The sequence below is a fragment of the Protomyctophum bolini genome (assembly GCF_963924005.1).
Source record: "Protomyctophum bolini genome assembly, chromosome: 20".
Lineage (NCBI taxonomy): Eukaryota > Metazoa > Chordata > Actinopteri > Myctophiformes > Myctophidae > Protomyctophum > Protomyctophum bolini.
Window position 1 is genome coordinate 39,251,375 of NC_137881.1, and position 55,308 is coordinate 39,306,682.

The window sequence follows — 55,308 nt, forward strand, 5'->3', positions numbered from 1 at the left end:
AAGTCTGCAATTCAACATGTACTTATGAGTAAAAGTAGACATTGTGCAGAATGTCCCATTTAAAGATTTCAAATTAATTTTGTTTTGAAAATGGCAAAACAAGCTGCAAATGCACCGCGATTGAGCTTGTAGATGGGCTATTTCCAAACGGCAGAGATCTATCTGAAGTAGTTAAATGTATGTTTTTGTAATAACAACTCAAATCTACAAACGTAAAAAGCTAAAGTATTTGGATCCAAGATGCAGTGCGAAGTAAAAGTATTGGAAATACTCAAGTAAAGTATAAATACATCAAAATTGTACTTAAAGTAGTTAAGTAAATGTACTTAGTTACTTTACACCACTGCACACAACATTAAACACCCGCTTCTGACTGCAGGAGGTAGGATGCAGTTACCCTACCAGCTAGCCTGGGATCAATACTGTTTTCGGTGTTACCGTTCTCAATCTCATCCAGTCTGGAGCGGAAATAACTTCACGTCATCAGGTGGCCGGAACCAGCACCTCCACCAAAATGATTCCGCTAGTTTGAAATGTGTTTAGTTGGCATAATCATTTTAGTTCCTCTTGGTATTATAATTGTTTGTCATGTCCGGCTTTTATTCTAATCCAACTGACCCAAGAGCATTTATAGCTTGGGGAGTTCAGCACTATAGTAAACACTGACTGGGCCTCGACCAATGAGAATAGAAGCACCGTGGTTACCGTTTGGCTTGGCGGTTTCTCTCAGTGAGCCAACCAGTCCCAACGTTTTACTGTATGTGAAATGAACAAAACACACCAGAGCCGACACTGGCCACGAACATGGGAAACCTTGTCTTGTCTTGAGTTGGCTAAATCGCTTTTGTTAATGCATGCGTGTGCTTGTGCGTGTGTGTATGCGCTTACCTTTGTGAAGGTGAAGGTGAAGCTCTTTTCCACCCGGTTGGTTGGAGGCGGAGCATGGACCGTCACAGTGACAGCGTCCTCCACAGTCATACCCTGTTGCAGAGGAAACCCAACATCAGCCTGTGTGTGTGTGTGTGTGTGTGTCTTTGTGCGCGCGTGTAGCACTTTGCCCACCCCTGACCTAGAATGTCTTTGATAGGGCTTGAAGATCGATTGAGAATGAATGCTGAAGCTTCATAGTGCGGTGCGTAAGGTTAAAGTACGCAGCATGTTAAAAGTGCAATTTGTCATTATTAGCTCCAAATGGGATTCGAACCCACCCAGGTCTACAATAAACTACAATCAAAATGCTGCTATAATATGCCTGTTTGTCACACTGCCTCACTAGCGTGTGCTGTTTTGTTGAGTGAATCTGTTAGCCTGAGAGTAACGGATGAGAGCTGAGCGCTAGATTTTGAAATATCTTTGCATGTTTATTTTATGAGGTGTGACTGTGTGTGTGTGTGTGTGTGTGTGTGTGTGTGTGTGTGTTGGAATGACCCTTATTCGGTGTACAAATGGATATGTGCGTGTGCGTGTGTGTGTGTGTTCAACTGTTTTACCTGGACTCCTTTGACTGTCTCCGAGGAGTACTCGAAGGTACACCTGGAGGGGAAGCACCCTATGATCCGACGGACCATTGCTCCGAAGGAGCATTGGTCCGAGGTGCGCTGGGGGTCGGGAGAGGGTGGGTGGTTAGGTTTAGGTGTCTGCCCCGGGGTAGGTTAGGTTTAGGGTGAGGGTTTGAGGTAGGTTGTCATTCGGACCAATGGACCGTCGGCATATTGATGCGGACCCCACCTGGAGGTTATCCTTCTCCACCTCCCCGGAACTCTGCTGAGAAAAACATTGATACCATCCATTGTAACAGAGAGGAGGAGACAACATCAGACTTTTCATCGCCATTCTGACTCAGAGGTGATGAAATCAAAGCAAATGAAATGATTGCAAGTGTCAATGAACACAGCACACCTCTATCTCCTGAAATTCCCTCCATAAATGTCTCTTCACCAGGCCGAGGTCTGTCGGTCTCTGTATGAAAAAACAAATAATAATGAACCACGAACCACAATAAACTTGAGGGTCTCCACATAAAAAGCATTCACTGTGAAGAATATATTTAACCAAAATATCCTCATATGCCATGCCATGATTTCTTTCATATTTACTTGCCACAAACATAGCCTAAAATCCTCTAAAAACGTTTGGACACAAAAAACCACAACCACCAATATTTACAAGCAATGTTACAGAACAACAAGGCCAACTTGTAATAGAGCGCCGCAGTCCCTCCCCCTTTCAGAAAAACGAGTGGCCCAGGAAATGGAAACCCAATGCATTCTCCCATCGGCACTTCTTATTTAATTTATTTAAAGACGGTTACGCCGCGGACAAAGCCAACTCGGATCGTGACAAATCATGACAATGAACACAATGTTTTGGGCCGATCAAATCATTAGAAAGAAGAAAAGAAAGTCAGGAGACACTATTTGTTTTGTTTTTCGTCTTATAAATTATCTTTTATTATAGATAGTGCAGGCAATCTATGGAATTGTCGGTCCTCCGTTCTATGGTCTGCTTGAATGACTGCATATAAAGCCATGATACTGCAGAGGGTCACCATCAAACAGCTGGATGTCTCTTTTGGGCAGTGAAGCAATGCATTGCTGATGCACCAACATTGAAGTTATCTCATTTTGTTTGTTCATAATAGACATCATGTTGTTCTGTTCACTGCTGGTGTTTTTAGAGAGAGCCCATGGGAGAGGTTGTATATCTCTATGCAAAGACAATGGAGGCTCTGTAGCCTCTGGTGCCATGCTCTGTCTCTGTGTGAGCACTGAGGGCCTCTGGGAAGGTATGGCTCCATCAGGTTGTTTTTCCTTTGGCCGTGCACCTCCAACCACAGTGGGTTGTCCTCTTCCATCCTTGTGTGGTATGAATGGCTTTGCATTAATGTTGAGGCTCTTTTCAAAATAGGAGTTCATTCCATCCGATCTCCTAGAAGCTACACTCAGCACCGATTTTCTAGAAGTGGCACTTCGCACCCCTGACCCAGAGGTTCAATTTAGCCACTGATGCGGCCATGTCTGAATCAAACTGTAGTTGTTCCTTTTGTTTTCTGATGTTTTGTTCCCCTGAGCCAGAGGTTCAATTTAGCCACTGATGCGGCCATGTCTGAATCAAACTGTAGTTGTTCCTTTTGTTTTCTGATGTAGGCTTCTTGATCTTCAAGAGCATGCTTTTGTTGAAGCAACTTTTGCCGAGCCATAAAAGCAGCCAAGTCGGCCTCGGTTCTGACACGTTCAGAAGCAGTTGAGGACACTCTTGACCTTATGGATTTTGAACCATGAGTTTTGCTGCTTATATTGGATATGCTGTCACATGGTCTGATACCCTCCTGAGCATCATCAACTTGATGTGACTGAGTCACATTTCCCACACCTCCATTTTCCTCCTCAGCAGCTTCATGCTGCAGGGGGCTTTCATGAGCCTCTAGCTGAGGTCCTCCCATTTGTGAGGATTCTAACCAGGCATTAACATCCTCAATAAGACCATCTGTATGTTTTTTAATCTTTGAGAACCATTAATTTTGCTTTCTTTGTTCATCGGATGGGACAAGAGGCATTAAAGAGACATGAAGTTAATTTGAAGTGTGAGACAGTTGCATCAATCAATCTCTCATGAGCTCTTTGATAGAGGTTGCCAGAGACTTTATTTTGTCTACTTCCCTTTTGCGTTCCCTTTTAATTAATTCAATTTGATTTGCAAGAGCCTTTTCCGTGAGATTTATTTTCCTTTTTTTCTTATCCTGTTTCCCAACATTTGAATCAACTTTCATTCCACTCATTTTGAATGCACAATTAAATGACACGGTCACAATGAGGATCCAATGCAAGCCAACCAGCCACATAGAACAGCCACAGCGATCGGCGATCGCAAACAGCAGCGCACGTTAATTGTTTGACAGTTGACACACAATAGCGTTAGTCCGGCGGGCAGCACACACATCCACAGCGTATTCAACACAATGACAGTTTCCACTCGGCGGTGGATCCAGCTCAAACTGTTCCAAACAATCCAATATGAGTCAACAGAAGAACGAAACGGGTCGGGTTGTGTTACGTTACCGCCTGTCAGTTGTGAATGCGCTCGGGTCCTTGTTGTGTGATCATTCCATTGTTTTGCGTGTTGTGCATTTTGCTCGTTTGCTCCGCGTCCAAAGTGTGACTTGTCAGGTCCTTCTGTGGCTCCAATCCTTGTGTTTTGTGTCACTCTTTGTTGACAATGTAAGGCGTCTGTGACGCCGAGAGGCTAAAGCGGGGAAATGTTTTGGTTGTTGGACTCCCTGCTTCGGTCGTTGTCATATGAACATCACTGCTCCAGGCCAGGGTACTGCTTTAGTTGTGTTTATTAAAGTTATAAAGTTTACCACAGTGAATGACAGCATTGTAAAAAGCGATTTGCGGTCAACAAAGTTGGACCTTCCCCGTTCACCCCTCTCTCCTTCCATTCATGAAAATGCCGCTTTGCGAACAGCTGACTTTCTATGAGTGACATAGGCTAGTAGCACACAACACCACGTGACCCATATAGCTGTCACCAACATCTAGTAGCCTATGCAATATGCATAGAATGATAGGCCTACTACATAGTATGCATACTAGATACAGCGCAATGTACGTGTTGTGAGCTTTTATATTATGCTATTTTCAGAGTGCAACACCCGAGTGCAATCAAACATAAAATGACTTGTCTTTTAGTTCTGCTGGATCTCTTTATTTCCACTAGTCCCTCCCTAAGATTTTAGTCTAGTTTTTATTTGTTGATGAAATTGTCAATATATTTACCCCTTGTACTGTATATTATTGTCGCCATGGAGTGGAAATGTAAAAGAGGTTCCTGTTTTATAGTTATTAAAAAGTATACGAGGAACACATTTTCAGCGTAATTTCAATCGTAATAAATAAAATAGTATGTCTTTACAGTGACAAAATACATTTACTCAAGTACTGTAGGCCTACTTAAAATAGACTATTTACAAGCTCACAATGTGTTTCAATGTCACACATTGTGAGATGGTGGATCTCCTATTTTCGAAAGATTTTTGTACACTTGAAAACATGTGAAATTCTAAATGATGAGAGAGTACTTTCTACTTTTGGTAGCCTACTTTAACTACATTTTTATACCAATACATTTGTACTTTTACTCAAGTACATTTTGAATTACTGACCTTTACTTGTAACAGTTTTCTACATTGCAATTGATACTTTTACTTACGTCAATGAACAGTCTACAATTAAGTTATCTGAGATTACCTTATTTTTGGGTGAGAGAGACTTGACCTGTTATTTGTGTGTACATGACCTACATGCTTTTTCACACCACAGGCCTGAGATATTTACATAGCATGCACCACACAACCTCAAATGTTCACTAAATTAACATCTGTATTTTCCACAAATGAACAGGGATGCTTGGGTTCAAATGACTGGTCCACAGACTCCACAGCAATACAATTGCATTTTTGTTTGTACCATATATGCCAGCAGATGGCGCTGACAGCATGTGGTTCAGCAGTTCACAGCCTTTTCCAATCTAGCCATATGCAATTTTGTCTGCGACTGAGTAGAAATGTAACATGACTTTGATTGATTGATTGAAATATTTATTAACAGTTTGCAGAATTACAGTACATTTCAAGCACAAACTCACAAACTGGGCGGAGCTCATACATTTGGTGGAATATGCCTGCAGGCATGCTACCGTGCTAGACCACATTGTGGCCAAGAAGAATCTCATCTTCTCCACTGACTCCTAGTGCAAGATACAGCAACGACCAATGTAGGTAGCCAATCCCAGAGCCGTATACTCTGACTACAGTCACGCCCCTGCTTCTAATTAGCTGTAACGTTTCCACCTGTGACATTACCCACAATGAAAAGCAATAACGCATCGACAATAAAATAAAACAGAAAAACATGAACAACAACTTTCCAAGTTCAGGACCAACGTTCCTTTCTATGTAGAAACTGGTGCTTGCTCGTTGTCGAAACTCTGCAAAAAAATATTTTTATTATAAGGGTTGCACCGTGACAACCAGGGTGAGCACTACAGACACCTATAAATACCCGGGTGGGCCTACTCACTAATGGATGGGTAAATGATGATTGGTTTCTTGACCAGTCACCTTGCCAGCTCAATGCATTGGTGTGTTCCTGTTGACCTTGCATGACACTGATAACCCTGTGTCTAACAGGTGTAAGGTGCTCTGCTAGGACCCTGATGGAGCACACGGGCTGGTTGTGAAAGTGACTGAGAAAAACTAAGCTGATCCCCATCCACAACATTTTATTTGAACCCGCAATTCAGCCACAATTTTCAAATCGGCCCCATGGTGGCGCTATAAGCCATTTCTCTACTGTAACTGTGTCACTGCAGCATAAAGGAATATTATTGCACTGTTTTATTGATATTATAGTTTTATTTTAAGTGATTGTTACTTTTGTTGGTTTATTTGTCATATATATACATGTATTCAGAAAGAACTGTCACATATATATTTTTTCTTAATTATTCAGCAAAGTGCCTTTCAGATGGTGATGGGTTTGATTATATTTTTTATTATATTTGTTATCAATGTTTCAAAACTGTTGTTTTCAGGCTGCGGACTCCTCAAAATAATCATATTTGAAATGGTAACCGACCCCCCAACTCTATTTATTTATTAAAAAATAAATAAATCATATTTGAACTGGGGACCTCCCAAAATTGTTATATTTTAACTGTGACCGGTTTAGTAGAGATTGTAGATTCCCTATTTCTTCTACTTTTGTGTCACAACACCATGTACCATGATACCGTATATGACAAAAGTTAAAATATAAAATGTCAAAAAAGTTTAAATATGGATGGTTGCCCCACAGCAACGATCACCATCACTTTATCTACAGGCTAAAAATACATTGGTGTGTTTTCTTGGTATGAAAATAGCCTTGTTAAATATTAAATGGTTCTCACAATTCATATCTGGTTTATCTGTGTTTATGATATATGTATACCAGTATGCCAAACCCTCTGCTGCCCCACAGCAGAATATCCCAACATGTTTACAGCATTTCTGTGATCTGTACATCCTCAAGTTCAGTTAATGTTTCCAATAAACAGAAAATCACCCTATATGCAGGGCTGGACTGGGACAGAAATTCGGCTCGGTCATTTTCGCACGAATTTGGCCCAGACGGCCCACCACAACCCGTGCGCAGATAGCAGAAACTCCGCTCCGTCGAGGCACACAACCAAACAAGCCCTATAATACCACCACTTTTACAGAACAACATAAATGATACAAACCAACAGACTACTACACAACCCTTTGTTGCTCTCACAAGAATGCTGGCAAAACGATTCAAGATAGACGAGGGTTTATTTGTCACTTTTTTTTTATCATATAACTTGAGCAGCCCTCTATGGTCGCGGCCCACCGGTATGACCGGTACGTCCTGTGGCCAGTCCACCCCTGCCTATATGGCTGATACATAGTATTCATATATACTAGTCTAGGTGCATACATCTAGTATGCAATATGTATAGGCCTACTACATAGTATGCATACTAGATACACCGCAATGTGTTGTGAGCTTTTAGATATGCTATTTTCAGAGTGCAGCACCCGAGTGCAATCAAACATAAAATGACTTGTCTTTTAGTTCTGCTGGATCTCTTTATTTTCTCTAGTCCCTCCCTAACATTTTAGTTTTTATTTGTTGATGGAATTGTCAATATATTTACCCCTTGTATATTGTCGCCTTGGAGTGGAAATGTAAAAGAGGTCCCTGTTTTATAGTTATTAAAATGTATACGAGGAACAAATGTCAGTGTAAGCTGACAATAAAGTTGTATCGTATATAATAAATAAAATGGTATACACGCTCAAAACAAGACTTTGTTAGCTTGTTATATATCTGCCATTTTCATAAATTTCTTTACAGTGACAAAATACATTTACTCAAGTACTGTACTTCAAATAGACTATTTACAAGCTCACAATGTGTTGCAATGTCACACATTGTGAGATGGTGGATCTCCTATTTTCGAAAGATTTTTGTACACTTGAAAACATGTGAAAATCTAGATGATGAGAGAGTACTTTCTACTTTTGGTACTTTAACTAAATTTTTATACCAATACATTTGTACTTTTACTCAAGTACATTTCCCCGTTCACCCCTCTCTCCTTCCATTCATGAAAATGCCGCTTTGCGAACAGCTGACTTTCTATGAGTGACATAGGCTAGTAGCACACAACACCACGTGACCCATATAGCTGTCACCAACATCTAGTAGCCTATGCAATATGCATAGAATGATAGGCCTACTACATAGTATGCATACTAGATACAGCGCAATGTACGTGTTGTGAGCTTTTATATTATGCTATTTTCAGAGTGCAACACCCGAGTGCAATCAAACATAAAATGACTTGTCTTTTAGTTCTGCTGGATCTCTTTATTTCCACTAGTCCCTCCCTAAGATTTTAGTCTAGTTTTTATTTGTTGATGAAATTGTCAATATATTTACCCCTTGTACTGTATATTATTGTCGCCATGGAGTGGAAATGTAAAAGAGGTTCCTGTTTTATAGTTATTAAAAAGTATACGAGGAACACATTTTCAGCGTAATTTCAATCGTAATAAATAAAATAGTATGTCTTTACAGTGACAAAATACATTTACTCAAGTACTGTAGGCCTACTTAAAATAGACTATTTACAAGCTCACAATGTGTTTCAATGTCACACATTGTGAGATGGTGGATCTCCTATTTTCGAAAGATTTTTGTACACTTGAAAACATGTGAAATTCTAAATGATGAGAGAGTACTTTCTACTTTTGGTAGCCTACTTTAACTACATTTTTATACCAATACATTTGTACTTTTACTCAAGTACATTTTGAATTACTGACCTTTACTTGTAACAGTTTTCTACATTGCAATTGATACTTTTACTTACGTCAATGAACAGTCTACAATTAAGTTATCTGAGATTACCTTATTTTTGGGTGAGAGAGACTTGACCTGTTATTTGTGTGTACATGACCTACATGCTTTTTCACACCACAGGCCTGAGATATTTACATAGCATGCACCACACAACCTCAAATGTTCACTAAATTAACATCTGTATTTTCCACAAATGAACAGGGATGCTTGGGTTCAAATGACTGGTCCACAGACTCCACAGCAATACAATTGCATTTTTGTTTGTACCATATATGCCAGCAGATGGCGCTGACAGCATGTGGTTCAGCAGTTCACAGCCTTTTCCAATCTAGCCATATGCAATTTTGTCTGCGACTGAGTAGAAATGTAACATGACTTTGATTGATTGATTGAAATATTTATTAACAGTTTGCAGAATTACAGTACATTTCAAGCACAAACTCACAAACTGGGCGGAGCTCATACATTTGGTGGAATATGCCTGCAGGCATGCTACCGTGCTAGACCACATTGTGGCCAAGAAGAATCTCATCTTCTCCACTGACTCCTAGTGCAAGATACAGCAACGACCAATGTAGGTAGCCAATCCCAGAGCCGTATACTCTGACTACAGTCACGCCCCTGCTTCTAATTAGCTGTAACGTTTCCACCTGTGACATTACCCACAATGAAAAGCAATAACGCATCGACAATAAAATAAAACAGAAAAACATGAACAACAACTTTCCAAGTTCAGGACCAACGTTCCTTTCTATGTAGAAACTGGTGTTTGCTCGTTGTCGAAACTCTGCAAAAAAATATTTTTATTATAAGGGTTGCACCGTGACAACCAGGGTGAGCACTACAGACACCTATAAATACCCGGGTGGGCCTACTCACTAATGGATGGGTAAATGATGATTGGTTTCTTGACCAGTCACCTTGCCAGCTCAATGCATTGGTGTGTTCCTGTTGACCTTGCATGACACTGATAACCCTGTGTCTAACAGGTGTAAGGTGCTCTGCTAGGACCCTGATGGAGCACACGGGCTGGTTGTGAAAGTGACTGAGAAAAACTAAGCTGATCCCCATCCACAACATTTTATTTGAACCCGCAATTCAGCCACAATTTTCAAATCGGCCCCATGGTGGCGCTATAAGCCATTTCTCTACTGTAACTGTGTCACTGCAGCATAAAGGAATATTATTGCACTGTTTTATTGATATTATAGTTTTATTTTAAGTGATTGTTACTTTTGTTGGTTTATTTGTCATATATATACATGTATTCAGAAAGAACTGTCACATATATATTTTTTCTTAATTATTCAGCAAAGTGCCTTTCAGATGGTGATGGGTTTGATTATATTTTTTATTATATTTGTTATCAATGTTTCAAAACTGTTGTTTTCAGGCTGCGGACTCCTCAAAATAATCATATTTGAAATGGTAACCGACCCCCCAACTCTATTTATTTATTAAAAAATAAATAAATCATATTTGAACTGGGGACCTCCCAAAATTGTTATATTTTAACTGTGACCGGTTTAGTAGAGATTGTAGATTCCCTATTTCTTCTACTTTTGTGTCACAACACCATGTACCATGATACCGTATATGACAAAAGTTAAAATATAAAATGTCAAAAAAGTTTAAATATGGATGGTTGCCCCACAGCAACGATCACCATCACTTTATCTACAGGCTAAAAATACATTGGTGTGTTTTCTTGGTATGAAAATAGCCTTGTTAAATATTAAATGGTTCTCACAATTCATATCTGGTTTATCTGTGTTTATGATATATGTATACCAGTATGCCAAACCCTCTGCTGCCCCACAGCAGAATATCCCAACATGTTTACAGCATTTCTGTGATCTGTACATCCTCAAGTTCAGTTAATGTTTCCAATAAACAGAAAATCACCCTATATGCAGGGCTGGACTGGGACAGAAATTCGGCTCGGTCATTTTCGCACGAATTTGGCCCAGACGGCCCACCACAACCCGTGCGCAGATAGCAGAAACTCCGCTCCGTCGAGGCACACAACCAAACAAGCCCTATAATACCACCACTTTTACAGAACAACATAAATGATACAAACCAACAGACTACTACACAACCCTTTGTTGCTCTCACAAGAATGCTGGCAAAACGATTCAAGATAGACGAGGGTTTATTTGTCACTTTTTTTTTATCATATAACTTGAGCAGCCCTCTATGGTCGCGGCCCACCGGTATGACCGGTACGTCCTGTGGCCAGTCCACCCCTGCCTATATGGCTGATACATAGTATTCATATATACTAGTCTAGGTGCATACATCTAGTATGCAATATGTATAGGCCTACTACATAGTATGCATACTAGATACACCGCAATGTGTTGTGAGCTTTTAGATATGCTATTTTCAGAGTGCAGCACCCGAGTGCAATCAAACATAAAATGACTTGTCTTTTAGTTCTGCTGGATCTCTTTATTTTCTCTAGTCCCTCCCTAACATTTTAGTTTTTATTTGTTGATGGAATTGTCAATATATTTACCCCTTGTATATTGTCGCCTTGGAGTGGAAATGTAAAAGAGGTCCCTGTTTTATAGTTATTAAAATGTATACGAGGAACAAATGTCAGTGTAAGCTGACAATAAAGTTGTATCGTATATAATAAATAAAATGGTATACACGCTCAAAACAAGACTTTGTTAGCTTGTTATATATCTGCCATTTTCATAAATTTCTTTACAGTGACAAAATACATTTACTCAAGTACTGTACTTCAAATAGACTATTTACAAGCTCACAATGTGTTGCAATGTCACACATTGTGAGATGGTGGATCTCCTATTTTCGAAAGATTTTTGTACACTTGAAAACATGTGAAAATCTAGATGATGAGAGAGTACTTTCTACTTTTGGTACTTTAACTAAATTTTTATACCAATACATTTGTACTTTTACTCAAGTACATTTTGAATTTCTGATACTTGTAACAGTTTTCTACATTGCAATTGATACTTTTACTTACGTCAATGAACAGTCTACATTGAAGTTATCTGAGATTACCTTATTTTTGGGTGAGAGAGACGTGACCTGTTCATTGTATTTTTGAGGGCCCTCCAATGCATGGCTTTTGTTACTTGTGTGTACATGACCTACATGCTTTTTCACACCACACCACAGGCCTAGAGATATTTACATATCAAATCAGTAATTCACCACACAACCTCAAATGTTCACTAAATTAACATCTGTATTTTCCACAAATGAACAGGGATGCTTGGGTTCAAATGACTGGTCCACAGACTCCACACTCCGCGCTGACAGCATGTGGTTCAGCAGTTCACAGCCTTTTCTATTCTAGCCATATGCAGTTTTGTCTGAGACTGAGTAGAAATGTAACATGACTTTGATTGATTGATTGAAATATGTATTAACAGTTTGCACAATTACAGTACATTTCAAGCACAAACTCACAAACTGGGCGGAGCTCATACATTTGGTGGAATATGCCTGCAGATGCTAGACGACATTGTGGCCAAGAAGAATCTCATCTTCTCCACTGACTCCTACCACTACTACTACAATTACTACCTTCCATCAAGGCGCAGGAGAGGCTGAGGCGTGGATGTTCTGATACATTCATAGTGCAAGGTACAGCAACCAAGAACCCCCAGGACTTGTAAGTTATTTCTGGGCAATGAGGATAACAAGCGACAGCTCTGCCAGATGATGCTCAAGGTCTGGGGGAGTAAGGAGGCAGTATCCCGGCTGGCAAAATGTGAAACAGCTGCTCTCATCGTGGAGGGAAAAAGCTTATCAACTTGTGTCATTAGATGGAGAAGTAAGTTGATTGATCTAGATAGGTCTATGTAGATAACTTTTGTTCTTGTGTTAGCATATCTGCCAAGAATATACAGTACGTTTTAATTGGGGTGTTTTGTGCCATTTAGGTTGACTGAAACACAATGCCCTCCGGTCAGATCTGGAGGAGACGGGTTGTGATCTACCTGCATCATGCTTTCAAGCTGGGCTTCAAGTCAGCAGTGGTGAGGACCCCACCCAGATAGACATATTCTGTATTCTCCTGCATCAAGCTGACAACATCAACCTTGCCATCTACCATGACACTGGCACAGGCAGGCACTGCCAGCTGGTAAATGTCTCAGAGCTGGCAACCTCTCTTGGGCAGTCAACTGGGCGATGAGTGGAAGTTGAAGCCAGAAATGCAGGAGCAGCTATGTGTGATGTACAATCAAGCACGTGAGACATCGGTAAACCTGGTGTAATCCCACTATCATCATTAACAGGTCAAAAAGAACAATATCAATCTTTATTGGTACAAATAAGGAATTTCATAAAACTCAGTTTTATTACAAATTAATTTAAATCTGTGGATGAGCAGTAATGACATAAAACATTAACAACAATAATAGATGAACTCACACATTTTAACACAGCACCCTCCAAATGGCATCCAAGCCAACACTGCAACTCAACCTGAAAAAAAATTAAGACCCTGGCCTGCATGTATTATTAACGTTTTAATGAACTCAGTCAGAAGGAAACACAGGAGTTAGTCTAGTGTAGAGACAGCCATTGATCATTAATTTGAACTAAAGTCAAATATTATCAAAACATTCTGCGGTTACCTCGCATCACCAGGCTTGCAATTCTACGGCACCCACCCCTGGACTTGCGTCATGGCACCTGCACTCCACAGTCCACAATCCTGTGTGGATTTAATTCATTTTCAAAAATGCTATATGAGTAGGCCTAATGCCACGGCACCATGTACAAGGTCTCCTGACCAGCATGGTTTCTATGATATTCTTGAGGGGTGCTTAGCTGAGAATGGAGGCGTAGAGAAAATCCTTATTGGTGAATCATTACCCAACCCACAAGGGTACGTGTGATTCTACTCAAACTATCATTGATCTCATTCTGACCTCGGATGAATCAAAAATCTATGTATGCCGATTGTATGATGATTTATTTATGATATTCTGTACCCGCAAAAAAACAAAAACGACAGGCCAGCTGTCACGAAACTGTCACATCTAGGGACCTCAAAACCTACTCGTGAGCCCTTTAACCATGAACTGGAGAATCTTGGTCCGATGAGCTCAGGAGCTCAGTAATCGAAGAAACATGGCAAGAAATTCCTTGCAGGTGATTCTTTTCTGTTGGAGTTTGGAATTGCTCACTTTAAAGCAACGTTAAAGCAACGTTCTGCTGCCTCTGCATTCAACACAGGTGGTACACAGGGCCGTTGAGTAATATCCAACGAGCACATCCAAACTCCAACACTCCACACAAATAATCACCTGCAAGGAATCTGTTTGTTTGACAGAACTAACAGATAACCAGTGGTGGAAAATGTACTCAAATGTTTGACGTAAGTAAAAGAATCAATGCTGCAATAGAGAACTATAGAACTGAAGTAAAAAAGTACTGGCTTCAAAATGTATTTAAACTACCACAAGTAAAAGTAATCATTATGCAGAATTTCTCATTTCACAAGTTTTCAAAAAATCTTTTGAATATAGCAGGTCACAATGCGTTGTGATGCGACTAAACATGTATAGCGCTGAAGTGGTTACTCAGTATGCTTTGTAATAATAATATAAGTAACTACTAACTTGTACATAAAATACATTTGTACTTCAGTATAAATGTACTATAAGTTGCTTTCCACCACTGCTCATAACATGGTGGATTTTTATGAAACAAACACTTTGCAGATAGAAAGAGGATAATTCAAGCTTTTCGTACCGCTGCAATGTTGGTGTGTTTGACGTTGTTTAACTTCATTGCCATTAACTTAATGCATAAGGTCAATTTACCGCAATGAAGAGAGTGTCTGTACATTGATCCATTTAACTGCGAAAAGAAAGACATTAGTTTTATATTATTTATTTTATATTATCCTAGGGCCCTATAGGCCAATGATATGCCACCCACATTTTAACATGGATTAGCCTATACATTGATGGTCTTCATTGTTTCTCATCTGGCTTTTTTTTATTATTTGCACTGGAATTAGATAAATAGTAAAATTGGATAGTTTGTCCATAACGTAATACAAATTAACAGAGTGCACAGAATTGTGTGTGTGTGTGTGTGTGTGTGTGTGACTGTGTGTGTGTGTGTGTGTGTGTGTGTGTGTGTGTGTGTGTGTGTGTGTGTGTGTGTGTGTGTGTGCATGCGTAATATATAGGCCTATGTGGATATATAGGTTTTTCAGCAATATTATTATTAATAGACGTCAACTGCCAAATGTTCAATCTTGCTCTAATCATGTATACTACCGGTAATTACTTAAACTAGACCGGTGCCCAGCTGTAGAGCACCGAGTCGGTAACGATGGAAGTTGGAGATCCATATGCCTCACCTGGCTATATGCAATACCCGTTGTACCCGTGTCCAGTGTCCCTTTTATGCCCATATATGGAGATTTCTGTACCTGTCTTTCAGTTATTTAATTTTTATCTTAATTATTCAGCAAAGTGCCTTTCAGATGGTGATGGGTTTCATTATATTTTTTATTATATTTGTTATCATCAATGTTTCAAAACTGTTGTTTTCAGGCTGCGAACTCCTCAAAATAATCATATTTGAAATGGTAACCGACCCCCCAACTCTATTTATTTATTAAAAAATAAATAAATCATATTTGGTGGAATATGCCTGCAGGTGCTAGACCACATTGTGGCCAAGAAGAATCTCATCTTCTCCACTGACTCCTAGTGCAAGGTACAGGCACAGCAACGACCAATGTAGGTAGCCAATCCCAGAGCCGTATACTCTGACTACAGTCACGCCCCTGCTTCTAATTAGCTGTAACGTTTCCACCTGTGACATTACCCACAATGAAAAGCAATAACGCATCGACAATAAAATAAAACAAAAAAACATGAACAACAACTTTCCAAGTTCAGGACCAACGTTCCTTTCTATGTAGAAACCGGTGTTTGCTCGTTGTCGAAACTATGCAAAAAAATATTTTTATTATAAGGGTTGCACCGTGACAACCAGGGTGAGCACTACAGACACCTATAAATACCCGAGTGGGCCTACTCACTAATGGATGGGTAAATGATGATTGGTTTCTTGACCAGTCACCTTGCCAGCTCAATGCATTGGTGTGTTCCTGTTGACCTTGCATGACACTGATAACCCTGTGTCTAGCAGGTGTAAGGTGCTCTGCTAGGACCCTGATGGAGCACACGGGCTGGTTGTGAAAGTGACTGAGAAAAACTAAGCTGATCCCCATCCACAACATTTTATTTGAACCCGCAATTCAGCCACAATTTTCAAATCGGCCCCATGGTGGCGCTATAAGCCATTTCTCTACTGTAACTGTGTCACTGCAGCATAAAGGAATATTATTGCACTGTTTTATTGATATTATAGTTTTATTTTAAGTGATTGTTACTTTTGTTGGTTTATTTGTCATATATATATACATGTATTCAGAAAGAACTGTCACATATATTTTTTTTCTTAATTATTCAGCAAAGTGCCTTTCAGATGGTGATGGGTTTGATTATATTTTTTATTATATTTGTTATCAATGTTTCAAAACTGTTGTTTTCAGGCTGCGGACTCCTCAAAATAATCATATTTGAAATGGTAACCGACCCCCCAACTCTATTTATTTATTAAAAAATAAATAAATCATATTTGAACTGGGGACCTCCCAAAATTGTTATATTTTAACTGTGACCGGTTTAGTAGAGATTGTAGATTCCCTATTTCTTCTACTTTTGTGTCACAACACCATGATACCGTATATGACAAAAGTTAAAATATAAAATGTCAAAAAAGTTTAAATATGGATGGTTGCCCCACAGCAACGATCACCATCACTTTATCTACAGGCTAAAAATACATCGGTGTGTTTTCTTGGTATGAAAATAGCCTTGTTAAATATTAAATGGTTCTCACAATTCATATCTGGTTTATCTGTGTTTATGATATATGTATACCAGTATGCCAAACCCTCTGCTGCCCCACAGCAGAATATCCCAACATGTTTACAGCATTTCTGTGATCTGTACATCCTCAAGTTCAGTTAATGTTTCCAATAAACAGAAAATCACCCTATATGCAGGGCTGGACTGGGACAGAAATTCGGCTCGGTCATTTTCGCACGAATTTGGCCCAGACGGCCCACCACAACCCGTGCGCAGATAGCAGAAACTCCGCTCCGTCGAGGCACACAACCAAACAAGCCCTATAATACCACCACTTTTACAGAACAACATAAATGATACAAACCAACAGACTACTACACAACCCTTTGTTGCTCTCACAAGAATGCTGGCAAAACGATTCAAGATAGACGAGGGTTTATTTGTCACTTTTTTTTTATCATATAACTTGAGCAGCCCCCTATGGTCGCGGCCCACCGGTATGACCGGTACGTCCTGTGGCCAGTCCACCCCAGCCTATATGGTTGATAGTATTCATAGATACTAGTCTAGGTGCATACATCTAGTATGCAATATGTATACTCCTACTACATAGTATGCATACTAGATATACCGCAATGTGTTGTGAGCTTTTAGATATGCTATTTTCAGAGTGCAACACCCGAGTGCAATCAAACATAAAATGACTTGTCTTTTAGTTCTGCTGGATCTCTTTATTTTCTCTAGTCCCTCCCTAACATTTTAGTTTTTATTTGTTGATGAAATTGTCAATATATTTACCCCTTGTATATTGTCGCCGTGGAGTGGAAATGTAAAAGAGGTTCCTGTTTTATAGTTATTAAAATGTATACGAGGAACAAATGTCAGTGTAAGCTGACAATAAAGTTGTATCGTATATAATAAATGAAATGGTATACACGCTCAAAACAAGACTTTGTTAGCTTGTTAGATCTGCCATTTTCATAACTTTCTTTACAGTGACAAAATACATTTACTCAAGTACCGTACTTCAAATAGACTATTTACAAGCTCACAATGTGTTGCAATGTCACACATTGTGAGATGGTGGATCTCCTATTTTCGAAAGATTTTTGTACACTTGAAAACATGTGAAATTCTAAATGATGAGAGAGTACTTTCTACTTTTGGTACTTTAACTACATTTTTATACCAATACATTTGTACTTTTACTCAAGTACATTTTGAATTACTGACCTTTACTTGTAACAGTTTTCTACATTGCAATTGATACTTTTTCTTACGTCAATGAACAGTCTACATTGAAGTTATCTGAGATTACCTTATTTTTGGGTGAGAGAGACGTGACCTGTTCATTGTATTTTTGAGGGCCCTCCAATGCATGGCTTTTGTTACTTGTGTGTACATGACCTACATGCTTTTTCACACCACACCACAGGCCTAGAGATATTTACATATCAAATCAGTAATGCACCAGTGGCACCACACAACCTCAAATGTTCACTAAATTAACATCTGTATCTAATTTAACAATTGTGGAGTTGGTCACGTGCCAAAAGCGGTGGACAGAAACTGTAGACAAACTGCTGTTGCCACAACAGGGGCAGAAACAAGGACTTTAACCACGCTACTTACACACACTGCAACTCGCTTACAATTCGCAAACCTGGCAACACTTCTCCGTGTTCTCATAGGCCCTCCAGGCCCGCCCCCACAGCTACTTTTCAGTCTCACAATCGGCCATCTTGCTTTTTACTTCGATGCGCGAGTGGACATTTAATGCAAATACATTAATTATAGCTCCAGCAAGCAAACACAAACACCTCAACTCCATCTCATTGTGAATAAGAATTCCGAGGGGAAAAATATTTTTTGGAACGCCACTTTCACCCAGTATGAAGCTAAATGTGGAAGCCGTGTGTGTCACACCAACACTGGTGACCCAGAGAATCCTGTGCCGATTCTCAGGCATCTGGCCTGAGGCACTGCCTGCGAGTTGGCTCTGCGTGCGCTTTTTCCAACTCTCACTGATTTATCCAGCTCACACGTCAATCACAGTCAGCAGCTCTCAGCCTGCACACACACGCACGTCTGTCTTGCGCACACGCGCACACACACACACACATACACACACACACACACACACACACACACACACACAGAGACACACAGGAATAGGCATGCAGGCTAAGGCGAGTGGCAATTTAATGCAAATAAATTATTTATAGGTCCAGCAAGCAAATCATGATGGTCTGTAGGTCACAATCACATTCCGATTTGAGGGGTTGTGTTTTGTATGACATTTTGGCCAGTAGTTTTATATCTATCTCAGCTTTTGCCTGATAGCACACATGCTAACAGTGCTGACCACAACGTTAGCAGCATTTGATGACAGCTTGCCATAGCAACGTACAGTGTGCGCAGACCTAACGTGAGCTTCTGGGACAGAAACTTGCGTTTTCATGACAGCAGCAGCTGCTGCACCCTGTGATAGATACTGTGCTAAAGATGCTAAAGCAACACAAAACAACATCCACACGCAAACCAAACCAAAACAAACCAGGGACCAGGGTTGCCACATATCGTGGATGTGAGAGTGAAACAAGCAACCAGGTCTATAAAAATGTTAATAGGCCAGTTCAAAGTAGGTAAATCAGAAATGGTCCGGAAATTAGTCTTAAAATAATCAATTATAGTGTTGACTGTCACACTTTGTTGTCTAATGTTGTTTCAGAGCAGTGGAACTCAAACATTTCCATGTCAAGGACTACCAATAGATAAACAAGTCCAAAGTAGCTTATAATGATCAGACTTGGCAACACTGTCTCTAGGTTGAACGTTCGACTTTACAAGCTCACACATATGAAATATGTTTTTTTGAATCTTCAAACTGAGACATATTTGATGATAATACTGTTAGCACAGTCATCATACTCCAAGAGCATACAAATGGAACCAAATGGACCCTGATTTTCCCAGAGAGCAAATGGTATCAAATGGGGGTCTGTGGCCTAATGCATTTCAAACTGGGGCTTCTTGGTATTATATTCTCTGCATATCTTATCAACTTGGGGTGAATATTTCACCACAATACTTTACTGAATATTTCACAAGAATATAACACAAGAGTCAAATGTACGGTCAAATGTAATCACAATATAGGCTACAGATGTAAATATTTATGACACAGTAAAATGTCGAAAATTAGTGCTATCCCCCCCCCCCCACACACAAACACACACACGACAGGCAAGGCTGTTGTTTGCATCGTTAGCAGGCAGCAGCTACCTTGCCACTGCTCTCTGTGACTGTAGTTGTTTCACCATGTTTGCGTATTTATGAGAAATAAAAAACACTTTCTGTTATTATAATAATTTATAACCCATCCGTTACTACATGTGCAGGGCACACTACTGAGTTTAAAAACACAGCTGAAACATGAAGTGGAGTCTGTCAACTCGCAATTTCCTTCTTCCCATATTGTGCTGCAATGTAACTAGGATTCGCCGGCCGAAGGCCGGCGAAATTCTAGTTTTCCACAAATGAATAGGGATGCTTGGGTTCAAATGACTGCGCTGACAGCATGTGGTTCAGCAGTTCACAGCCTTTTCCATTCTAGCCATATGCAGTTTTGTCTGAGACTGAGTAGAAATGTAACATGACTTTGATTGATTGAAATATGTATTAACAGTTTGCAGAATTACAGTACATTTCAAGCACAAACTCACAAACTGGGCGGAGCTCATACATTTGGTGGAATATGCCTGCAGATGCTAGACCACATTGTGGCCAAGAAGAATCTCATCTGCTCCACTGACTCCTACCACTACTACTACAATTACTATCTTCCATCAAGGCGCAGGAGAGGCTGAGGCGTGGATGTTCTGATACATTCATAGTGCAAGGTACAGCAACCAGGAACCCCCAGGACTTGTAAGTTATTTCTGGGCAATGAGGATAACAAGCGACAGCTCTGCCAGATGATGCTCAAGGTCTGGGGGAGTAAGGAGGCAGTATCCCGGCTGGCAAAATGTGAAACAGCTGCTCTCATCGTGGAGGGAAAAAGCTTATCAACTTGTGTCATTAGATGGAGAAGTAAGTTGATTGATCTAGATAGGTCTATGTAGATAACTTTTGTTCTTGTGTTAGCATATCTGCCAAGAATATACGTTTTAATTGGGGTGTTTTGTGCCATTTAGGTTGACTGAAACACAATGCCCTCCGGTCAGATCAGGAGACGGGTTGTGATCTACCTGAATCATGCTTTCAAGCTGGGCTTCAAGTCAGCAGTGGTGAGGACCCCACCCAGATAGACATAGTCTGTATTCTCCTGCATCAAGCTGACAACATCAACCTTGCCATCTACCATGACACTGGCAGCTGGCAACCTCTCCTGGGCAGTCAACTGGGCGATGAGTGGAAGTTGAAGCCAGAAATGCAGGAGCAGCTATGTGTGATGTACAATCAAGCACGTGAGACATCAGTACAGTAAACCTGGTGTAATCCCACTATCATCATTAACAGGTCAAATATAACAATATAAATCTTTATTTGTACAAATAAGGAATTTCATAAAACTTTTATTACAAATTCATTGTATGCAGTAATGACATAAAACATTAACAACAATAATAGATGAACTCAAACATTTTAACACAGCACCCTCCAAATGGCATCCAAGCCAACACTGCAACTCAACCTGAAAAAAATTGAAGACCCTGGCCTGCATGTATTATTAACGTTTTAAATACATAGCAGATGTACAAGCTCACAACGCGTCTCATCCACGCCCAGCTGTGAGCTTGTGGATCTGCAATTTTAGGCGTGCGACACCGTTTTGCTGCAGAATGTAAATAAGGCTTCTATCCCAGAGAGCAGCAGGGGAAAGCTGGACAGTGGAAAGTTGTGGAACGGTTGTAAACGACTTTAAACGCAAGCAGTACACCCAGCTATGGCGTTGTTGTTGTTGTACACGTGTGTGCAGACTGCAGAAGCTTTCTTTAATTACAAATTGATTGATTGGAGAATCAGCGAGAACAGCTGTGGAGTGTGGATCATTACGCAGCGCTACAGTGAAAAGTCAACTGATCGACGGACAAATTCGGACAGCTATTTTATAAAGCGGTGGTGCTTCTCGTTTAATGCGTGGGGCTCACTTCTGTTAGTCGCGGGTGCTCTTATAGTCTGTTGTCTCACAATCTCAACGTGTCTACTCTTCACCGTCGTACGGTACCTTCTGTTCACTGACTTGTGTGTGCGCTGCGAGGGACCTTTTTTTTCCCTTCCTTTTCTGATGGTACGTTCAATGCGCCTATATTATTATTTTAATCGGTGTCATGCAATAAAATAAAAGTAACGAGCCTATTTTGAAAATTACTCAGTAGAAAGTACTATTACTTGTGTTAAAATGTAACGGATAAAAGTAAAAAGTAGTCAGAAAAATAAGTAGTCAGTAAAGTACAGATACTCGAAAAAAGTACTTACAGTAACGAAGTACTTGTACTTCGTTACTTCCCATTTCTGATAATAATAATAATAAGAAATGTAATAATAATAATAATAATAATACTAGTACTACTATACTACTACTAATAATAATAATAATAATAATAATGATAATACATTTTATTTATAACACACTTTACATTTGAAACAAATCTCAGAGTGCTACAAAGCATATATATTCAAAAGGAGAATAAAAATGAAAACATGCATGTTCTCCACGTGTCCCCTAGGGTATACCCTCACAAAAAACATGCAGTAATCCTGGTATCTAAACTACCTCCCCCTGGCCAGCCGGGGCGCCTGATGGAGGGGAAAGGAACTGGCCGGGTAAGCTCCCCCCTGCCAGATGAAAAGAAGCAGCTTGGACTCCTCATGCATAGAAGGAAGCAGGAGGTCACTCCGCTGCCCCCCCCAGGTTGGCAGAGGAAGTGTAGCGCCCAGGATTACATTCGATAATTGACACTGGGTGAAAAAATGGGTTGCAAAATCGTGGGATAAAAATTATATTAAAAAAATAAATGAAACGTGGAACCATATGACGTGTAGTTGTTCACATTGTCCAACTATTAGGCCTACTAAGGGCCGATTCATACTCCTATTTTACCGCTGTTTCGGCGCTGTAGTGCCGAAATGATTTCGGCTCGTCAGAAATTTTCAGTAGCACCGAAGAGCCGACTTTAGGACGGTACCCGCCCCCCCGAACCTCAAATGACGTCAAATTGTAGGCTCTACAGCGCCGAACCGACTTTTATTCGGCTCTAAAATAGGAGTATGAATCGGCCCTTACTCTAGCCCACATATACTTATACTGTACTTAAGTACAGTTTTGAGGTATTTGTACTTTACTTGAGTACAAAATGTGAGTTTTCTAAAAAGTGCTGAGTCATGTTCCTACAGGGAGGCTCTAGGGCAGAAGCCTGAAATCGCACATAGACCCGTCCCACTCTTCTGTTTACCAATAGAATGACTATATAAGTGGGTTGCAATCCACCCCCCTCTCTCTCTCTCTCTCTGCTGTTCAGGCGCCTTTAAATCCCAGCTTTTACACACAGACTCGCAGAGGTGTCCATGAGAGGCTGGTAGATTATACTGGTAGTTCTACAGCAGCAAATCAAACCGACATCATGATACCGTCTGTCACACTCAACACCGGAGCAAAGATGCCTGTGGTGGGCCTAGGAACGTGGAGGGTAAGGCAAGACATTCAGTCATTTTACGTGTATTCATTCAGACTTTGTCTGTTCAAGCTTGGAGCCTCAGGTTTCAATGGTGCCTGTTGGTTTATTGTACATACTATACTGTATGTCAATAGGTTACTGCAGACATACGCTGCTTCATATTTAAAGTATGGTCTTTAACACTAAGCCGTGGTCATGCACTTGTAGAAATTCATAAAAGCCAAAGGAGACTTTTGTTTTCTAGCTGTAATATGGGCATTTAGTTTTAATTGACCAGAAAAAACAAAAAAACATTAGAATGCAGATTGCACACAGTAGTCAAAAGGATGACCCCAAAAAGTCAGTGAACTTATTTCCATTGTGTAAATACCGAAGATGTAAATCTGTGACCTAGAAGAGAGGATCCGGGTGCCCCCCCTCCCAAATTTCCACGGCAGTTGAATGTGGTTACTCTGGCTAGAAATACTGTTTAGATTGACCTTTTGAGAAAAAATCTGAGAGCCATAGCATACTCTCTCCAACTTATTGTCTGATATGCAATCTAAAGTGAGTGACGTCTCCCTTGACTGCAACACCATCTACCACTCTGAAACAAGGGGACCTATTTAATTTTCCTTTCCCCCCCCCCCAAGATGTAGCGATTGTCAGTATAGTATAACTGTTGTAGCGACTACTTCTTCCCATCAATTCAAATTAGAAGTATAGTGCTATGAGGCTGAGCTGTCGGCAGGAACTGGGTGGATCTGGGTGGATCTTTGTTGGTTGTAAAGTGTCTTGAGACAACTTGTTGTGATTTGACACTATAATAAAATTGAATTGAATTGAATTGAAACTGTATGACGCGTTTCTTTCAATCAAATCCAGAAAGGTTCTTATTGTAGTTAAGGTGATTTATTGACAAATAAACAAAATGTTGATAAATGAAAACGTACTCTGTTGGTATAAACGATCAAAGGATAAACGATTAAACGGTCAACAGAAAATATTGAGCCTAGAGCTCACGCCCATTCTCTCACTGAATGCCACTGCCCAGACACACAGCTGACATAAGTAAAATGATTAGCAGACACACAGCAGGAGCTCATCAATCAGGTGAGGGCTGTGGCACATCGAAAACCCAAGCGTGGGAAATAAACAAATAGAATAAACAACAAACAAAATGTATATTTTGGCTCCTACAATAACATTTGCACACATTCAGAACAAAAAATATAATTTCAAACTGATAACTGCCAAACACTGGATATGATGATTGATAGTGGCCACCACTGCCTCACAAAATAAAACAAGATTACACAAATCAAAGAACCGCAGACTTAGAGACGACAAATACGCTACTGCTACTCAGTCAAATCCTCACAGTTAAACAGTGTTTTACCCTGTACGATCTAGTGCCTTTTGAATAAAATTTCATTTAGCCTAGTTTTAGTCACATTTTAGTCATCCGAAAAGTTGTAGTTTTAGTCTAATTTTAGTCGACTAAATAATATAAGATTTTATTTGACTAAATCTGATTTTGGTGGGCCTTGAGTCATAATGGCTTATTTTACATTTGGTTGAACACACACACACACACACACACACACACACACACACACACGCACACACACAGTTTTAATCGACTAAATTAACACTGGTACGATCTACGCACAAGCTGATAGAAATCTTGTATTCTGATGATTCCAGGCAGAGCCGGGAAATGTCCAAAAGGCCGTCACGGAGGCCATCTCTGCTGGCTATAGGCACATAGATTGTGCATACGTCTATGAGAATGAAGGGGAAGTGGGTGCTGGAATCCACGCCATGATGGACCAAGGCCTGGTCAAACGAGAGGAGCTGTTCATTGTAAGTAAGGTGAGTTGTGCAGAACGCAGTAATCGCAGTATGTACAAGTACATGTTCATGTGGGAGTGCACCAAAGATGTGCACGGATGAATCCGACACGTTTCTTCAAGTAGGTCTTGGAATAGTTTGTTTGGTATATCCATATTTTTGAGTGGTGCAACCACTCCCTTATGGAGCTATGTGTGTGGCTGGATTGCTGGCTGGCTGGGTATGAGCACGAAAATAGCATGGTTGTTTTTCACCACCTGTGTGCAACCTAACACGCGCACAAACACACACACACACTAACTGTATATATGATGATTTCGGGTGGGCCAGTACAGTACAGTAGCGCAGACGTAGAATACGCACATCGACAGGCTGGGTGCTGGGCTAAAAGAAACTTCATGTAGATAGGATGGAGCCCGCACACCACAGGTAAAGGTAAGACGTTCTTTATTTAAATGCTGACAACGTTTCGATCTGTGTTGATCTACAGTGACAATACAATACAGTGCAGTAGAGCAGTGTTTCCCAACCTGTGTGTCGCGGAGCTTTGGTGCTCCGCTTGATGTGTCCAAGTGCTCCGCGTAATTTGACATGGTAATTAACTCACCGGAATCGGTCCGGCCCCCTGGGCACGTTCCTGGGGGTCTGGATGTTCCGGGGACTCCCCAGTGACCCCCCACATGGTAACTCTGTCATTTCTCTACCGTTTCGGATGTGGGGTGGCTTGCCGGAACCGGGCCGGCATCCTGGCCATGGTCCTGTGGGTCTTGAACTTCCGGGGACCCCCACACGGAGTTGTACCACTCACTTCACACGGGTGTGATTTTTTTTATTCCAACTCGTAGCGACTGGCGAGACTAAACACAAACGGGGTGGGACCAAAACAAAGGGTAACAGGTACGGTCGCCCCGTAGGATGGATGGGATCAACATATATATGGATGTCAGAACAGGTCAGCTCCGTTTGGAGGTCAGATGTAGAGTTGCCGGCCAATATTGGTGACATCAGGAATCTCCATATAAGGGCTTAATATTGCTGGCCAATATTGATGACATCAAGGATCTCCATCCCTGATGATGTCACGTGTGCCATGCCTGATGATGTCATGTGATGTCACATGCCCGACCAACACACTGACAGGACATGCACGATTCCATAGTTAACTGTGACCTTCGGTGGAACAAACGAGATAATAAGCTATAGAATTGAATGACAATGACAAAATCATATACCAATATAGTGTTAGGGCTATCCGCTAATACTTTGCCATAGAAAGTCACAGTAACTTATCATAATTAGCAACGTTTCCACATGCATTAAATTCTGTTCATTCAAATATGCAAAGTGAAGCTTCAACATGGGTTAAACATAAAGTCATGGTGCCAGAAGGGTTCTCACCCAGGCCCGCCAAGTTTGTGTCAAAGTGTCCCTGAGAAAGAGGGTATGCACGTGGCATCATCATACCCGGAAGTTATGCGGGAACGCCTACTGAGTGGAAAAGAGTTACTTTCTGGCCTTGACAGCCCTTACAACCAAACAAACTATCTGATTGCATTAAACATTGAACTCACTATGACACCATCAGCTGGGTGAAACGGAAACAATAAAGGTCTACCTCATTAATAGTTAACTATTAATAATAGTTGACTATTAATAACTATTGCACTGTATTATTGTTACACTGCCAGGTTTGATCTCATTTCACTACTACTAGTACTGTATTACATATATACTGTGAGTCTGTGATTATACCAACAATCCAGAGAATTTGAGGCTTACTCTAATTCGGACTAAATCCAGGCTAAAACATTTAGCCTGGCAGTTTTTTTCTCCACTGCCTTTAGTTACAAAGCATGCGTTTTATACTACCTTAAAGGATACCTAAACCATATTTATTCTTTCCAAGTTCCATGATTTGTATATTCCACTAAGGGAGAATTGCTTTGCAGCTGATCTGATTGCATAGAGCCATAAGCCATATTGTTTATAAAGAGTCAGGAGACAAGATGTCAAATTATCTCCCGTGGAGTGACAAGCTTTGACTGCGAGGAAAGCATGCAACATGTCCTCCCTCCTTATGCAACTTTGAAACTATATAAACTAATGTTTTCTCTTATAGTTATGGTGCACATTCCTTCCCTGGTGAGGGGTGTGTGTGAGAAGACTATGAAGGCTCTCCAACTGGACTACCTGGACCTCTATTTGGTCCATTTTCCTATGGGCTTCCAGGTACAGACAGTAGGAATCAAAAAATGAAAAAGGTCAGGTATTTCTTTTCAACAGTGACACCATGTGGCCATGCAAGGTATCCCAGAACATCTGCTCTTATATCAAAATGCTAGCACAGATGCAAGGTCTAGCAGAAATCTGTGGGTTTTTATGACATTGAGAAGTGGATGTCTGTGGATCAGATAAAGCTACACAAAATGGCAACATCAACATCACCACCACCACCACCACCACCACTACTACTACTACTACGACGAGCACTTATCCAAGCAAAGTTACAACAAAAACTGAAAAAACGATTCCATGGCACAAGATATACACATACATATTCAATTAGTTATGTCCAAAGGAAAGATGTTCAGTTGTTGTGCCGGTGAGGTGAGAAACACTAGAGGGGCTTATTTGAGAACCTCACCACTTACACTACATACAATTAGAATATATTAATCTGTACTTTCATCAGTGCCCTCGTTTTCAAAATGAGGGCATGTAGTGTGGTGGCCTAGGAGTGAGTCCTGTGAGTCATTTTAATGTCCCTGGCATATATCTTAGGCCAATCGGGAAAAATGCAATTTAGTTTTTATTAGATTTTATTTTCTCAACATCCTGGGTTAATCTCTTGCTCTGACCTCCTGTTTGTGTTTATTATTTCTACATGTGCAGCCAGGAGACTCCCTATTTCCTCTTGATGAGGACGGCAAGGTCATTCCTGATGGCAGCAACTTATTGGACACCTGGGAGGTAAACAGTAAAGACTATGAAGGCAACTAAGGAGTGAGCGAATGAGTGAGTTTGGGAGGAAGTGTGGGGAAGCAATGGTATTAGTGAGGGAGCAAGTGAATGAGTGCATTGCCTTCACGCATGTGGAAGCATCACTGCACGATGGGAATGAGAAAGATACCACTCCACTACATTTTAACTGAAGATGAAAATAATAATTCCAGCATTCCATTTGTCCAGGCAATGGAGCAGCTGGTGGATGCTGGCTTGGTCAGAGCCATCGGTATCTCCAACTTCAACAAGGCACAGACTGAAGCCATTCTAAACAAGCCAGACCTCAAGTACAAGCCGGCCATGAACCAGGTGCACATCAAGTCATCAACACCCTTTATAACAGGCCAAAATAGAAGTCATTTTGACTCGTTCGGTCAAGGATGAAAGATCATGCCACGTGACGTTGATAAAATTGAGTGTGTGTGTCCCTCTAGATTGAGTGCCACCCGTATCTGACACAGGACAAGTTGATCAACTACTGCCACTCACAGGATATCTCAGTCACAGCCTACAGCCCCCTGGGGTCCCCTAACAGACCTTGGTGAGAGATGGCGAATAACCCATTCAGGCCTGACCTCAGAATTAAAAAAAATAATATTCTAAATCCTCCAGTTCTCTGAAATAAATATTTTCACGATTTTTCAAAAAGAGCAGACCTACAAGCTCATATAGAGTGGCGCGCTATCAGCTTGTAGATCTGACATTTTTCAATAGCTAAATTATAACATGTTTAAAACACCAAAAGGGGTACAGCCTGATCTGCTAAGCTATGCTGTGTCATGTATTGTACATCTATGACATTTCCAAAAGGGCTCAACGCGATGAACCTACTCTGCTTGAGGAACCCAAGATCAAGGCCATCACTGAGAAGTACAACAAAACCCCAGCACAGGTAGTAGAGCAAACCGTTGCTAAGTTTTAACATAATCGTCATAATTTCGACCCCTTTAGCTGTTTTGGGTGCGTTTGTACAATTATACAGTCTTCTCTCCAAAGCTTGACATGAATTCAGCCACAACAAAAACTAATTTACCAAAACATATCTCCATTTTTTAAGTCCTCTAACTCAAGGAAATCCCTACAAATACAGTAGAAAAAAATCTTGTTAACAAATACTTCTCTTTATGTCATCATATTTAGAGCAGTAAAACAGAAAGTGGATCTCATTTTCATATAACAAGCAGTATCTCTTCCTCTGGAGTGGCATTAAACCTGCCAGTCTCCAGTGCTAATGGCAATGTTCCAGACCGTATTTGAGCACAGAGGGATCGTTGTCTTTTGTTTAAGTTATACTTCACATAAGATTCTGCAGTGTAGCTGCCCTTTATGAGACAATGCACAATTGTACATTTGTACAAAATTATGTCCTCTGCTTTTAAAGACGGTTTTAGTGGTGTGATATGTCTTGTTGCACATTGACCCACATTGACCAGTGATTCAACGTATGGAAATCAATGGCCCAACCCAGAGGAAAATCTTGTTGCTCTTTTAAAGCTGATATATTGCTCCCGAGACATAAGGGAGTGTCTCATTTGTGGTTCATACGTGGTTCATTTGATGATCACCAAAGTCTCAATTATGTCGCCTAAAATGCCTTAGGCGACAAAATTGAGCTATCGATATAGTCTACTTTAATGCTGTTTAGTGTCTCATGTAGCTTTGTTTGAGATTGCAGTGAGAGATAAATGAGAACTAGGAGAGATCTCATTTCATGATCACTTAAGTCTCGTTTATTGCTCAGGATGCTAAGCATAGCTTGAAATGAGATTATAGTGAGAGATAAATGAGAGGTAGGTGAGATATCTTTATTGGCTACTTTAAGTCTCACATGAGTCTCATAATCGAGCCATACTAGAGCTGTAAAGGAGATAATGTAAATATGCAAATATTGTGATATAAAACAATACAATAATTTCCTTCAATATAACTTGCCTTTATTTATCTTTAAGTGCCAGTAGTGCATACAGTGCTTTAACAGTAGTGTCTTAACTCAAAATGAAATACAAATATAAAAAGGGACCCGAGTAACAACATATCAAGTAACAACTAGTAAGACAACTATGACTAACAACAAGGAGAATTCCATGCTACAAGGCTTTCTTACCTTTATGTAACGGGGTCCAGGTTTTATTTTGTGCAAAAGCGCATTTCCCCTACCATAAGCCCTCAATTAATTGCATTGAATTGAATGGGGCTATGGGGTGTCGCTTATTTCCATCGCTCAAAAATCCATATTTTTTGTATATGTCCTCTCTTCATAATGTAAATAGTATCCCGAGTGGCACACTTTACTACTCATTTCGATGGAAATAAGCAAATTAGCACAAAAACCCTACCCCCATTGAGGGCTTATATTAGGGGAAATGGCCAATCATGCACTTTTGCACAACATAATACCTGTCCTGAACCTCTTTGGTGGGGACGTAACAAATAAGGTAAGAAAGCCTTCTAGCATGGAATTCTCCTTTTAGCAGAGGCACTTTAAAATTAAGCAATAAGCCACGAGATGTCTCAGGTTACCGGGTATTTTACACTGGCTGGGGGCGTAGGCAGACCCGACGCTGCGGCACTTGTTTAACATGTAGACGTCTTGATGGTCTGAATGTTCAATTTTGTCAACAATACCAATTACAAGTAAAAGGCACGTTCAATTCATTGTGCGCTAAAGCCAACACAAGAGCTACAGTCTAGTGTCAAGAGTAATCTATGTTAAAAACGAAGTTGCTTAAATAGCTATAATCGCTAAAACTACCGAAAGTGCAGAGCTCAAGTGCAAAATGCCATTACGGTATATTAGCCACAGACATTTGGCCATATAGTCCGGGCCATGTAGTGTTCAATGTGTATTCATAAGTCCAATGGTGAAAAAAAAAGAAGGTGCTCCATAGTCTTTGTGGCTAGCAAGGCTAAGAAACCGGTTGCATGGGGGCCACTGTGATGGCTCAAACAGGCTGTGACTGGGATGGTGGACATCCCCGACAATCCCTTCAGCCTTGGCCACACAACGTCTCTCGTATATTCCCTGGAGGGAGGGAAGCTCACCTCCAACTATGCGCTGGGCTGTTCTCACCACTCTCTGTAGTGCCTTCTGCTGAAGTGCAGTGCAGCTCCCATAGCACACGATGATTCCACCCGTCAGGATGCTCTCGATGGTGCAGTTGTAGAAGGACCTCAGTATACGGGGGCTGACCTTGAACTTCTTCAGGTGCCATAAGCCGTCTCTGTGACACCTTCATCCACCCATCATGGGTGGCACACCGTAAGAAGACATCCTGCAGACAGATAAGATGAAATTAGCTATACAAGAACAGTCAACATGTTTCCCCACCAGTGATGTTGTTCCATCTTTCACTCAATCGAAAACAAACAAACCAAAAAAAAACAGTGAACCAGAGTGATGTTAGATAAAAGCCTACTTGACTCTGTGCCCAGCATAGCCACAAACAGGGCCAACCTGGCTCAGAGAGAGACTGTCCCAAACTGCAACATCTGTGTTGCATTTCTTTACTACCAACCGCATAAGGTACAGTATAAGAGACATATTTACTCATATCTGCTGTCGGGGAGAAACCACCTAACTCCAAAATGTTCATATATATTTTTTTTCTATTTTCAGGAAATGAAGAAAACCTTATATTTTGAAAACAAAACAATAATGCCATATGAAAGTTGGTTTTGTGACTTTACATAATGTCAATGACTTGCATTAGAGGGGAGAGTTGGCCATTTTAGCAGACAGTTTGAGGGTCCAATGGAATTAAGAGGTTTGTCCGAAGCACTTTTTACCATTGGTTCAATATTGGTCCAACAGTACTGATTTATGCAAAAGAAAAACAGTTTCTGTTAGGTGGTTTATTCTTCCCAACAGCAACGATCATATATCCATAAGCAAAAGGGGGCTTGCACATTGTAGGATGAATGAGGCTTTTTGGATGCCAAAAACATTGTCTTTATTTAAAAAGTGCAAAAGGTGAAATGGTGAAGTGGAGTGGGCATTTCAGTATCAGACCATCATATTGGCTATAAGTAGGCAGGGGGCCTATTTGAGTTAACCAATGGTAGAGGCTGATCAAAGGCACACTATTATGTCAGCCCATTACCACTGTTGGGTCCCAAGTGGCATACAGGAAATTAACACCATAAAATACAACTGCAAAGATTTCCCAACAAATGCATTGGTTACAATATAAATGATCTGAATATACTTTACAAAGCCAAATGTGTGAAGAAAAACTTACTTTGAGTGGCTTCCAGTTTGGTGGAGTCTGCAACTTTCTTTTACAATCTGGGAACGCCACTGAGAAGACCATCACATTCTTCAGGCCTGAAGAGGAGGCCTGTGAATAGAGATGCAGCATAAACATTTCACAAACTGCAAATTGACCATGAAAACAGACAAAACTTAACTTCCTTGTTGTGAAAGACAAAGACAAAATGCAGTATTGTAGACAATATTCTTTAGTGTGATCCATACCTGGATAGAGCTCCTGCATGGCTGCACTTGTGACCTGGCTTCAGATTCCCAACCAATGTCGACAAGCCCCTGTAGAACAAAAATAAATCTTCAAAACTGACCAAATAAAGAACTAAAGCTACACTGAATATATATATATATATATATATATATATATGTATATAACAAAAAGTCAGTACAAAATATGGAACATTTCAATACTGACCTCTACAGGAACATGGTCAACAAGCCTGTTGTGGAATGTAAAGCTGATGTGCCCAAAAGACAGCCTGGACGTATAGGTGGAACAGAAGGCTGCAGACATAAATAACCAAGTTACAGAGAGAGGGAGAAATTACAGAAAAAAGGCTTAGCCTAGCGTGTTATTACTGAGCATACCCATTTACACGCACCTCGACAGTGGGTGCAGGGCCAATAAGGTAATCATGGAAGGAGGGAGGTAGGGCCCACACACACACACACACACCATTCTATTGGTAAAGGATTACTTTATTGAACAAACACAAACGAAAGTTGTTTCAATAAAGTAATCCTGGACCTTTACCAATGATAAATGGTGGAATGGTGTGCGGGCACACCATTCCACCACAATATAACCTTCCATGGTTATATTACTGCACAGGACCTAGCCTCTCAGAAATATTATATCTGAATGACAAAAGGTCTGAGCTAATTTTCAAAAATATTTGATGCGTGTGAAAATAGCATATCTACAAGTGTAGTGACACACCATGGTTTCTGCAGTACAACCAAATGCTTAAAAAATTAATCAACTGCAAGGTCATTTAAAATATAACAATATTGCCTGCTGTAAGCATATTATTACTGTTTAAATTGTCAGTGGTATTGTGCCACAAATATTAATTTAATAAACAAGATAAATGATAGAAGATTCTTCTATACCAATGAACCATATAGCCTCAGCGTGCCTATTCTGGAAATTTAAGCAAAACATTTGCAAATCTACAAGCTCACTATGTAAGCTTATTTTGGTATTGTTTAAGCTCATTTTCATATCAAGGACCATTATTAATTCTGCATTTGAGCAGCTTGAGCCACAGACCACCATTTGATGAGATTAACCTCACAGACCCAAAATCTAAGAATATTTTGTTCAATACAGGTTTTCCATGATGTATTGATGTTGGTAGCATTAGGAGGGTAAATAGATCTTTAACTAAGTTAATATATTGTTAAACATCTGCATTACTTCATTTACAAGACTACACAATTACAGTCTACAGATTGTAGAATAATTGTTATTTTGATCACCACATCAATACAGCATGTAATTGTGGACACAATCTTAAAGTGTTAGGACTGAGAGGCTACATGTAATCTGCTGAATAAAGAATGGTCCTTCATTTGAAAAGGGTTGAAAACCACTAATGTAATTAATAAACCAGCATATTACTGGGCTAGTGCATTACTGAGTTTCATATTTTTTGCTGTGCTAATTAAAACGTGTTTAATCTAAATGCTTAAAGTGCATTAAATTACCATAGAAATATGCACAAGGTTTTTCCAATAAAAAATACTGTTCCTCAAAAATCGTTCTAAACACATAATCCTAAAATAAAGAATGATTTAAAGCCGAAAACGAAGTCTACCTTCATTGCAACAGAAATAACCACCAGATTAAACTTGACCACAAAACCCCTCAAATGAACACAGACAGACTCACCAAAAACGATCTCAAATTAAAATAATAACTTCACCAACAACACTAGTGCAGTGTATGACTATTTACAGTATTTAGTGTAGGACAAACCTGTTCAAATAGGACGAGATGTCCCCCATATAATGTTAGCTAAATGCTAACGTTAGCATATTGCTAACAGTGCTGCAGCTGCTAAATTTTGGGCTATAAATTAATAATGATGCACCTCGCGGTTGTTAACATATTTTCCTTAATGTGGGTTTTTATATAGTTCTCGTTCTGTAAAATACCTTTTCGCTACAGCCTGAAGGGGTTTAATCCATTTAGTTCGGACGTTAACTTGTGTTGTTGTTCTGCAATCTTCTCCTGCATGCCGTCCTTCCTAATCCTTAGTTCCTTGTTGTGAGTTGTGAGTCTGTGACTTTCAAATTCAAATGCTGTTCGTTGGTGACGTCAGACCATGAGTCAGGGCACTGTCTAGTGAGCTAATCTAGTGAGCTAATTTAAGGCTTCCGGTGGACGATCTCTTCAAAATAAGAGTACCTCTAGAGTATTGAAAAAAAGTTTAATTTGCACATTAAAACTACAAATTAAGCATTTAAATGATGCTATAAGACACACATTATGTTTCTGTGTAAAAACAAGTAATTAAATAATAATAATAATAATAATAAAGTTATCTAAATGGATAAATGCTATTCACTGGAGTGCATGGACTTCATAAAGTGGACACTGGACAAAAGACGGCTCCGCGAGGCAACTATCTGGACATACCCACGCGTCCGGGGAGATGTCCTCTACCACACCCCACTCTCCGCTAAGCGGGAGAGGTGTAAAATTCACAGCAGCAGAGCTTCTACTGGGGTCAATGCAAAAAAATGTACCGTTTCCGGACCCAGAATGGACACTGGACAAAAGACGGCTCCGCGAGGCAACTATCTGGACATACCCACGCGTCCGGGGAGATGTCCTCTACCACCCCACAGTCTCCGCTAAGCGGGAGAGGTGTAAAATTCACAGCTGGAGCCCTTCTACTGGGGTCAATGCAAAAAAATTACCGTTTCCGGACCCAGAATGGACACTGGACAAAAGACGGCTCCGCGAGGCAACTATCTGGACATACCCACGCGTCCGGGGAGATGTCCTCTACCACCCCACAGTCTCCGCTAAGCGGGAGAGGTGTAAAATTCACAGCAGCAGAGCTTCTACTGTGGTCAATGCAAAAAAATGTACCGTTTCCGGACCCAGAATGGACACTGGACAAAAGACGGCTCCGCGAGGCAACTATCTGGACATACCCACGTGTTCAGGGAGATGTCCTGTACCACACCCCAGTCTCCGCTAAGCGGGAGAGGTGTAAAATTCACAGCAGCAGAGCTTCTACTGTGGTTAATGCAAAAAAATGTACCGTTTCCGGACCCAGAATGGACACTGGACAAAAGACGGCTCCGCGAGGCAACTATCTGGACATACCCACGTGTTCAGGGAGATGTCCTGTACCACACCCCAGTCTCCGCTAAGCGGGAGAGGTGTAAAATTCACAGCAGCAGAGCTTCTACTGTGGTCAATGCAAAAAAATGTACCGTTTCCGGACCCAGAATGGACACTGGACAAAAGACGGCTCCGCGAGGCAACTATCTGGACATACCCACGTGTTCAGGGAGATGTCCTGTACCACACCCCAGTCTCCGCTAAGCGGGAGAGGTGTAAAATTCACAGCAGCAGGGCTTCTACTGTGGTCAATGCAAAAAAATGTACCGTTTCCGGACCCAGACTGGACACTGGACAAAAGACGGCTCCGCGAGGCAACTATCTGGACATACCCACGTGTTCAGGGAGATGTCCTGTACCACACCCCAGTCTCCGCTAAGCAGGAGAGGTGTAAAATTCACAGCTGGAGCCCTTCTACTGGGGTCAATGCAAAAAAATGTACCGTTTCCGGACCCAGAATGGACACTGGACAAAAGACGGCTCCGCGAGGCAACTATCTGGACATACCCACGTGTTCAGGGAGATGTCCTGTACCACACCCCAGTCTCCGCTAAGCGGGAGAGGTGTAAAATTCACAGCAGCAGGGCTTCTACTGTGGTCAATGCAAAAAAATGTACCGTTTCCGGACCCAGACTGGACACTGGACAAAAGACGGCTCCGCGAGGCAACTATCTGGACATACCCACGTGTTCAGGGAGATGTCCTGTACCACACCCCAGTCTCCGCTAAGCAGGAGAGGTGTAAAATTCACAGCTGGAGCCCTTCTACTGGGGTCAATGCAAAAAAATGTACCGTTTCCGGACCCAGAATGGACACTGGACAAAAGACGGCTCCGCGAGGCAACTATCTGGACATACCCACGTGTTCAGGGAGATGTCCTGTACCACACCCCAGTCTCCGCTAAGCGGGAGAGGTGTAAAATTCACAGCAGCAGGGCTTCTACTGGGGTCAATGCAAAAAAAATACCGTTTCCGGACCCAGACTGGACACTGGACAAAAGACGGCTCCGCGAGGCAACTATCTGGACATACCCACGTGTTCAGGGAGATGTCCTGTACCACACCCCAGTCTCCGCTAAGCAGGAGAGGTGTAAAATTCACAGCTGGAGCCCTTCTACTGGGGTCAATGCAAAAATATTACCGTTTCCGGACCCAGAATGGACACTGGACAAAAGACGGCTCCGCGAGGCAACTATCTGGACATACCCACGTGTTCAGGGAGATGTCCTGTACCACACCCCAGTCTCCGCTAAGCAGGAGAGGTGTAAAATTCACAGCTGGAGCCCTTCTACTGGGGTCAATGCAAAAATATTACCGTTTCCGGACCCAGAATGGACACTGGACAAAAGACGGCTCCGCGAGGCAACTATCTGGACATACCCACGTGTTCAGGGAGATGTCCTGTACCACACCCCAGTCTCCGCTAAGCGGGAGAGGTGTAAAATTCACAGCTGGAGCCCTTCTACTGGGGTCAATGCAAAAAAATTACCGTTTCCGGACCCAGAATGGACACTGGACAAAAGACGGCTCCGCGAGGCAACTATCTGGACATACCCACGTGTTCAGGGAGATGTCCTGTACCACACCCCAGTCTCCGCTAAGCGGGAGAGGTGTAAAATTCACAGCTGGAGCCCTTCTACTGGGGTCAATGCAAAAAAATTACCGTTTCCGGACCCAGAATGGACACTGGACAAAAGACGGCTCCGCGAGGCAACTATCTGGACATACCCACGTGTTCAGGGAGATGTCCTGTACCACACCCCAGCCTCCGCTAAGCGGGAGAGGTGTAAAATTCACAGCTGGAGCCCTTCTACTGGGGTCAATGCAAAAAAAATACCGTTTCCGGACCCAGAATGGACACCTAAATGTACTGTCTATCTATGACATTAACATTGTACAATCCTGTTCTTTCATATATAAATGCACTTACCTTCCAAATATGCTTCCTACAACTTTCAAATAATATTTTAAGACCAACTCTCAGGTTCATGATTATAATACTAGACAATCTGACAATATTCGCACAGCATTTGCTGCTGGTAAGATTTCTATCATTGTGTCATTTGCTTTAATTACAACATTGTCATAAATCAAGTCTGCCCAAAAGTGTCCAGTTGTGGCCATAGAGCCTATATGACAAATGATTGAGGCCAACTTATACTTAATTTTACCGCCGTCACAAATAGGAATTTCGATTACACCAGATGGTTGTACATGCTTGCGGCTCACCGCCCCACGATCAGTAACACGCGACAGAGAAAGAGTAATGAAATCGGGAGAGTCATTCCAACATATTTGTCGCTTCATATCATAACCACATGTTGTACATTTGTCTGGACTTACACCTTCCATGATTGAGTGTTCGAAAAGAGAATTGAGGGACTCTCTTTTCTGTGGCAGCGGTAATGCAAAAATATTAGTAATAGAAGAATTGCTTTCAACTGTCCAGGCACAGAATGTACAGATGTCTGTATGTTTTGCTTGAACAACTGTGTGGACACCACACATACTCAACCAATCTACTAGTTTGTGTATAAAATCTAATGGGTCATTGTGCATTCCTACGGCCAAGTCTGGGATGCTATTCACTAGTTGTTGAGTGACACCACAGATTGTTTTGCAATCAAATGTGTGACCTGGATTTTGAAAAAACGCTTGAATGAGAGCTGCTAAATTCCCCGGCATAGATGACAACTGAACCATCGAAGTAGGTGTCAATGGTTTCAATTTATCTTGTACTACTTGTAGATGCAGTATAGATTGTAGAGTTGCATTTAGCCAACAATTATTTTCATTATTTGCAAACCTGCATATACTATTGCAAAATCCTGTCTCTGTGCCTCTGATTTGTGGCTTTGTTTTGTCTGGCACACTTGCTGAGCTTTGATTTTGTAAGAACATCTTTGAATGTGGGGATGGCCGGTGTTGATAAGAGCCCCTAAGATGTTTAGGCAATTTTCGTTTTTTGTTCCAATTTTCTACAGGTGGTGCTGGGTTTACAAAAACAACACTTTTGTGTTTTTGAATGTGGCCTCAGAAATAGCTGTGCTTTTCTTACACAGGTTTATTTGTGCAGCATAGGCTCCAGAGAATCTCTGCAAATCACCTGAGAGGAGATCTGACCATATTGGAATAGTTGAGAGCATCTTGAACAGCTTGTTTAAAATCAGTTCCCCATGGTAGGTATTTTCACCTGTGTCATTGGTGGTTTTCATTGCTTTATTGGCTTCAGTCCTTACTGTTTCAAAATGTTTTTTGAAGGGAGATGTACTTTCACTGACATCCTCAAAATCACCAAAGAAGTCATGATCAATCACAGTGTCATAAGGACTGTCTTGTCGATCATGCTTTGTATCAACAATTTCTTTCTGTGGCGCTAGTTTCTGTGTCTCAGACATGATGGTGTCAATACTGGCTTGCACCACGCTAGAGTTCCTTTTACTACCAAGTACAATACAAGCAGCTTGTACTATTGTACTTGTTTGTTGTAGTGTTTTGGCATTAACTAAAGTGCTGAAGATGTACATAGCCAAATTATACCTCTTATCTCTGTGTATGTATTGTTGTTTGCAAATGTGACTTGCCTGTTTCATCAAATGACTTTTACATGCCCTTATGGTACAGAAATCTAAATCTTTGTTATCTGCCTTTCCTACCACTATTCTCCAGCAGCGTAACAAGTACATACTCATGCTATCTTGATTGAAGATACGCATACTGGCTTTTAAAAGCACTATGGACCTGTCACTATTAATCTGAATCGGTGTTGTGTTTGTACCAAATATCTCCTTCTCTTTGCATCTCAATTGTGTGAGTAGTTCCTCTATAGCCGATTGAGTATGTTCTTCAGAGATCATGAATGCAACAGGAGTTGATGAATTAAATGAACTTACTATAATTTCATAATACAAAATCCTTTTCTCTGTTAGTTTAGTCTTAATGATCCCCCCTGTGGCATCCCATGACGCGGCACATTGTGCGGTCGCATTGTGCCACAGTTTCACTCCTGCTTCACTAAAACATATAACCTTAAGGGGACTAACTTTAATAACTTGAATGAATCCTTTTACAACAACACTGTCTGTGTCTTTATCCTCCCATTCTTTTTTAAGGTCCATCAAAGCTTTGATCTCACTGTTATCCTTCCATCCTAGTTTCCGCTGTTCATATTTGACCTGCCTGTACAAAGAAGTGTCTTTGCCAACTCCACTACGATTTCCAGCTATTAAAGACCTTGGGTCTGCATTGTTCACTGCCTCAATGTAAGCATTATGTGCAAATCGGTTCTTCATTTTTCTACCCAAAGGTAGTAGGTTCAATGGCACTGTGTTTGAAGGGTCCTAATGTAGCACTAGATAGTCCCATGACACTCTGAACAGTACCATCATCTAGACTCAGAGTCTGTACAGACTGATGTACAGTGCTATACGAGTGATCTATTTCTACAGCATCTAGACTCAGAGTCTGTACAGAATGATTATGTACAGTGCTCTCATGAAATGCGTGGTGCACAACAACTGGCTTTATAGGCTCATGAACACTGCTGGTTTGATTTAAATGTGATTCATCTACACTAGTGCTGTCTTCCTGCACATGAACACTGCTATTCTTTTCAGGCTTTATAGGCTGCACATGAACACTGTTGGTTTGATTTAAATGTGATTCATCTACACTAGTGCTGTCTTCCTGCACATGAACACTGCTATTCTTTTCAGGCTTTATAGGCTGCACATGAACACTGTTGGTTTGATTTAAATGTGATTCATCTACACTAGTGCTGTCTTCCTGCACATGAACACTGCTATTTGTTTGGCACACCTTCTGTTCACACGCATTTTCATGGGTGTAGCAGATGTGTTAATTTGTAGAATCTCTAAAGCAATCTTGTCAGCTTCATCATTACTCTGTTTCGTATCTGTGGTCAAGGCATCGCCAATAACTGGACATTCACTAATTCCATCCACATCCTCTATGTGTAGGCTGTTACCAATATCAACTGAACAAGCACTTGCAACATGAGCAGTTACATTGTGTGTTTGTACAAGAGTGTCTTTGTGCCCTTCATCTTTTTTGCATTGACCCCAGTAGAAGCTCTGCTGCTGTGAATTTTACACCTCTCCCGCTTAGCGGAGACTGGGGTGTGGTACAGGACATCTCCCTGAACACGTGGGTATGTCCAGATAGTTGCCTCGCGGAGCCGTCTTTTGTCCAGTGTCCATTCTGGGTCCGGAAACGGTAATTTTTTTGCATTGACCCCAGTAGAAGGGCTCCAGCTGTGAATTTTACACCTCTCCCGCTTAGCGGAGACTGGGGTGTGGTACAGGACATCTCCCTGAACACGTGGGTATGTCCAGATAGTTGCCTCGCGGAGCCGTCTTTTGTCCAGTGTCCATTCTGGGTCCGGAAACGGTAATTTTTTTGCATTGACCCCAGTAGAAGGGCTCCAGCTGTGAATTTTACACCTCTCCCGCTTAGCGGAGACTGTGGGGTGGTAGAGGACATCTCCCTGAACACGTGGGTATGTCCAGATAGTTGCCTCGCGGAGCCGTCTTTTGTCCAGTGTCCATTCTGGGTCCGGAAACGGTAATTTTTTTGCATTGACCCCAGTAGAAGGGCTCCAGCTGTGAATTTTACACCTCTCCCGCTTAGCGGAGACTGTGGGGTGGTAGAGGACATCTCCCCGGACGCGTGGGTATGTCCAGATAGTTGCCTCGCGGAGCCGTCTTTTGTCCAGTGTCCAGTCTGGGTCCGGAAACGGTAATTTTTTTTGCATTGACCCCATTAGAAGCTCTGCTGCTGTGAATTTTACACCTCTCCCGCTTAGCGGAGACTGTGGGGTGGTAGAGGACATCTCCCCGGACGCGTGGGTATGTCCAGATAGTTGCCTCGCGGAGCCGTCTTTTGTCCAGTGTCCATTCTGGGTCCGGAAACGGTAATTTTTTTGCATTGACCCCAGTAGAAGGGCTCCAGCTGTGAATTTTACACCTCTCCCGCTTAGCGGAGACTGTGGGGTGGTAGAGGACATCTCCCTGAACACGTGGGTATGTCCAGATAGTTGCCTCGCGGAGCCGTCTTTTGTCCAGTGTCCATTCTGGGTCCGGAAACGGTAATTTTTTTGCATTGACCCCAGTAGAAGGGCTCCAGCTGTGAATTTTACACCTCTCCCGCTTAGCGGAGACTGTGGGGTGGTAGAGTACATCTCCACGGACGCGTGGGTATGTCCAGATAGTTGCCTCGCGGAGGCCTCTTTGTCCAGTGTCCATTCTGGGTCTGGAAACGGCACTTTTTTGAGTGTTGACCCCAATAGAAGGTCTGCTGCTCTGAATTTTACACCTCTCCCGCTTAGCGGAGACTGGGGTGTGGTACAGGACATCTCCCTGAACACGTGGGTATGTCCAGATAGTTGCCTCGCGGAGCCGTCTTTTGTCCAGTGTCCATTCTGGGTCCGGAAACGGTAATTTTTTTGCATTGACCCCAGTAGAAGGGCTCCAGCTGTGAATTTTACACCTCTCCCGCTTAGCGGAGACTGTGGGGTGGTAGAGGACATCTCCACGGACGCGTGGGTATGTCCAGATAGTTGCCTCGCGGAGGCCTCTTTGTCCAGTGTCCATTCTGGGTCTGGAAACGGCACTTTTTTGAGTGTTGACCCCAATAGAAGGTCTGCTGCTCTGAATTTTACACCTCTCCCGCTTAGCGGAGAGTGGGGTGTGGTAGAGGACATCTCCCCGGACGCGTGGGTATGTCCAGATAGTTGCCTCGCGGAGCCGTCTTTTGTCCAGTGTCCAGTCTGGGTCCGGAAACGGTAATTATTTTTGCATTGACCCCAGTAGAAGCTCTGCTGCTGTGAATTTTACACCTCTCCCGCATAGCGGAGAGTGGGGTGTGGTAGAGGACATCTCCCCGGACGCGTGGGTATGTCCAGATAGTTGCCTCGCGGAGCCGTCTTTTGTCCAGTGTCCAGTCTGGGTCCGGAAACGGTACATTTTTTTGCATTGACCCCATTAGAAGCTCTGCTGCTGTGAATTTTACACCTCTCCCGCTTAGCGGAGACTGTGGGGTGGTAGAGGACATCTCCCCGGACGCGTGGGTATGTCCAGATAGTTGCCTCGCGGAGCCGTCTTTTGTCCAGTGTCCATTCTGGGTCCGGAAACGGTATTTTTTTTGCATTGACCCCAGTAGAAGGGCTCCAGCTGTGAATTTTACACCTCTCCCGCTTAGCGGAGACTGTGGGGTGGTAGAGGACATCTCCCCGGACGCGTGGGTATGTCCAGATAGTTGCCTCGCGGAGGCCTCTTTGTCCAGTGTCCATTCTAGGTCCGGAAACGGTACATTTTTTTGCATTGACCCCAGTAGAAGCTCTGCTGCTGTGAATTTTACACCTCTCCCGCTTAGCGGAGACTGTGGGGTGGTAGAGGACATCTTCCCGAACGCGTGGGTATGTCCAGATATTTGCCTCGCGGAACCGTCTTTTGTCCAGTGTCCACTTTATAAAGTCCATGCACTCCAGTGAATAGCATTTATCCATTTAGATAACTTTTTTATGTTATTTAATTACTTATTTTTACACAGAAACATAATGTGTGTCTTTACAATAACTGTAATGTAATAATAATACTAATAATGTAATGTAATAATTATTTAATTAACGAATGAAATAACCTTATCTTATTCTGAAGGCAACCGGATGTCTTAAATTAGCTAGCTCTCAGACAGGAAGTTCTAAATTAGCTCATAAGACAGAGCCATGAGTCAGACGCTCTGGGTGATATTTCCGGTTTGTTGTCCAATGGCGTTCGAGATTCGGTCCATAGAGGCGGGCCAATTGCCGAGCGAGATAGTTTTATTATATATTATTAAATCAAAATGCATATGCCTACAGGTCCTAAGCCTAATTCACTGTTTTAATTTATTCCAAAATGTTAAAAATATAATAAAAATAAAGGTATGCTTTGGAAATTGGTTATTTCAGCATGCAGGGTAGAACACTATCTGACCTAAACTGTATTTATTTTTTTATCCACAAAATGACTCACTGGATTACATTTGTAGCATTTCTAGAAAAAAAAAAAATCATTTATAAAATATAAATATAAAATCAAATTTGAAATATAAAATGGGGAGGGGGGGGGGGGGGGGGGAGAAATCACACACGTGTGAAGTGAGGGGCATTCTGTTATTCATCATACATCCAGCCTGAGTCTCATTCTGGCCAATCACAATTTGCGTCCTCACTTAAAATATAAATATAAAATCTAATATGAAATATAAAATGGGGGGGGGGGAATCACACACGTGTGAAGTGAGGGGCGCTCTGTTATAATCATATGTCATCATACATCCTCTGAGTCTCATTCTGGCCAATCAATCACAATTTGCGTCCTCACTTTTGTCTTCAATGTTTGTGTTTACATGCACAGACCTTGAAAAGAAAAAAATATATATATTTTTTTATGCCCATAAAGATCTCCTATCTGTCAGTTCTTGTACCTTTTATGCCCATGGAGAGCCCATATTGTCATGCCCATAGATGTGCTGTAGTGGGATATAATATGATGTCGTTATTGTGACTGTAGGTCACAGATTACTATGAAAACCTGCAAAACCTGTCAGTCTGTCCGTCCGTCTGTCACACTTTGTGACACACTCCATATATGGCCTTCAGTCTGTCACGCCTCGTGACACGCTGTCGTTCCATATATGGCCGTCTCCATATATGAATGAAGATCACGACACTGACCTCATCAAACCCTGGATAGCCATACAGCCATACTCCATATATGGAGCTGACCTGTTCTGACATTCCATATGTTGATCCTTCCTTACCCTTCCTTCCCCTTTGATGTCTCCCTTTTCACTGATACCTGTCCATTCAAACTCTAGCACATTATTATTCAAAGTCATTAGCACAGACGCACGGCAGCCAACGAAAAGTAGAGTTCTCAACAGGCCCGGAAATTAAGGCCCGGCTGTACCTGGGCATTTTACGCCCTATACGAAAGCGTCAATTTTAAAAGAAAGAAGAAAAAAAGTCCATATATGGATTGGATATGGGCACTCCCAGACCTGTTGTTTCAGCACGAACTCGCCCTTTAGGTTAGTACTAGAGGTCCGGCCGCTATGCAGCCCTTAAGTAGCGGATGCCCGCACATCATAGACACACGCACACCCAGGGTAAATTGTAAAGTGCGCTCCAAGATCAGCAAAAATAGTTCCAATACTGTACATTAGAAAACATACAGTAAGTAGCAGTCTGCTAATAAGAACTTGTCAGAGTGTAGACCTACTGTGCTGTAATACTTTTACTATACTGTAGTATGCGTACTGTACTGTACTACTCGTACTGTGCTATACTATAGTACTGTCCGGTACTGTGCTATCAATTTTAATATAGGAAGATATGCAGTATTGTAAATGTGTTTGTAGTTGGATCATAACGTAATTCCGACGGAGCATTCGGGAACAACGGTCGGACTAGCGCTCGAACATGTGCTGCTCCCGTGCTTGCAGTTAGGGTTAGGTTAAAGGTTAGGGATAGTGGTAGGTTGTCGGTCTAATTATAGGATCCCTCACTCCAATATGTGAGGGCCGCTTAGTCATTTCTTTGCCACACATACTTGACACTTTGACACTAAGACTGTGGGATGGTCTTGTCTAGTCTAATGACTGATGCCATTCTCTGGGTTATCAGGTGGGCATCCTTACTCGATGTTCTGCTCATAGGCCCACAACACCTCCAGCATAGTGAAATCCAGCATCTCAGCCTCACCCCCTAGGTGCCATCTATTAATTTGAGTGCCCAGGTTGGGTCCTACATATACTATTTGGCGTCCTTGACATGAACAAGTTTGAGCACCACTGATAAAGAAAATGTTTTTCAGAAAACTGTTAGGATTTAGAAGACACTTTTTAGAATCGTGTCCTCAGGTCTTAATGGCTTAATAAAACAATAATTTGGCCTATTGCCATTTGTTTGATATAATTGCCCATATAATCTTGAAAGAAATCACACCTGTGTGAAGTGAGGGGCGCTAATATATTAAAGTCTAACTCATGTTGATTAGGTGAAGTAATGGTGATGTATCTTTATTGTTAATGGCATTTAATATTTGTGTTAAGGACAAGATGACGTACATTGTCCCTTCATTGTTAATGGTGTTTTTAAAAGAAACATTGAACTAAAAACAAACATTAAACCTGTATATAGGAGGGGCCAGCGCCCCCTTAATAATGTAGGGATATGAGTTTCCACCCACACAGACCTCTCTTAATTGTAACGGTTCTCCAAGTGCGCCATTCTCTCCACGGTGTACTCTCTAATTCCTATACAATATAACAGTGCACAATGATTTAATGCAATAAAAATGGCTCACATTTGATTATTTAAATATGCTTTGTTCAATGAATAACAAAAACACGCACAAACATGAGGAACATGAGACAATTAAAAAAAAAAAATTCATAGATCAATCTGAAATGTATAAAGGTCTGAAATGTGATTTAAATTAGATGTAGATATATCTCTACATCTCATATCATACATTTAAATCACATTTCAGACCAAGTGCAATACAGTTTGAGATTCAACAAATAATCCTAATTGGAGCATTATTTGAGGCATATTTGAGATCTCGTTTGCAGATCAACAGAGGTCGTTCTGAGACAAAGCTGAGATTAAACTAAAAGTCTGAAATGAGATTTGAATGAGATTATATTGAGTGCTCTCTTTTATATCAATCTGAGCTAAGTTTGAGACACAACAATGATACTAAATTGAGCAACATTTGAGCCAGTATTGAGATCTCCTGTATAGATCATCAGAGGTGCATCTGAGCCATGTGTCTCAGCAGTAAAGGATGAGATACAGGAGCCATAGCTGAGATCTCATTTTTGTATCACATTGACCTCATGTATGGCTTGAGAAACAAAAGAGTAATAAATGAGCTCTCAAACATGGATTCTGCTTTCCTCTGGGAAACCACACCAAAGGGTCAAGACAGTTTTAGCATTAACTCCTTGCAACCGTTTGGACCCAAGGAGTTGCATGGTGACCCTTTGGTGTGGTTAGGGCTTAACTCATCCTAACTACTGGGAGCAGTGGGGAAGTGCAGGGATGGATCTCACATATTACAGATGCATTCTGATGTCTCCAGTAGGTACATTAAAGTGTCTGTCCTTACAATAGAACGAAACGTTTCAGGTAATAAATTAGCAAAAGTCACCCTTTAACCAATGAATTCTTATTTATTTTCTTCTAGCTAGTATTACAGTAAGCGTACAGTACACTAATGGTAACCGGATAGGTGGGCTCTAGTCAAAGTACAGTAGTCAATCTACAAGCTCACAACACTTTGCATTGTGATGCATTCTTAGCTTGTAGACCTGCAGTGTAGAAAAACCTTGAGATAAAAAATGAAAACATAATAATAATGTTGTCCTATAATGACTTGCCCAAAATAGGGATGCGGGACGTGGTTTAAAAATGTATCATGCTCAATATGAACTACATAGCTAGCTGGAATCTCAAGATCCAGGCACCTACCCATCTGAGAATGTGTTACTTTACTCTTTAAACTTGCATTCTGTAGCTACAGTACGAGAGGGTTAAACCTCTTCTCAGGAGGTAGTTCAATTTTTCTGTATTTAATCTTTATTTAACCAGGCAGGGCAAGATTAAGAACAAATTCTTAGTAGTTGCTCAATACCATGAGGCTGTGTAGCTTAATAACGTCCCTAACTTTGTTCATCAAACAAGCCAAATCTGGCCTTTCACGCCGTTTGCATATATGAAGGGTTCCGTTATGTTTGTCCAGGCACCAAGCAGTCTGCGTTCAAGCCAATTTTAAAAGATTAGATTATTTTGTTTCTCTAGGTTCTTATCAGGTTCCATATCGAGAGGAACGTGATCGCCATTCCCAAATCTGTGACGCCACATCGAATCAAGGAGAACTTCCAGGTAATTGACTGTGCAATCACATTGTGGAACAAAAACCCCTGATGGAGGATGGGGGGGTACAGTAAGTCATTGCATGATTGAATGTACAATAGCAAGAGATTCCTTAGCTCCTTATTGCAGATCTGCCGACTCTGTTGTCCTTCTGTGACTGTCTGTCTGTCTGTCTGTCTGTCTCTCGCTCAGGTGTTTGACTTCAAGTTGAGTGAAGAAGACATGGAGACCATTCAGAGTTTTAACAGGAACTGGAGAGGTTTCCCCATGAACTGGTGAGTGGACAACTGGACATACTCATGTAATGTACAATAAATAATATATGTAATATTGTTTATTGGTGACAATGTATAATTTACAAAATGCCTTATGGATGTGGATGTATCCCATTGGGCACCAATCTACTAGGGAACGATGCAAATTGGGAATCCATGCCCCACCCGGTTATGCAATACATATCTGCATATCTATCGGATCGGTCTCCATATATGCCTATACACTACTTTACATGTAAAGGTGTGTTGCAGTAGAGACCTCTAATCTAAGTTCCTCTTCTGTTCTCTACAGGGGCTCAAACCACAAAGATTTTCCACTGAATGCAGAATACTAATTCATCAGGGGCTTGACTGCATTTAGGACCGAAGACTGAAGTTCTGTCCGTTTGCGGGAAAATAGTCATGAAACCTAGCGTCCCTATTCTGGGGCAAGAGTTTTTTTTAAAAGGGCAGATCTATAAGCTTGCATTGAGACGCATGGTGAGTTGTAGATCAGATACTTTTGGTGAAGAGATTTGGTGTAGAGGGGGCGAGGGGGGAGGAAGAGCGAACCAAGTATATAGCCATAGGTGACCCGGGTCAAGTACATTTATAGGGTTAGAAGTGATTAATGGACTGTACCAGTTCCTAGCACAACCTTCAAAATGGGTTGTGTACAATGTACACATACAGTATGTGTATATGCAGTGTATTCTTAAATGCCACGATTCATGTTGAAAGTGTTTAAAACCCCCCCTTTTTTTAACTATGTGGCTGATATTGATGTTTAGAGATTTAGTCAGTCGTTTGTATCTAGTTTGTTTTATATTGTGATGTTTTATGTGGCCCCCAGGAAGACTAGCTACCACGACAGTGGACGCTAATCCGAATAAAGAATAAAGTAGACAATTGAATGTAATAACACGGGCTTGACCCTTTAAAGCTGTCACAAACTTTTACTCATTAAATAATGTTTCTCAAGCAAGTGCCCGACTAATTTGCTTGCATTATTGTTTCGTAACTAACAAAATAAAAAAACTGATTTGTTGACATTCAACATCTAGCTTCACTAGGGGGCTCTCTCTCTTGATATAATTTCCTTCCTGCACAATATACAAGAACCTTGTCCGACATTATTCCCCAAATTTAGTTTGGTGGTCCATTACTTTCAATGACTATTAAATATTTCTAATGACAGATCATGCCCAACTAGTCATTATGTATTTATTTTCCTCAGCCATTTTAACCCCAATTTAATCGTCCATAATTCCTCTCCACACACAGTTGTGTGATATCACTTATGTTGAATCCTACCGACTCACCTGCCAGTGAGGAGCCCCCATCGGAATGACGCAGAGCCTCATCCCAGCCCTACCGACAAGTGCCGCCCCAACTCTACGTTGGGAGAAAAATGGTTAGGTGCCTTCACAAAGAAAACTCATACCAAATAGTTTTAAGCAAAGAAAACTTTATTCTGACATGAAATGCAACTGAACCTCCAATGCAACTGTTCCTCAACAAGACTACTATACAATGCATGACTTTGGTGAGGCCAGACATAAATCAGAAGAAACACGGATAAGTGCTTCGTCATCCTAAGGCATATAGTGTTCGAATATTATGAACTAAACAAACACCACAAATATTTGTAACCTGACATAAGGAGTGTCTGTTCAAACAGTGCATTTGACCAGTTGACCGTAAACTTTGTCATTACTCTTTGTGAAATCCTATACAAAATAATATGTGCTCTTGTATAAGTTCAGTTGAAGATGTCTTTATCCTACAACGGAAAAATACTTTTAATTGTACAAAAGGTAAATTATATATTGCCAATGGTTTTCACATACAACAACAACACTGCTTATTAGGCTACATTTCACAACGGCCACTCCAAGATTAATTTGGAAAGCATGTCAGTTCATTTTTTTTGCGTTTGTAAAATATCCGGATCAGTGGATCTGTGTAGTCATGATGTAACCGCTAAATAGCGCATATCATGTTTACTATAATTAGGTGAGAAATGCAGCTTGTGCTATTATTTTCTGGGGAATTCTAATTTCAATATGGGCTAGGACAGAGCGTTATATTCCAAAAATATAAAGTAGTAACTGAAGGGCGTGTGTGCGTGGCACTGGCAACAGTAACTGGGGTGTGTGTGCGTGTGTGTGTATGTATGCATGTACAGTATGTATGCTATTTGGTTAAATTGGGTAGGGTTTAAAAAAGGCAAAAGCATGCTCTATTGCACTGGCCAAAAAGTGGGTCCTTAAAAACTGCTTCAACTTCTGAGATGTATGTATGTATTTAAAAGGGGGGCTTTTTTGTAAAATCCCAGCCTACAATACCTTCATATATTTCACTGGGGACTATGCAAGGCAGACCACCCCCCTGAGTCCAAGTTAGACTAGACCGTATGTATGTCAGTATGTATGACAGTGTGTAACAGTAACTGGGGTGTGTGTGTGTGTGTGTATGTGTGTTTTATAGGCAACAAAGTATTATGCACACCTGTATGCTCTGAGGCAGGGCTCAATGTATTCAGAAGGATGCACATAAAGTTACGTAGACAGCACTAGAATTGCATTTTATGTAGTCATAGTCAGGGCTCGAAGCTTAGCATTTTTCCAAGTAGCACGTGTGCGCCTAAGTTGAAAAATCTAGTAGCACACAAATTATTTTAGGAGCACGATGAAAAATGATGTATTTTTAAGGGGCGCTAGCCCCTCCTATATACAGCCTTTGTCCCCACACATCTCAAAATGAGCCATTGACGATCAACAGAGAAATTACGTCAAAATTCTGCTAAATATGACAAATTAAACGCCATTGACATTGAAGGGAAAATGTATGTCATATGTAAACGAGCAAATCAGCTAATCAATCACAGGCAACAGGCATTCTGATTGGCCAGTATGAGATGATATCTGATGATGTATGATGACAAGAGCGCCCCTCACTTAACATGGGTGTGATTTTTCTTTAATGAAGTGATGAGGTAGGGGTGGAAATAATATGTCAAAATATTATATCACTATCTTTTCAGCAATTATCACAAAATAGTGATATTCATCATATCATTGTTATGTTTGTTTTCATGTATATGTACAAATAAACATTGAATATAAATGGGGATACAATAAACGTGTAAACAGAGCTGTGTTACATGAACACAGCTCTGTTTACACGTTTATTGTATTACTATGAAAACCTGCAAAACCTTGTCAGTGCGCCGATCCGTCACGCCACCATATATGGCCGTCAGTCCCGCCTCACGCCTTCATGTGACACGTCACACCACCATATATGGCCATGAAGATCTGGATCACGAGTATACACTGACCTCATCTAACCCTGGATAACCATACATGGAGAAGAGCTGGATCTGCTTAAACTCAAACTCTTAGATCTCCATATATGGAGCCGACCTGTTCTGACATTCCATATGTTTATCTTTACCCCACCCGGCCTTCCTCTTCAATGTCTCTCTTTTTCTGATACCTGTCCATTCAAACTCTAGACGGGCCTGTTGACTGATACCTGTCCATTCAAACTCTAGACGGGCCTTTTGACTGATACCTGTCCATTCAAACTCTAGACGGGCCTTTTGACTGATACCTGTCCATTCAAACTCTAGACGGGCCTTTTGACTGATACCTGTCCATTCAAACTCTAGACGGGCCTGTTGACTGATACCTGTCCATTCAAACTCTAGACGGGCCTTTTGACTGATACCTGTCCATTCAAACTCTAGACAGGCTTTTTGACTGATACCTGTCCATTCAAACTCTAGACGGGCCTTTTGACTGATACCTGTCCATTCAAACTCTAGACGGGCCTTTTGACTGATACCTGTCCATTCAAACTCTAGACGGGCCTGTTGACTGATACCTGTCCATTCAAACTCTAGACGGGCCTGTTGACTGATACCTGTCCATTCAAACTCTAGACGGGCCTTTTGACTGATACCTGTCCATTCAAACTCTAGACGGGCCTTTTGACTGATACCTGTCCATTCAAACTCTAGACGGGCCTTTTGACTGATACCTGTCCATTCAAACTCTAGACGGGCCTGTCCCAAAGTTATTACTATTAGGGACTTTAAGCAACGCTCCGGCAACCAGAAAATGGATCAGTGCTCGATACATAAACCTGCTCTCCGTCGCAGTCCTTTCTACTACGGCAGAACCTACACTTACACGTAGTGTCTGTCTACTCTATACAACGCCATGTCATAACTATATGTTTATTGAAATTATAGCTGTCATAGATTTACACCGATTTCTCCCATCACCTCTCTTATGCTGTGTATAATGTGTTGGCATGCTCTGAATGAAGAAATAACACTAATACCATAAATTATGTCATATTAACCATGTTTATTAAAAAGGTTTTAGAATAACACAGATTGCTCCGAGAACCTTCCTCTTTCCACTGCTGATCATGTCCAGCGCATGTCTAAGAATTAAGCAATATCGGCAAGTTATACACATTTTCCCAAACCATTTGCCTGCATACTGTTTATAAATCAATACATTGAAACTGGGACTCAACTGATGCATGGTATTCCTGAATCTTATGTCATATTATGGTACATAATTATGCAATTCTTAACCCATAAGACACAGTACAAGAGGAAATATCAGATTCCACTAGAAGGCTGAAACTAACTTGAAATAGCCTACCTGACATATTACATTCAATCATTCCTTCCATATAGAAGTGTATAATTGTAAGTCTCTAAATGTTCTGATGAATTGAAAATGGTGGGCCTTATTGTAAACAAGTGTAATGCTTCATCATAGTGTCAACAGTTTTTGTATTGAGTTGTACTTTTGTTTGAATTAAATGTACTCATTCTGCATACTGTTTATAAATCAATACATTGAAACTGGGACTCAACTGATGCAAATTATACAGCAATGTTGTTATTCAATTGAGCCATTTACGCGTATATTAATTGCATTTCTGTTATATTAAATATGCGGCTGACATTTATTTAAATTGCCTTTGTACATTTTGTACAATTTTGTACAATTGTGCCCGATACGGCAGTGGTGCCAGATTACATACATCTGTATAACTAGCTCTCAATGACGACGTAATAAAGATGTGGATTAAAGGACCCAATGCCAGAGTGTAATTGGTTTTCGATGGTGACGTAATGACGATATGTTTTAGTGTTGGGAGGATTAAAGGTAATGCTCCTATGTATACATGTATGTATATAAAAGGTTTATACTTCATAGTCTTCATATTCCCACACACTCTGTGTCTTGCATTGTTTTCCATAGCTGGCAATGCAGCGGGAAATCCACTGCACTTGTCTGTGGACGTCGGTGTACACATTAGGGTTTTCACCATCGCATGCCCCACTCCCCCAGCTGGCCAAGCCTGCCACGTAGTGAACCCCATGGTCCTTGCAGATCACGGGTCCGCCCGAATCCCCCTGTAAGACACACAGCCATATGAGTCACCCTGTAAGACACACAGCCATATGAGTCACCCTGTAAGACACACAGCCATATGAGTCACCCTGTAAGACACACAGCCATATGAGTCACCCTGTAAGACACACAGCCATATGAGTCACCCTGTAAGACACACAGCCATATGAGTCACCCTGTAAGACACACAGCCATATGAGTCACCCTGTAAGACACACTTACTTGATCTACTTTATCTCTTTGACTTATTCTCATTTTTGTATTATCTTCAATTAAACCTTTTTGATCAGATCTAATTGTTTTATTCATCTCTACTGGGAATATTGACAAGCATCAATCTCACACACACACACACACACACACACACACACACACACACACACACACACACACACACACACTTACTCTACAGGTGCTGACTAGTCCCGTCTTGTCTTCTCCACAGATCATGGTGTCGTCCAGCTGGGATCCATAAAACTTCATGCAACGCTCATGAGACATCAGGGAAACCTGTCCTGTCTCAAACAATTAGAAATAACTTTGAGGGACATAGACAATATGATATTAAATATTAAAAGCAGCTTTAAAGAGGGAGTGCCACAATGTTTGTATTTTTCCAGTTTTTCATGTGTCTATGAGGTGACAGTCCTACTTCATTACACCCTGGAGTCGTTTTTATGTGCAATGGTGTATTAACTTTGTATTTAGGGTTTCTTCCTGGAGGCTGAACCCTTGACAGTCAAACGGGCCAATGAAATAAACAGTAATATAGTGACATCACACTATCAGCCCATCCTCTAAGCCCTCCCTCTCCCAACTACAGCTGTGGGTGTGGCTTCAGTTCAGGTGGATCACCACTCATCACCACCCATCACCACCCACCCTTAGAGTATATATGAATAGAGACGGCACCCGGAGGAAACCCTGAGGCGAAATGGACATAGTGGCCGAATTTGATATTGCAGCTCGAGCCAGCGCTGGTCCGTTGACTATCATTGCGCACGTTCATGTTATTGGCGCCATGACACGTGAACGAATGTTTCATACGTGAACGCGCACAAACGGCACAATGATAGTCAACGACCAGCGCGTTCATGTTATTGGGGCAATCCATCCCAGAATGCACTTGTTCCTAGGAGTGAAATCGCCTCATGCGCTTTTGAGCAACTTAATGCAAGTGGATGGGAGGAGGAATCCGGTGCCGTCTCTATTCATATATACTCTAAGCACCCACCAAGCAAACCAGGCATACTTAATTAACTGGTGGGCGTGTCCACATAAAAACAACATTAGAGCAAATATTGTACACTTTTTTTTGGGAAAAAAATATAACTCCTTATATAACCTGATAAGACCTGATGATCATGTTTTAGGGTGGAAAACAATCACGGCACTCCATCTTTAACCCATTCTGACCTGAGATCAGATTCATACGAGGTTTCCACTGGACACACACTGGTCTGATTAACCCATTCTGACCCGAGATCAGATTTTAAAAATGTCAGTCGTTCTTCGATTTTTCAAAAATAGCAGACCTACAAGCTCGTAGCGCGCCACTCGGTGGCGCGCTAAGAGCTTGTAGATCTGCTATTTTTCAATAGCTAAAGCATAACATTATGCTAACACTAAAATGGGTTCCCGTTCAGAATGGGTTAAGGTGTGATTAATGGTAGTGAAATGGTTGGACACGTATACCAT

General features: G+C 41.3%; 1 pseudogene across 1 annotated transcript; it reads left to right on the forward strand.

The window, feature by feature from the left end:
• The first annotated feature begins 23,384 nt into the window (after positions 1-23,384).
• On the forward strand, positions 23,385-48,519 carry LOC308335379 (aldo-keto reductase family 1 member B1-like; annotated as a pseudogene). Its single transcript has 10 exons — positions 23,385-23,517; positions 25,192-25,359; positions 27,458-27,567; positions 28,231-28,308; positions 28,528-28,650; positions 28,776-28,882; positions 29,152-29,233; positions 47,835-47,918; positions 48,102-48,184; positions 48,477-48,519. The product of its transcript is annotated as an aldo-keto reductase family 1 member B1-like (transcript).
• Positions 48,520-55,308: the final 6,789 nt, after the last annotated feature.